The sequence below is a fragment of the Schistocerca cancellata genome, chromosome 3, assembly GCF_023864275.1.
Source record: "Schistocerca cancellata isolate TAMUIC-IGC-003103 chromosome 3, iqSchCanc2.1, whole genome shotgun sequence".
Lineage (NCBI taxonomy): Eukaryota > Metazoa > Arthropoda > Insecta > Orthoptera > Acrididae > Schistocerca > Schistocerca cancellata.
Genome location: NC_064628.1, coordinates 609,485,907 through 609,557,995, shown reverse-complemented (window position 1 = coordinate 609,557,995; position 72,089 = coordinate 609,485,907).

The following is a 72,089-nucleotide window of genomic DNA, read 5'->3' as shown; positions in this document are numbered from 1 at the left end:
TACGATTTTGATTCCTCTCCAGGGTTGACAAAGGACATTAAAAACGTTCATAGAAGGTTGGTTGGTTGGGTTGTTTGGAGGAAGAGACCAAACAGCGAGGTCATCGGTCTCATCGGATTAGGGAAGGATGGGGAAGGAAGTCAGGCGTGCCCTTTCAAAGGTATCATCCCGGCATTTGCCTGGAGCGATTTAGGGAAATCACGGAAAACCTAAATCAGGATGGCCGGACGCGGCATTCATAGAAAGGCAGCTCGTTTTGTAAGGGCGTGGCAGAGAAATGGCCCGATTTGGATATATCGTAAAACATTTTTAATCACAACAGCGAATCCCTTGAATATTGCCATTTCACGCACTGTTCAATATCTTGAAAATGCGGTCTTTTAGATGGACACCACTTCTAACGTTCTGCGTGGTTTCTGCTTGTTTTAAGTCGTTTCTCCCTACCACTTTCGTAACAGTTGGCATCAGTTTTTATTTTTTATGTACTTTACCGTTGCGTATTGTTTATCTGAACGTGGTATTCAGTGTGCGTAGTGAGTACATGTCACGGATCTATGTACGTGTGAACTGAGAGATAAAAAGGGAATTATTCGATAAGGTTCTTTGCTCTGACCACCAATACACTTTTTTTCTGTGTGAGTACTGTGAGAAAGGGTCTTTGTTGAGTGCAGATCTACTTCCTTGAGTGCGGCCGGCCGGTGTGGCCGAGCGGTTCTAGGCGCTTCAGTCCGGAACCGCGCGACCGCTACGGTCGCCGGTTCGAATCCTGCCTCGGGCATGGATGTGTGTGATGTCCTTAGGTTAGTTAGTTTTAAGTAGTTCTAAGTTCTAGGGGACTGATGACCTCAGATGTTAAGTCCCATAGTGCTCAGAGCCATTTGAACCCATTTGAAGCATTTCAGATTTTAACTTCAAGTAAAATTATGTGAATACCACGAAGTTTAATTGACGTTAGACACTAGTATTACGTAAAAAGGGGATGTAACAGATGAGGCTTCTGCAGTTCTGAGTTAAGCCTTATGTGCTCTTATGCGGCATCGCGTGCGTTCATTACCTTGTCGGTGGTTAGGCAGCGTCAGGGGCGGCGGGCGGCACAGCTCCACACACCTCGCCGTCTCGGTAGCACCTCTCTCAAACTTATCCTTACTAATGTTTTCCGAAGTTGGTTTAAGAAAAAAATATCTTGCTGTGTTTTCAACTGACCAATCAGCGTCTCAATGTTAACCTTAAGCTCTGCCTACAAAAATTCTGTCCATCCAATGAGAAATATTATACTTTTCGTGGTGGGGCAATGTTTTTAATGTTTGCTACGTAACAGAGATGCGTATATTCTCACGCTAAAACTTTCAGCTGGTGTGGCCCTTTTAGTGTTATCGTAAGATCTATACTGTTCCTCTGGAGGGCTCTATCTTTTAATATGGGCTGTGGGGTGGTCGGCCGGCGATATGGGTGTCCGTCCTTTATTGTAGGGCCTTCTAGCTTACACGACTCTGCTCTCCGACTTCTGTTCTCGTTTCTCCCCTCGGAACTGCGTCTGTTTCAGGGTGGCAAGGTATGACATGCATTTAGGCTTTGTTGTGTTAGTCTGTGGTATTCCATTTGCTCACTTTTTGATCGTATTACTTTGGTTAATTTAATGCCAGGAATTAATCGGAGCTATGTGACATATTGCCGGATTTGCTATCATGTCAGGGTTTTCAAGGAAGGTGTTGGATTTGCCTGACACCTTACACACTGCTTTGTTGACATACAGCCTGCAAAGTAAATCTTCCACGGCACACTCGATCATCATGAATGTTTCTGATTTCTAATGAATGGTGTCATTGAGTTTCGCAGCTGTGTGTTTTTTCCTTAAAATGATGTGGTTAGCAAACACTCTGCGCACTGCTGCCATTGAAATTTGAGCACAATGGTTCGTAACACCAGCTTGCGAAACCGATACTCATTTGCAATAAACTGTTCAAGTTCAAGATCGAGAAACCTGACAACCGTGGCAACATACCACCGAGATGTGACTGTGGTTGCTTGTCCAAGTTTATTTTCAACAAAGACAGGGCAGATAATGTCCACTGATGAGACAGCATACCATATTGGGACTTTATGGCTTTTTAAAGGGCGTCGACGGAGTTCGTGAGGATCATCCTCGCATCAGTAACGGCAGTTTTGTTTGTTGACATAAGCGCTGACATGAAAATGTGCCTCGTTACTCTCCGAAGCACATTTAACATGCCTTCATTGTCCCATTATCAGTCAACATTTCAAGTGAGTAGAGTTATTTGCTTTTCATTATCACTTTCATTTCACTGCTGCATAACCTACATATTGTACAAATGCAACTTAAAATCATTCCTTAAAATTCTGTGCAAATTACGACTGGACATTCCCACTACTGCCATTGTTTGTTTCACAGAATTTTTTGGACTGTTGGTTACAATATTTTGCACCTCCCCTATTCTTTCCTATGAGCGACAACTTTTGGGCCTTCCTGGCGATTTCGGCTTAATACACTTCCGTCTAGTAGCAGCAATACATCGCCTTAACTGTTAAAGACCTTTCCAGCCACTGTACGTTCATGTCTGCTTCAGCGCTCCGTCTCAGCAAATGGTATACCTGTCCGACAAATATTACAAACTTTCAGTGTTGCCAGTAGTACTCTCCACTTTGAGAGACTAATTAAAACAGCCCGTTTTTCTCCCACATCGTGCTTTTTATCTCAGTTGCGCAGTGCTTCCTGTACACAATATCGTAGTCAATAACATACGAGACAATAATGATTGAGTGGATGAGCAACAGAAGACGACTAGTTTGGTATCAACTGCCAGAGTTTAATCGTATAGTAGTATGTACTAATTCGAATAAAACATTCGTTATTACATGTGTCCTGTTTTTATTGTTTCGGAGATACAGCTGCTCAAATGAAACCCAAACAAATACATGCAGAAGGTGTCAAGCAAAGGCAAATGGATAAGTTGAAAGTTGATTTTCATATATTCCACATCTGATTTCAGTACACTTTCGAATTCTGATGATAGCACAACGTGTAGGTCCGATGAATCCTTCCTGGCGTTCTGTTCGTAATCCAAAGTTCTTACACTAAAGTTTTGTTATCAGCATAAGCCAAGCAGTTCTAAGAGGGGGACCAGTAAAAAGTAATGTTTTTTTGGTTGAGTCATCAGTCTTATTATATGTTTTAGAGAGCTCGCTATAACGTCCTCACCTGTGCAGACCTCTTCATCTCAGAAATTCCTCTGTCATCGCCTACAGGTTTCGCCCTCTACAGCTCCCATTAACACTACGGAAATTTGTACTCTGGTATTTCAGTATATGTCCTTCCTCTATCGATTTCCATACAGAGATGGCGGGGACAAAAGTGGGCACTTAACAATATTCTATTTTTCCCTTCTGCTTTTCTGGTTATGTGACAGTGAAAATTATACACAATACGTCTAAGATTATACTTTACACCATGCCATTAGTAGAAGATTGCTTGTATTATGTATTAAGGTTACATTAAACAAAATGTTACAAATGAAGAAAATGGATCTTTTCCCCAGACCTGGGATAAACATCCTATTGTTATCCACCAAAATACCATACAAAAATAGATTATTATAATTACAACAGACGAGAGGAAAACTACAGTTTTTCAGTTCCTGCCATTATTTACTTGTATAACGTTTCACTATCTCAAAATCATCATCGTTATTGTGCGCATGCTCAGTCTTCATTATAGACTCGATAGGGTGAAAATTACATTTAGATTGAAAGATTTCCAAACGCTACAGTTCAAAGCCCTCTAGCACCAGATGGCTGCAAATACGTTTTACTTATTTATTTTATTTAAAAAGCTTTAAGAGTTATCACAAAAAAAAATTCAGAGGCATTACTTTTCAGCACCCTCTCGTACATTGCTTTACCCATTCTCCATCTGGACACATGTAATAACACACACTGCCTGCCTCAACCATGGCTAAAACAGGACTCCTTCGGCGGACGCTGCAGCCACGGTACAGATAATATACAGCGACAGCATATTTCTCAGGATTGTTTAGATGATATATAATTGAAATTTTAATTACAACTTACAAATCTTTGTAAATCTGACAGCAGGTTTGTTAGTATAGAACGTGGTTATAAATCTTGTGTAAATAGAATTTATACAGCAAATCGTTTTTAGATAAAAATTTGGATAACTACATATGGTAAATAATTAAGGTAGTACAGATAAAAGTCGGTTTATCTTTTAATTACTCAGTGGATCTTAAAAGGGAACATTCGCTCTAGGTCTTCGACAAGATGTGAACAATTTATTACATTCAGAACTTTCGTAGAAATGCCGTGAATATTTTTAAGTTGATTACAAAATAACTTCTGCAATTATCTGTAGATAGTGATTTTACATAATATAATATTATGCCATCAAACAGTAACTCTAATTCCATTTGAAACTTACTATAACATAGAAATTAGAAGTGTCGTATAGTTAACAGTAGATACAAATCTCATTCCCATGCTTTTTTCAAAAATGGTTCAAATGGCTCTCAGCACTATAGGACTTAACGGTTGAGGTCATCAGTCCCCTAGAAATTAGAACTACTTAAACCTAACTAACCTAAGGACATCACACACATCCATGCCCGAGGCAGGATTCCAACCTGCGACCGTAGCGGTCGCGCGGTTCGAGACTGTAGCGCCTAGAACCTCTCAGCCACTCCGGCCGGCCCCGTGTATTGTGTGTCGGCTTCTATACTAAAGGTAGGATCAGATTTTATACTGGTCTGTAACATTACATACGTAAAGATACTGCGAATCTGTGGAGTAACGAACGAATTTTAAATGAAATTGTAATTTGTTCATTCCCGTACGAACGTAGTACAGTGCGCAAAGAAATCGCAGCACTAAGCGCAATATGTTCCCCCTATGAAACGTCGGTTGCCTCATACCCTGGGTCGTTCCGACAAGTTTTTGTTGCACTGTATAAAGCAGACAGACGGCGCCTACTACGTGGACCTGGCTCGGCCCACCCGCGACATCAAAGAAAACCCCGCCGGCACCTTCGGCCCGCGCGCTCTCCTTCCGGCGTTCCTATGCCGCCATAAGCCACAGCGCAGCGCCTTTATCCACTTACCTGGCCGTAATGGCTGTGGAACAGCGTCGTTCCGGGCCCGTTTACCGGACGTGATTATGATAAATTCTGGGTGGGCGCGGCTCTGGGGCGGTCCGCAGCCGTAATGATAGCCGACACACCGAGGTGGTCGGCTCTTCCGCTTAGCCCGAGGCGGGGAACAAATTACAGGAGAAAACGTGACAACACGGCGCCAACACCGAACCTCCTCCCCGTACCGGTAACGGCCATAAATTTCCCTGTGGTGGACAGCCACTCTCATGTGCTCTTCTAGCGAGAATTTCCACACACAGTACATTGGAAACGAGAGGCACGCAGTTAACAATAAAACTTAATTTAAAAATAAAAAAAACGGACACAAAAATGTATAAAAAAGTAAAAACAAAATAAATTGTTTTGTCCCTTTAAGTTTAATATATTGTGTTGTATGTTAACCGGGGACCTAGAAACGACGGAGAGGCTCCGTCCCCGCCGCAGCCGCAGTAGTCCATAACTCCACGACGACTACCGCAGTCCACTTCCCCCCTCCGCCGCCCCACACCGAAACCAGGGTTACTCTGCGGTTCGGCCCGCGGTGGACGCCCCAGGGAACGTCTCACACCAGACGAGTGTAACCCCTATGTTTGCATGGTAGAGTAATTGTGGTGTACGCGTACGTGGAGAATTTGTTTGCGTAGCAATCGCCGACATAGTGTAACTGAGGCGGAATTAGGGGAACCAGCCCGCATTCGCCGAGGCAGATGGAAAAACCGCCTAAAAACCATCCACAGACTGGCCGGCTCACTGGACCTCGACACAAATCCGCCGGGCGGATTCGTGCCGGGGACCAGGCGCTCCTTCCCGCCCTCTTTTTTTTCATGGTATCTTGTTTCCTACACGCCGCAGTGTTCAGTAGATTCTTGCCCGGTTCCTTCACTGTTGTTAAGACATAACTAAGCTTTCGTATGTTCTTTTCCGTTGCGTTGCAGTGGTGTTGCCGACAAATGCCTCAGGGCGAGTCTTCATTAAGTATCTCCATCATTTCGTGATCTTGTAGGTACTCTGCTACTGGATAACTGACGCGTAAAGCAGCCCCTACCACCAAACCAGTCTCAGGTGGTTCGCCTAAGTCCATGTCCATGTCGTTTTTGAGCTGTCGCGACCTCAGTATATTTTACTTACATGTGATATCATGAAGCGAAAAAGAAAGATTGATCGGGGCTCCTCAGTCGAGCCAGCTCGTGCACGTGATGGGACAGAAAGGCAAAAAGGATGTTTCTAAAATCTTACGCGTTTAGATACAGCAGACGACGAGCTAGCTCTTGGAGGTCGGTGAGTTAGGCACAGTGGGAGTAACACTATTTGTCAACTCGCGAAACAAGTCGACAGTCGAAGCCAAACTCGTGACAGGAAAAAGTCAGAGCTGTATTTGAAATATTAAACGGGAATTAAGGCGATCACTTGCAGAGGAATATTCCAGAAAGACAATAAAGGGTATCGTGTGTAACCAGATTCGAGTGGCGGCCAGTTAAGAATTATACAAAGGAGCACGTATGAGCAGAAGGATCATTAGTATCAAGTATCCAGCATGCAGAGAGCACTCGGCCAGTATCAAGGCGCCACTGGGAAGCGACGCCTAGTAGCAACTACTGATTGAATTACAGAAATGATATTTCACTGTAAAAATACAGCAACCAGCCACTTTTTAATGCGTTTTATTTATGCCAATATGCATTTCGGGTTTGCACCCATCTTCAGCTGGCAAATTACATGGATCCTCAGTTACTACAGTAGTACAATCTCGACAGCAGTTTGGATGCTGCAGCAGGCCTGTGCAAAAGCAACGATTCCAATCATTTACTTCAATTTCGCGAGTTTAAAGTTACGCACTATCAGTTGTTCATTTTACTTACATTCTCCTCTCCTTGTTTTATCTTGGCTTTTCTTCTTTTTTGCAACAACACAAACACTTTTTATCACGTATTTTACACAGGCGCACTGCGTTATCCGCCATGTTGTCGACTGACAGTTTTTGTTCACATACAAACGGTTTATCTATGGACAGAGTTATATTTTTCGTAAAATATAACTCTGTCCATAGATAAACCGTTTGTATGTGAACAAAAACTGTCAGTCGACAACATGGCGGATATATTTTTCGTAAAATATAACTATGTCCATAGATAAACCGTTTGTATGTGAACAAAAAGTGTCAGTCGACAACATGGCGGATATATTTTTCGTAAAATATAACTCTGTCCATAGATAAACCGTTTGTATGTGAACAAAAACTGTCAGTCGACAACATGGCGGATAACGCAGTGCGCCTGTGTAAAATACGTGATAAAAAGTGTTTGTGTTGTTGCAAAAAAGAAGAAAAGCCAAGATAAAACAAGGAGAGGAGAATGTAAGTAAAATGAACAACTGATAGTGCGTAACTTTAAACTCGCGAAATTGAAGTAAATGATTGGAATCGTTGCTTTTGCACAGGCCTGCTGCAGCATCCAAACTGCTGTCGAGATTGTACTACTGTAGTAACTGAGGATCCATGTAATTTGCCAGCTGAAGATGGGTGCAAACCCGAAATGCATATTGGCATAAATAAAACGCATTAAAAAGTGGCTGGTTGCTGTATTTTTACAGTGAAATATCATTATCCACGGCCACGGGGCTCAACAGTCCAAATATAATGGACAAATTGTTATGAATTACAGAAACTTTGACTTCGAGAAGACGGCGGAATACTCTGATGGACACGATTGCAGCTGTTAGATAACTTGTACTTTCTGTTTCCATTGGAATAGTGCTGAAGAGAGACAGTTGGCATCTGTCTCAGACAGCTACCATTGAGCATTTTAGCTAATACCAGGAACAAGTCACTGATTAAAACTTGTCTCCTGTGCATAAGGCCAAGAGTTCATCGAATAATATTTAACTAGCCCAAGTGGCCAGCGAACCAGTAGTCCACTGAACGTGTGATAGTACAAGTACTCGTCTGTGATAGAAAATGTAGCTCGCGTGTAATCAGAGTGGGATCCTGAGAAGGTGTTATGGCTGAATGTATTTGACGCTATATGACTCTTTATGTTTAACAAGGAGTAGTTGGGCGGATACCTCACATGCCAATGTGTGAAGAGATAAAGAAATCTTTTTATAGAAGATTACTGATTTGCTACTTTGGCAGACCATTCCTACTAAAATCAGCTCTTTGTCACCAATTGCCGCCACATTCCTAATCAAAGAAGGAAGTTCTACTCCCTCTCATCTCCGCTTTAAAGGTTGATTAGAGTAATTACAATACTGCCACAAACTCAAACTGTCTTCAACGTCCCGATTGCCCACACAGACCACACCGACATTGTGTTGGTGGACTGGACCTGAGCCGGGCCAAGACAGAGTTTATGCTCAGTCACAAAGGTACATTCTGCCTATCAATACTATTTGTTGATTTACTTAGGCATTAAAACTTGAAATAAATAGGCTACTCAAAGTTGTTATTCACGCTCTTCGACTGACGCGGCGCACTCAAGGACGTAGATCTGCAGCCGACAAAGACCCTTTCTCACAGTACTCACGCAGAAAAAAAAATGGATATGCTGGTCAGAGCAAAGAACCTCATAGAATAATTCTCTCACATATACATAGATCCGTGACGTGTACTTACTACGTACACTGAATACCGCATTCAGATAAACAATACGCAACGGTAAAGTAAGTACATAAACAATAAAAATTGATGCCAACTGTTCCGAACAATACACTGCGAAAGATGAACGTAAATGTATTAAAATCCTTGCACAACAAGATGACCTTCATCAAACAAACAATCTAAGTCCAAAAATCGAGAGATATTTTTAACCATCATTTAAAATAGACAGTTCGATAGAGTTAAAAGGGAAATACAATGGATGTTAATAGTATCGACTATAATAAAATTTAATTTTGCTCCTCATAGCGTTAAAAGCAACTAAGGGCCTAAACACCAGTTTATTGCAGTGGATTATAGCTGGAAGCATTCTGACTTAACGATCATTTAATGCGAGTGTAGGCAGTTATAATTCAAGCATGAAACTTTATGCTACCATTAAATGTAAGTCACTTAATCTACGTGTCTCATAATTAAAGGGGACATTTCCCAGCAGCCAATGGGAACGGCGCAGTCTGAATGCTGACGATAATGCTAGCCAGTAGAGCTCCCATCTGAATACGGCTCTCGGAATGACGAATCGCACAGAGCAATCTGTAAATGTGCAGTGGAGTCTGTGCGCTACCGTGGCGCACCGAGAGGGCCAATGGCCAAGTTATCACTTGTGCCGTTACCACGATGTGCACAGTGCGTTTGCACGCGAACAGCTACCGGTCAGAACAGAGTGATACGGAAACTATTAGCAGTGTCCGTAGCGAGGCAGCGCTCGCATGGCAACAGCAGTTACCCGTGGTCTTAATTCAAAATCCAACTGGCAGCTATTACGATGAACGCGCTCTCATTAACTGGGATCACAGCTGTCATCGAGGCTCACTGCTCGCTCGATACTTGCCGTTGTGACTCCTTCCTGCGATTGCGGGATGACTTGGACTGTGCGTGTGCTACTGGTTGGGACCATTTGCGCTGACAATTCCGGAACATGCTGTGTAAACGACTGCTATAGTCCGATGCACGAACGATGGCAGTCCGCGCAGCTCGAGGATCGGACGGGGACTGCACTGTTGCAGGTTCCAAGCGACGGTTGCGGTAAGCGCATACACCTGCTCAGCGACTTAAGTGGGGTAGGACGTCAAACGGGCCGCCTTGGAGCAGGAGAGGCACCACAGTACATTTAAATTTCCACTGTCTATACTTTTACAAGTAAATTCATAAAACTTTGTGAGCATCACCAGGAAGGATTCAGGATTCACACTTGTAGCAGCGGAAATTCAAAATGGTTCAAATGGCTCTGAGCACTATGGGACTCAACTTCTGAGGTCATTAGTCCCCTCGAACTTAGAACTAGTTAAACCTAACTAACCTAAGGACATCACACACATCCATGCCCGAGGCAGGATTCATGGGACTCAACTTCTGAGGTCATTAGTCCCCTCGAACTTAGAACTAGTTAAACCTAACTAACCTAAGGACATCACACACATCCATGCCCGAGGCAGGATTCGATCCTGCGACCGTAGCGGTCTCGCGGTTCCAGACTGCAGCGCCTAGAACCGCACGGCAACTTCGGCCGGCCGGAAGTTCAAAAACATAACAAAATAAATTTTTGTTACATGTGAAATTTCATCATTTTTTCACTTACTATTGGCTGCATTTGTTGCTATAGGTACACTTTTCTTCGTAAGTAAGAGAGACTGTTCGATGAATTTTGCACAGCATACAAACCATACTTACAGGTGTCTGAAACTCTAGAATCTATTTAATTTATGAAAAAATGAATGAGCTGTTACGTTTTAAACTTTATGTTTAGAAAAAAATCAAATTTTGTAGTTAATTATCTCAATTTTTACCACAGTTTTTAATAGATTTGGAAAATTCTAGAGTTTCTTACGCCTGTAAGTATGGTTTGTATGCCGTGCAAAATTCATCAAAGAATCTCTCTTACTTGTGAAGAAAAATGTACCTGTAGCAACAAATGCAGCCAACAGTAAATGAAAAAATGATGAAATTTCATATCTAAAAAAAAATTATTTTGTTATGTTTTTGCACTTCCACTGCTATGAGTTTGAATCCTAAATCCTTCCTGTTCATGCTGACAAAGTTTTATGAATTTATTTGTAAAAGTATAGACAGTAGAAAATAAAACGTCCTGTGGTGCCTCTCCTGCTCCAAGTCGGCCCGTTTGACGTCCTACCCCCCTTAAGAAAGCGTGCATAGTTCAAATTGTGTCTCTCTCTTGTTTGTGCAAAATTTGTTGCTTACCACCACCATCAGCCATGACAACTCGCAACAAAGGGAATAAAAATTCACTGAATAACTCGCTAAAACTACGTTTAATTCTCGCAATGGCTGTGACATTCGCAGTAGAGAGCTGAGAGCGATACTGAACGCTCATTGGTTGCCGGAGAATGTGCGACGAAGATGCGCAGAACACGCTTAAGCTCGTTCGTGACTCCAACCATAGCTGCTGCCAGAATAGTCACACCTCCCTTGCCCTTGTTTGGTCTCCCTCCTCTCTGGGTTCAGTTCGCGTAAGTTTTGTCGTCTCCACAGCGTTTGCTGCGAGAAAGGTTGATTCAAATGGCTCTTAGCACTATGGGACTAAACATCTACGGTAATCAGTCCCCTAGAACTTAGAACTACTTAAACCTAACACACATCCATGCCTGAGGCAGGATTCGAACCCGCAACCGTAGCGGTCGCGCGGTTCCAGGCTGTAGCGCCTAGAACCACTCGGCCACCCAGGCCGGCGCGAGAAAGGTCTCGTTATGTATCGACTTAGATCGCAGTGTGACTTCAGCGTGTCACACGAAACAAAACGCAGATGTGCGATGCTCTAGTTTACTGGTGACCACGTTTCGGTAGTTCTCACTTCAAACTGCGTCACTTCCACAAATTTTTGACGTTTTCCGGCTGTAGCCGGGCTAAGAGCCACCATGTTGCTGCATTTGCACGAAATGCATATACTTGAAAACGAGATGTAGATAGAAACAAAAATTAATATCTGAGCAAGATCAGGTGTTATTTTCTGTCTTCAAAATCTGTAAGGGTTATGATGCTGTAGTCGGCCGCTAACATCTTCTGTGTGAGAGACTGGGACGCAAATGGCTTTGGAGAGGTAGTGATACGGCTATACTGGATAATGGAAAGAATCGAGGTGGGTAGGATTGCAACTCTGCAAGGAAGAATTTGTAGGGTGGCCCATAACTTTTAGGACAAGTAGATTTCAGGAATGTTTTCTCTATTTTCAATCGCAGTCGAGACTCTAGCCAATTCAATGGGCAGTCAACAATGAACTGTACGCTGTACATTGTTGAAATTCTTTATACAATCCGCATAACATTCAAGCTTACCAACAATGGTTCAAATGGCTCTGAGCACTATGGGACTTAACATCTGTGGTCATCAGTCCCCTAGAACTTAGAACTACTTAAACCTAACTAACCTAAGGACATCACACAACACCCAGCCATCACGAGGCAGAGAAAATCCCTGACCCCGCCGGGAATCGAATCCGGGAACCCGGGCGTGGGAAGCGAGAACGCTACCGCACGACCACGAGATGCTTACCAACAATGAAGGCGCAACAAAAATGTTCCCTTGTTCATGGTAATTCATCGGACGTATGAAACCATCCTTGTAGGGCTGTCGCGGGTATAAGTGCAGCGGAGTGTAGGGAGTCGGTTTTGGGTGGGATCTGATACCAACCTTAACATTCCAGGAGTTTAAGGAAGTCTGGGAACATTGCCGCTTCATACAAGATACCTGTGATGAGCAGAAAGCGAGGCCGAGAGCATGATCTTCAAGGGTTTGGCCGCTTTTCTTCGTTGGTCACTTCATAGTCCTCTCCCCTCCCTCCCACCTCCCCCCCCCCCCCTCGCCATACATACACAAGCGTATGGGTGAACTAGCAAAAGCCATATTCCTAATCTTCAGCCAAATTTGGTTTTCTTACATTAAAAGATTAAAGTAACAGAATATGAATTCAAAAAACACGATTCATTTCGACGATTTACTTTCATTTTTCGCACCTTCTACGCCAAGGAGCAGTATTCAAGAGTAGTGGGTCTTTTTCAGCCAAGCGTTCCAGCGGGCTGTGTGTGGCACGCGTGGCCGAGAAGTTGCCAATTGGGAATATTTGGGAGGGGGCTACCGGTTCACTATGTTCCAGACTGAAATAAAAATTTGGTGCATGTGTGAGTGTTTGTGTGTGTGTGGGGGGGGGGGGCTGATTTACAAAATAAACCAGAAGTGACGTGTGTCTGGTGCTAAGACGATGGCAGGTCGCTCCAGGTCAGCTCCCAGCAGATACTTTATGGGCATGTGGTGTTTTTTAACCTTAAGGCTAATGCAAAAAATTTTCTGAGTCCCCATCTACTCACTTCACAAATCGAGCTTATGAATTTCATCATTAACGAAGGCTGAAGTAAACTGGCTGCAGTCTATTCCAGGAGTCTAGCCCCAGAGTTCAGTTGTGCTATGTAAATATTAATAAATCAGAACCATGTATTTCTACCATGACATTTACTTCGTTAACACAGATTTCACTGGAATTACAAAGGAATGATAGCTAAAATGTCTCTTCTTAGAGTAATTTTCGTGCTGATTCAAAAACTAGCCTTAGATTTTGTGGATCTGTAATATTTTGAAGTTAAGGGTTATTTAATATTATTAATAGTAGTTTATTAATGCTAATTTATCGAATTGCTTTAGGCTACAGTTGCACGAGTAAAAACATTTTTGTCCTCTAGCATTAGTTGAATGACTGTTACTTTTGAAAACAGTCGTTTATTTTTAATTTTTTTGGAACATTTCTCGTGGAGAAATAGCGGTCTTATTAAAAGTACTTTAAAATGTATTACAAACTGCTCCAACATCAATAAAACGTTTATTTCCAACGGTTACCGGTTTCGGTCAGAATGTGACAATTTTCAGACCATTTATACTGAAACAGAACAAAGAATGGATTTAGAAGGATGTCTCATAATAGTAGTAATTTATATACATGACGTACAAAACATTGAAGGGGAAATTATAGCTATAACGGTAGGCGGTGGTGGTGAAAGGAACAGGTGTTACGATCCCACGAACGTCAACGTTTATTTGAATTTCCATGTTAAACACAGCTCCCTCCTTTAATATGTGATACAATTTTGGAATTAGGCAAATGAGTATGTTTCAATGAAACCTACTATCCCAATATGATCATTAGTTGTTACAGATATTTAGTTCATCGTAGCAAAATATGGGGTCACGAAGTTAACATTCGAATTATAGATTTCTTACAGGAATCCTAAAAATAAAAACAAAACAAAAATTCAGAAGGATTGTGTTGTATCTATGGAATCAGCAAGCCATTAGCAATGTTCTGTTGTAGTTGTGAACTTGTGTTATGCATAAGAAATTAATCTTAGGTTAGTCTCGAAGAGTTTGTTGGTAGGTGTCGAGATCGACTTTGTATCAATATTCGATTATGAAATTATATCTCAGGTAGGAAGGAGGAGGAACGGAGGGTTGAGAGACGATAAGTCAGTAAAGATAAATGGTTACCTTTTCATTGCTGGGATTCACAGCCATCTAGAGTTTTTCGAAAGACAGCATATTCGCCATTAACTGTAGAAATTATTTATTTTCGGTACTGCCGAATCGGCCAGGATTTCATTATGAAGTGGTAAACTGAAAAAGACAGTACTTCAGCACATGTCAAACTTTAAAAACCTTTCGACATGTACACATGTAGTTTAGTGCCTGAGCTTTTTAACAATGTTAACGTCCTTAACACACAAGCAATAAACCATTTTTCTTATTGTTCTGGCTGAATCACAGTCTTACTCAGTTTACCGCTTGATAATGGCCTTAAGGCTGAAACTGCCATAGTGAAAATAAATAATTTCTGCGGGAGTGTGGAATACAATGTTTCTCAAAAAGATAAATGGGTCGTGTTGTCTGGGAGAGAGCGAATGATTTTGGCCTGGGAAATGTGATGTGCAAGTGGAGGCCAAAGCAGAAAGGAGCTAGGACGGCTCAGGAGGATGGGAGAAACATTGGAGCCTTGCGCTAAGGAATTGATATGGGGACTAAGATAGGATAGATAGATAACAGAACAGATTCCTGTGTGTGGAAGAGCGAGCTTTAGGATTGAAAATGGACTATGGAGGCTGGGGAGGTGGAGGAAGTGTAGAAGGTGTTGGTAAACTGGAGGCAGCAGTCTAGGATTGAAGACAATAGAGTAGATAGTTGCCTAATGGAATACATGCATTCACAAATGCAAATTTGATTAGACTTCAAATGCACAGTTCATTAGTGACATACGAAAATTTGTGCCAGACCGGGTCTCGAACAAGTATCTCCCACTTTATCACTTCGACTATCCGAGCATGCTTCCCGGACCGACCCAAACCACCACATGTCCCGGTGTGTCAACGTCCTGCACTCGTGCAGTTGCTGTGATGGTGCACATATAGAGACTTTTTTTGTTATTGGTGTGATATCTCTAAGCGTGTCATACTATACTACTGGCCATTAAAATTGGTACACCACGAAGATTGTTACGAAATTTAACCGACAGGAAGAAGATGCTGTGATATGCAAATGATTAGCTTTACAGAGCATTCACACAATGTTGGCGCCGGTGGCGACCCTACAACGTGCTGACATGAGAAAGTTTCCAACCGATTTCTCTCATACGCAAACAGCAGTTGACCGGCGTTGCCTGGTGAAACGTTGTTGTGATGCCACGCGTAAGGAGGAGATATGCGTACCATCACGTTTCCGACTTTGATAAAAATCGGATTGAAGCCTCTCGCGATTGCGGTTTATCGTATCGTGACACTGCTGCTCGCGTTGGTTGAGATCCAATGACTGTTAGCAGCATATAGAATCGGTGGGTTCAGGAGGGTAATACGGAACGCCGTGCTGGATCCCAACGGCCTCCAATCACTAGCAGTCGAGATGACAGTCATCTTATTCGCATGGCTGTAACGGATCGTGCAGCTACGTCTCGATCCCTGAGTCAACAGATGGGGACATTTGCAAGACAACAACCATCTGCACGAACAGTTCGACGACGTTTGCGGCAGCATGGACTATCAGCTCCGAGACCATGGCTGAGGTTACCCTTGATGCTGCATCACAGATAGGAGCGCCTGCGATGGTATACCTAACGACGAACGTGGGTGCACGAATTTCAAAACGTCATTTTTTCGGATGAATCCAGGTTCTGTTTACAGCACCATGATGGGCGCATACGTGTTTGGCGACATCGTGGTGAACGCACATTGGAAGCGTATAATCGTCATCGTCATACTGGCGTATCACCCGGCGAGATGGTATGGGGTGCCATTGGTTACACGTCTATGTCACCTCTTGTTCGCATTGATGGCACTTTGAACAGTTGACATTACATTTCAGATGTGTTACCACCCGTGGCCCTACCCTTCATTCGATCCCTGCGAAACCGTACATTTCAGCAGGATAATGCACGACCGCATGTTGCAGGTCCTGTACGGGCCTTTCTGGATACAGAAAATGTTTGACTGCTGCCCTGGCCAGCACATTCTCCAGATCTCTCACCAACTGAAAACGTCTGGTCAATGGTGGCCGAGCAACTGCCTCGTCACAAGACGCCAGTCACTACTCTTGATGAACTGTGGTATCGTGTTGAAGCTGCATGGCCAGCTGTTCCTGTACACGCCATCCATGCTCTGACTCAATGCCCAGGCGTATCAAGGCCGTTATTACGGCTAGTGATGGTTGTTCTGCGTACTGATTTCTCAGGATCTATGCATCCAAATTGCGTGAAAATGTAATCACATGTCAGTTCTAGTATAATATATTTGCCCAATCAATCCCCTTTTATCTTCTGCATTTCTTCTTGGTGTAGCAATTTCAATGGCCAGTAGTGTATTTTGCAGTGGCTTTGTTCTACATCGCAGTATGTAATGTTCTTCAGACGTGAACGCACGTCTGTGGAACATTGCACAGTACACAGTAAAAGACAGATATTGCAAATTAGAATTGTGTTTTGACCTGAGAGTTTATGTGCTGTTTAGGATTTGCGAAGGCGTCCAAAAATTTGAGAAACGCGGGGAATTTTTGACCGCTAAGCACGCTCTATGTACATCGATTCCAACGACTCGCACGTGTGAAGCGAGAAGTTCTTGCCGTGCATTTGTAACGGATACGGTGCTACAGCGATAATCCCCGGCACTTCGTCAGCCGCCATTAGGCGTCGGGCGGCGCTAGACGGCGCGTTCTTAGGGCGCGGATAAACCAGCCGTCATCGAGAGCTCTCGACCGGCGCGGCGCGGCCCGGCCCGGCGCGGCTGTACTCCAGCCCCAGAGTGCTGGCGGTGACAGAGGCCTCGCAGCCGCCATCTGCCACTCACTTGACGCCCTCAGGCCGCACGCGCAGCATCTCACAGCGGCGCGTGCGCGCGCACACCACTTCCGGGTTTCCGTCATTAGCAAGCCCCGTGTCCTGTGTCTGACACTGCGGCTCCGGAGGGCCGTGAAAAGATCTGCAGAGGGCTGCCGTCCTCGAGAGGTGCACGAAATCGCGATAATTACTCTTAGCGTTCGCGGTTCACGCATTGTGAGAGCTCCGCCATCGAGACATAATTTCGGCACCAGTCGCAAAGTGCTGTGCGAGGCGTCTATGAGGGATACGACGCCCTTTTCAAATCTCGATTGCTACCGCGTTAATTTACACTGGTGTGTAAAACTTAAATACGAAAGTAAGTTTCGCATGATGTGCCACTGCCACGAAACATAGCTCGATGAAACTTGGACCACACACGGAAGGAACTGTTACAATATAGTACAGAAGATAACTCAAAGAAATATGCAGTTACACGAATATAAAAATGCTTTTATTCAAAGACAATAATCAACCAGAAGTCATCCCGACTCACGCTTGTCCTCTGGAGATTACAAAAGGCGGGACATGAAAATTAATAGAGTGTGTAATACAATACGGGAGAGCCTGTAACTCCTAGAGGGCGCGTCCCCAGGTGGCGGATCGGGGAACGCCTCCCAGATATGGGTGGTAGGAGGGAAATCAAATACCTCCCGCGGACCAACAGGCCGGACAGAGCAAGTTCGTTAGCTGAAGTGAAAGCAACTGCTCTAGGGGTAGGCATCCCCGAAATCAAGACCCTGGTCCTCCAGGTTGGGGGTTGTGCTTAGGGCCAGCGACCCTATCACAGGATCCTGTAGGAGAAAATGGATTGCTACGAATCAGAATGACAAGAATGCTGGGCCACCAAACTTGATGACGAACTTGCAAAATTTAAAGGTTATGAATATGGGAACATGGAATGTATTAAGTCTCTATAGATCAGGATCACTGATAAATGTCATACAGGAACTTGAAAGGTATAAAATGGATTTAGTTGCAGTACAAGAAATCAGATGGACGGGTAATGGAAGTATAAACAAAAATAAGTATACAATAATGTATGGGGGAAATGATACACAAATACATGCACTAGGGACAGGATTTATAATAAACAACAAATTGTTACCTTTTATTAGGAAATTTGAGGCAGTGAATGAAAGGATATCTCACATTACGATTCAATGCAAATATAAGACTTTAAATGTTATAAATTGCCATGCTCCAACAGAGGATAAAGAGGACAATATTAAAGAAGAATTTTACAACAAATTGGAACAGGTATATGATACATTCTCGAAAAATTCAATTAAAATAATTCTAGGAGATTTCAATGCCAAGTTAGGACATGAAAATCATTATAAACCTACAATTGGACCTCATAGTCTACATCAGCAGAGTAATGAAAACGGAACAAAACTTATTAGCTTTGCCACTTCCAAAAACATGTTGATCAAAAGTACATATTTTGCACATAAAGATATACATAAACAAACATGGGCTTCAAGAGATGGCATCACAAAAAATCAAATTGATCATGTATTAATCGAAAAACAACATCATAAATGCATACATGATATCAGAAGTCAAAGGGGAGCAGACTGCGATTCGGATCACTTTCTTGTAAAAGCCAAGTTCAAGATCTCACTCTCAAGACATAAATGGTCTAAATTAAATGGTGTTCCTAGGTTTAATACAATGAAACTGAAAAACCCAAACATTCTCAACCAGTACATTAGAGAATTAGAAACACACAAACCTGAAGTGGAAAGTAAAATTAACAATGATGATACTAATCAAGCCTGGAACGCTCTGAAAGAAAATATCACACGAGCAACTACCTCAGTTTTGGGACATTTTACTACAACTAAGAACCCCTGGTTTGATGCCGAGTGCTCGAACGCTATCGAAGATAGAAAATTAGCAAGGGAAAAATTCCTACAAAAACCAATAACACAAAACAAACTTATTTTTGAAGAGAAACAGAAACTTGCCAGGAAACTCATTAGGAAAAAGAAAAGGGATTTTATGAATTACAAATTAAAAAGAGCTGAGAATGACCGTACCACAGACTCCAGAGGATTTTTCAAGAGCATAAATATGTTTAAAAGTGGGAATATAAAAAATTATGGACAGTTCATAACAGACCCAGATGGCTCCTTGCTAACAGAAAGAAGTGACATTGCTAACAGATGGAAGGAATATTTTAATGAGTTACTAAATGCTCCAACTATAAGCGTCTCTCAGGAAGATGACAATGAATATCTTACTGCTGACCCATCGGACGAAGAGCCCAGCTTAGCAGAAATTAAAGAAAGCATCAAGAAGCTGAAGAGACATAAAGCTCCTGGAAGTGATGGTATAGACACAGATATATGGAAGCTCAGTAAATTTCCTTTTGTAAACTGCTTACACAAAATCATCACCAACATCTGGAAGCAGGAACAGGTCCCACATGATTGGAAAGAAGTAGTTGTGTGCCCTATATACAAGAAGGGGGACCCAACAAATTGTTCAAACTACAGAGGAATTGCGTTACTAAACACAACATATAAAATTCTGACAAATATACTGTTAGCAAGGATAAGCCCTTACGTTGAAGACTCCCTAGATGATGCCCAATGTGGATTTAGACCTAACAGATCGACTATTGACAATATATATGTCCTAAGGATGTTGGGTGAAAAGAAATATGAATTCAATCAAAATGTACATATGCTTTTCATTGATTTTAAAAAAGCTTTTGACAGTATCAACAGGGAATATTTATGGAAGTGCATGAGGCAGATTGGCATCCCTAACAAATTGATAAATTTAATAAAAGCTTGCACTTTAAACTCAAAATACAAAATAAAAGTAGCTGGCAAACTTTCTGAAGACTTTGAGGTTAAAACTGGAGTCAAACAAGGGGATTCACTCTCACCAGTTCTCTTTAACATAGTAATCAATAGAATAATCCAAAAAGTAAAGCTACTACAAATTGGAGCACAACTGGAAAGCAAAATTAACATTGTAGCATACGCTGATGACATTGCATTATTATCTGACAGTGAGAATGATTTGAAGCTTCTTACAGCACAATTAATTAAAGCCACAAATGGCACAGGCCTCCAGCTGAATACAGACAAAACAATGTACTTTATCTTATCCCGCTATCCATCAAATAATAATGTACTGCAAATTAATAACACAGCTTTCACAAAGACAAATGAATTTAATTACCTTGGTACAATAGTAACCTCTGACAACTCCATAAAAATTGAAATAGAATCACGAATTCAGAAGGCTAACAAATGCTACTATAGTCTCTTGACAGTTTTCAAAAGCAAGTTAATATCTAGGAACACCAAACTACAAGTATACAAATCATTGATTATACCAGTACTCACCTATGGATCTGAAACCTGGACTCTCACAAAAAAAGAGGAAAACAGATTAAGAGTATTTGAACGAAAAATTTTGAGAAAAATATTTGGACCCATAAGAGATAGGATCAGTGATGAATGGAGATTGCTAAATAACAATGAAATTTACAAATTATATAAAGACTCCGATATAGTGGCCAAAATTAAAGCCAAAAGACTGAAATGGATAGGGCATGTCATCAGAGCACCACCAAACAGGACCATCAAGAAAGTGACTGAAGAGATTCCCACCGGAAGAAGACCTCTTGGACGCCCACGCATGAGATACTTGGACAATATTCAAGACGATCTCAGAAAACTAGGACATGACAGACAGTGGCAAATTACTTGTAAAGACAGAACAAAGTGGTTCAACATTGTCCATTCTGCAGCAAAAAGCCTTCATGGATTGTAATGCTTAATAAAAAAAAAAAATACAACTAAAACAGTTTCTGCGTCAGTCACTTGTTTATTTTGTCACTGGGCGTTTCTATGGTTCTCACCATCATCTTCATGTAGAGAATTGTTTATTTACATGGCTGGTTTTGGTTAAAAATACAGACGTGTTTTCACAGTCGCAGATCAAAGGCAGTGCAGGTTATTTTGCGTCTTTTGATAATGGCAAAAATTGTTTATTTAGAAAAGGCACTTTAGAGGTTAAGACATGAATTCATGATAGTGAATTGTACTTACAGGTGCAGGGGTAGTAGAGTTGTAAAAATTCGGCGTACTGTTGCCTGATGTATGTCCTCTCCACCGCATGTTACATTTATACTGTCACTTCAAAGATGTTACCTAGCGAGGTGGTGCAGTGGTTTGCACACTGGACTCTCATTCGGGAGGACGACAGTTCAAACCTTCTTCGGGCCTTCCTGATTTAGGTTTTCCGTGATTTCTCTAAATCGCTTCAGGCAAACGCTGAGATGGTTCCTTTGAAAGGGCACGGTCGATTACCTTCCCCATCCTTCAATGATCCACGCTTGTGCTCTGTCTCTAATGACCTCGTTGTCGACGGGAACTAATCTCCTCTTCCTCAAAGATGTTGTACATGTTACAGATACGTTTGTTTACATTGAATATAGAGATGAAAGATTAAATGATTTCTACTTAAATATGATCGTCTTTTTTAAAAATATGAATGGGCTGCACCAGAATATTGACATGTGCACAACTCACTTGTTATTATATTAGGTAATTTTTTAATGTGCTGTAGCATTGGATACAAAAATAATGATAAAATGGTTATGTACATAAATATATTTTCATTTTGTTTTAAAAAAATGTAAATGGACTCTACTTGAATTGTTATGTTAATTTCTTATATAGTCTACAAAAAGATTACAACATATCATGCATATGTATTGTAGTTTGAACTTGTTGAGGGACGAATGGGACTGGTTACATTAATAGCTGTGCATTAAAACTGTAAATCATGAGAATGCTTTAAGGGGGGTAGGACGTCAAACGGGCCGTCTCGGAGCAGCAAAGACATCACAGGACATTTTAATTCCCACTGTCTATACTTTTACGAATAAATTCATAAAACTTTGTCAGCATGACCAGGAAGGATTCAGGATTCACACTCATAGCAGTGGAAGTTCAAAAACATTAAAAAATATATTTTTTTTTACATGCGAACTTACATCATTTTTTTTTCACTTACTATTGACTGCGTATGTTGCTACAGGTACACGTTTCTTCATAAGTAAGAGAGATTCTTCGATGAATTTCGCACAGCATACAAACTATACTTACAGGTGTATGAAACTCTAGAAATTATTTAATTTATGAAAAAATGAATGTGCTGTTATATTTTAAACTTCGTGTTTAGAAAAAACTCAAATTTTATAGTTAATTATCTCAATTATTACCACAGTTTTCAATAGATTTGGAAAATTCTAGACTTTCATACACCTGTAAGTATGGTTTGTATACTGTGCAAAATTCATCGAAGAATCTCCCTTACGTATGAAGAAAAGTGTACCTATAGCAACAAATGCAGCCAATGGTATGTGAAAAAATGTCAACTTTTCAATGTAAAAAAATTATTTTCTTATATTTTTGAACTTCCACTGCTATGAGTGTAAATCCTGAATCCTTTCTGGCCATTCTGACAAAGTTTTATGAATTTATTCGTAAAAGTATAGACAGTGGAAATTAAAATGTCCTTTGGTACCTCTCATGCTCCAAATCGTCCGGTTTGACGTCCTACCGCCCTTAAGTAATTTGTCAACTCCGTCCGAATAGGCCTTGGAAGGCCCAACGGTACCTACCGGCCGCCGTGTCATCCTCAGCCCACAGGCGTCACTGGATGGGGATATGGAGAGGCATTTGGTCACTACACCGCTCTTCCGGCTTTATGTCAATTTACTAGACCGGAGCCGCTACTTCTCAATCAAGTAGTTCCTCAGTTTGCCTCACAAGGGCTGAGTGCACCCCGCTTGCCAACAGCACTCGGCAGACCGGATGGTCACCCATCCAAGTGCTAGCTCAGCCCGACAGCGCTCAACTTCGGTGATCTGACGGGAACCAGTGTTACCACTGATCTGCGCAAGTAATTTGTCAAAGTTTTTCAAAACGTTGGTTGAGCCCGTTTCACTAACGTTGTTGAGGCATGTAAATAAAGAATTCTCCACCTGTCGATTATGGTGTTAACCATCGAAACGTGTAGTGGAAAAATAAACAGTGACTGACGTACAAACTGTTTATATTTATCAGCAGCCGCAACCCTCATAATCCCGTTCCTTATGGACGAAACGTTCAGCGTGTGTAATCACCACAGACGTCCATGCATGATCTGCAACGTTTTGCCGTGCTGGCCACAAGGTTAATAAGGAGTTCTTGTGGTAAAGCGCTCCATTCCTCCATCAGCACGGTCGACAACTGCTAAATGATCGTCGGTACAGACGGACGTTCTGCATTACGTCTCCCCAACACTTTCCACACCGACGAGATTTAAGTCGAAGGAGTAGGTAGACCAGCCCATTAACCCGCCAGGTTATCCGAGAGCGCTAACGCGCTGCTTCCTGGACTCGGGTAGGTGCGCTGGCCCCAGATCGAATCCGCCTGGCGGATTAACGACGGAGGCCGGCGTGTCTGCCAGCCTGGATGTGATTTTTAGGTGGTTTTCCACATCCTACTAGGTGAATACCCACGTCCCCCCTCAGTTACACAGCTCGTAGACATCTGAACACATTCACACTATTCCATGGATTACACTAGAAGCGGACAGTTGGGGTACACTACTTCCATCCCTGGGGTACGGGGTGGCGGCAGGAAGGGCATCCGGCCACCCCTTAAATTAACCTTTACAAATCCGATTAACCATGCTGATCCTGCGTCACTGTGGGACCAAGGCACAAGCAAAAGAAAAAAAAATTAGGTAGGCCAGCCCATTCGCTAAATAACCTCTCGTTCTAAGATGTCTTCCACTTGCGCTTTTCGGTGGGGTCGCACATTGTCATTCATAAAAATGCAGCCAGAGCCGAGTAAACCCCTGAAAAGACGCACGTGAGTGTAGTGTCACAATAACCTTCACAGGTCAGTGTGCCGAGATGCAGGTCAGTACGACAATGAAACATTATGCCGCCACATACCCGAACGACCGGCTTCTTCTCAGAGGTGCATTTCGTCCTGACTTCATTTTTATCGATGGCAACATTTGCTTGTACACTTTCACTGCCTTGTTGATCGCTTTAATTTTTCGACACAGAGAACCGCGCTAGTTGAGTCATTGATATCACAAGCAGTGCCGCAAATGATATAATTGGTTCACAGCTTCACCTTTTCAGTGAATGTTTGCAATTATAACTTTTTAATAGCTGAAAATTGTTGATAGTGCGCTCGTGTTGATACTTCACGGTCCGTTCATTAAATCTCCGTCCGAATAGGCGTCGGAAGACCCAACGGTACTCACTGACCGCCGTGTCATTCTCAGCCAATGGCGTCACTAGATGCGCATATGGAAGGGCATGAAGTCAGTTTTCGTGATCGAAGCCGCTACTACACTATTAAGTAGCTCCTCATTTGGGCACAACAGCAGAGTGCACCCAACATGCCAACAGCGCTCATCATAACTGGACGGTCACCCATCCAAGTGCCAGCCAAGCCCGACAGTACTTAACTTCGGTGATCTGACAGGAACGGTGTTATCACTGTGGCAAGGGCGTTGGCGTGGTCTTGATGTTAGAAAAAACTCAGAAAGATATTACTTAAGATTAGAGTGTACTATGTAGAATGCCTTCATTTTACAGCCCTGCACCGCTGATTTCCCTACATAACTCGTTGTTTTAGTTTCAGTGGGAAACTGCTTTGATATCACTGTCCAGGCTCTTTTATACTGCAATCTTCAGTCGTTTGACCTGCTTACCGTATTCAAGTCCCAGTTTCCACTACAATTTTTACCTCTCGTACTTCACTCCATAAGCAAATTTATCTAATCTTGATATCTCACGGTGAGTCCTACAACCTCCAGCTTCTTTTACACAAGTTGCACCACAGGGTTCGTTTCTCCTCAGTTTGATTCAGTACATCTTAATAAGTTAAATATCTAATCTTCAGCATTTACTGCCTGTACTTACGAATAAACTTTTATCGGTACAGTTGCAGTAAATATTAAATATGCTACTAACGTGACATGCATCCGAGAATCCTCTCAGTCTGGTGTGACATTCTTTCATATTGTGAATGTGGAAAGAACAATTTACTTAAACTCGTCAACAAAAAATTGGGAACGGAAAGCAGCACCAATAAGAATATATCTGCATCTATCGGCAAGTCGTATTATTACAACATGAAAATTAAACCTGCAAGACCCATAATCCAAATGTAAACATTTGATGCAGTTTTGGCGACAGGTTTTCAGATGCACGCCGTATTTCAATCGGCAAGAATAGCACTTAATAAACAAAATCCAACATATTAAGCTACTCTAGATGTATTCAAGAAAATGCTAAAAAAAAAGCCAAGTGTTTTTATGGTTCTCAAGAATTGGCTCCATAGCTCCGAAGGCTATGTGTAATGCATGAAAAAATGCTAGAACAATATATTACGAAACTGAGAGACTTAGATTGTTTATAAAAAAGTAATTTAATCCTGCCACGTCACTCAGAGCGGCCATTATGATAGTAAATAATTTCAGTGACCCGCGCTCTATTTGGAGAGTGAATCTGCGAATATAAATAGTTAAGCGCTGTGACTGGCCATGCTTATTTATAAACCGTAGTAAATTAAACAAGCACAGTCGCAGCACTCTGAGCCGACAGGACCGTGTTAATGTTTTAAAGCTATTGGATTGACTTACTTCTTCACCTATCACATCCGGTCCAGGAGGCTTCAGGGTCGTCATTTTGCTGGTCACTCTATTGACAGGCTCGATGAATCGCAATGAAGTGAAGATATCAGAAAAAGCTTTTGTTATCAGCAAGGTGAAGAAAATGATATAGTACCGCTTTTTATAACTCTTATATGAAAACGCGAAACCCTGCTTTGGGTACCTATAGCAGCCGGTACTCTAGTACATTTAGATCTGCAACATGAATAAGGTATCAAGGAGACAGAATCGGACTTGAGACTTTCAGCTCCGCTAGTCTTCTTCGCACTGAATCATTGACTTAGCAGCAAAAATGGGCTCTAAAGTAAAGTATGGGCAAGCGTACGAGTATTCTGCGTCATACTGTTACGAACAAAAAGGACATGAATAGACAGTGAGGTCATGCTGATATTTTAGACTGTTAAATCAAAGAAAGCGTCAACGCGTTAAAGTGTAAAATATAATGATAAGATTATGAGAAAGAAAGTTTATCAATTCGTGTGTTCTTTCCATTTTTACGGCATGATATTTCATAGCAGCGTTTTCTCCTGTATAGTCTATGGCGAACATTTTAATCTGTCCTGTTTCAAGAAACTTTTTCCTCCATTTGTCTTCAGTCATGAATTTTTAGTCGTGAGGCCTACTTGTGTGACGATCATTAGTAATTTACGAACTCATTAATGTATTACTAATACGTCTACTAACTTGTAAGTTAAGGAGCACGTTAGTTTTGCGACAAGTATATTTTAGCAAAAATAAGAATGCACGAAAAATTTTCCTTTTTGTACCTTTATAGCTTTCAAGTTGCTACCAAATGACTACTTTTTAAGCAAATATATCTACAAATAACTTCAGAATACTCTGACGGGAAAAAAATCGCAACATCAATAAGTAATTAACGTACAGTAGTAAAATTTCTTGAATACATTTGTCTAAATAACTTAGTTTGGGTTGGGGGTTGGGTTGTTTGGGGAAGGAGACCAGACAGCGAGGTCATCGGTCTCATCGGATTAGGGAAGGACGGGGAAGGAAATCGGCCGTGCCCTTTAAAGGAACCATCCCGGCATTTGCCTGGAGCGATTTAGGGAAATCACGGAAAACCTAAACAGGATGGTCGGACGCGGGATTGAACCGGCGTCCTCCCGAATGCGAGTCCAGTGTCTAACCACTGCGCCACCTCGCTCGGTGATAACTTAGTTAATTGATTATCATTTCAAGAACACTGGTTAATGTAAGCGCAAATGTGAAATGCTGCTACATTAATAACCGGTGTGAACACAAGAATGTTGAATGCAAGCATACAAACGTGTATGCACTGTGTTGTAAAGGTGCCGGATGTCAGTTTGTGGGATGGAGTTCCATGACTTTTACACTTGGTTGGTCAATACAGGAACGAGGGTTAATTCTGTTTGTGTTTGACGCTGGAGCTATTGTCTGATTACGTCACATACATGCTCGACTGCAGACAGATGTAGTGATCGATGATGATGATGATGATTGGTTTATCAGCACCCGTACAAATTCCCAACCTTTTCTCAGTCCAGTCTCGCCACCTTCAAGATGATGAAATGATGAGGACAACGCCGAGTCATCTCGAGGCAATTGAAAATCCGTGACCCCGCCGGGAATCGAACCCAGGACCCCGTGGTCGGGAAGCGAGAACGCGACCGCCAGACCACGAGCTGCGGACTGTAGTGATCGAGGAGGCTAAGGCAGCACGTGGACACTCTGTAGAGAGTATTAGGTTACAACAGTCGTATGTGGGCGAACGTCATCCTTTAGGGAAACATCCCCTGGAATGCTGTTCCTGAATGGCAGGACAGCAGATCGAATCACCGGATTGATGTGCAGATTTGCAGTAAAGGTGTTTGGGATACCCACGAGGGAGCTCCTGCTGTCATAACAAATCGCACCTCAGACGACCACACCAGTAGTAGATGCAGCGTGTTTATCACACAGGCAGTTTGCTTCCAGGCCCTCAAGTGAACTCTTTCTAAGAAACATACGGCCATCAGTGGCACCGAGGCACAACCAGCTTTCATCAGAAAGCACAACAGACCTCCACCCTGCCCGCCAATGAGCACTCGCTTGACACAACTGAAGTCGCAAATGGCGGTGGTTTGGGGTCTGTGGAATGCACGCTACAGGGCGTCTGGTTCCGAGCTATCCATGAAATAACCGATTTGCAAACGGTTCGTTGTGTCACTGTGGTGCCAACTACTGCTCAAATTGCTGCTGCAGAAGATTCAGTGCGGGGCGTCCGGATTCCGCTCTTCTTGCAACCGCACATTCCCGTGACCACCACTACCAGCAGTCACGTACAATGGCTATATTCCTGCCAAGGCGTTCTGCAGTATCATAGAAGGAACATCCAGCTTCTCGTAGCCCCGTTGCACGACCTCGTTCAAACCCAGTGAGGTATTGATAACGACGTCTTTGTCGCCTTAAAGGCACCATTGGCTAACATCTGCTCACCACGTTCAGTCTTAAAGGTAACTAACGCTCACGCTTAAAAAAAAAAAAAATAGTGGTGGAGCCCCTCCACGCCCACACCGGTATGATGCCCAACTCAAAAGGTCTACTGCCATCTGTGCATAAGGGTTAGTTTTCACTAATGTGAGGTGGCACCGGATGTGGGTACTGCAATGTTTGCGTACGTCTGCTTAAGGTTAACCATTAACATGCGCTCATCTGGATATATACTGGGTCGAACGTAGGGTAGCGGTTTGAAGGGCAGAGGAAAAAAAGTGCCAAGGCAAGAGCCAATGGAAGAAAAACCTCTGCGATAGATTGGTCGGGAAGTAAGAGCAGTATCGGATGTCTTGCTGCCTGAGACAGGTCATGCAAGGGTAAGCTTTGTTAGTAGTGGTTATCATGCATGTCGATACCTTTGACGCTGTGCGCTGCTGTTACTCGACGGCTGCCGCTGGGTGTCGGTGTTGATCTCTCGGTCAGCGTCATCATACCTGAAATAGGTTCATCATCGTTTTGTGTCCAATAGGTCATATATCAGATGCACAGTGTAGGGTGATGTTGGCGATTAGTTTATGTGTTAGAGGGCGAGCTCGTCGGTTTCCCTGCTGTAGCCTGTTGGTAGGCTTTAATAGCAGCTGGTATTTTCAGTCAACGTTGCCGGTATGCAGGGGCTTGCCGACGTTTGTCTCTTGTTAGTGTATGTTAGCTTGCCATAGGTGGTTATGCTCTAACTAGGTTCTAGGCGCTTCAGTCTGGAACCACGCAACCCTACGGTCGCAGGTTCGAATCCTGCCTCGGGCATGGACGTGTGTGATGTCCTTAGGTTAGTTAGGTTTAAGTAGTTCTAATTTCTAGGTGACTGATGACCTCAGATGTTAAATCCCATAGTGCTCAGAGCCATTTGAACAATTTTAGTAGTGTCTTTGGTCGCTCACGACTGATACAGAGCGTATTTAAAGCAGACCTGATTTGCATCCTCATAGTGGTACTACTGGCGCCAGTCTTATGCGACTTGCGAGAAATCTGAATACCCACCATCCTTCAGATGCAGAAACACGCCTAACAACTTTCTTTTATGTCGCACAACTTCTTCTTGGTGTTGCGATTTTTTCGCATCATTCTTATTTCAATTACACCGCGTAAGACGCGCAGCGGAAGAGGCACTGCACTCCCATTAGAGCGGAATGGAGTCCAAATCTCAGTGCACCCATTCTAACTATTCTGATTAATATTTTCTGTGGTTTCTCTGAGAGGGTTAACAAAATCATCTGATGAATCTTTGTAAAAGTCACATCACCGTCCTTGTCCAATATGAGCTTACGTCCCGCCTCCAGTGATCTCGTTGTTAAGCCCAGATATTGCTCTGATACGCCGAATCCTCTCTCATTTACTGTGTTATGTGTGCTGTTTAAACCAAGATATGTACGGAAATATATTATTGTTGTTGCTTTCAGCATACATTTTCTCCCTCAATTTACAGAAGACTAAATATACCACATTAATAATCGCAATCGAAGAAGCTATAGCTGGTTCTGCTCAGTATAAAAATATATGAAGAACAGGAATTTCACCTAAAATTTTGCAGAGGTTGTTCCGGGAAACCCACGGTGTCCGGCGGTTCGTTACAGAGTAAAGATAATGAGTTATTCGTTTTGTTACCGCAGTTACTCTTGTTTCTGTGAAAATACCTTAACAAACGTAAATAATCCTCTAATTACGAAAACCTACGACACACAGTACACAACACAGAGTAATGCAAAATCCCTGGATGCGGAAGTACTGTAATGTCGTCGCTGTCGGCGCGGAAACGCCTACAGACGTTAAAGTAACCTCTGGCGTGCCACAGGGGAGTGTTATGGGACCATTGCTTTTCACAATATATATAAATGACCTAGCAGATGGTGTCGGAAGTTCCATGCGGCTTTTCGCGGATGATGCTATAGAATACAGAGAAGTTGCAGCATTATAAAAATGTAGCGAAATGCAGGAAGATCTGCAGCGGATAGGCACTTGGTGCAGGGAGTGGCAACTGACCCTTAACATAGACAAATGTAATGTATTGCGAATACATAGAAAGAAGGATCCTTTATTGTATGATTATATGATAGCGGAACAAACACTGGTAGCAGTTACTTCTGTAAAATATCTGGGAGTATGCGTGCGGAACGATTTGAAGTGGAATGATCATATAAAATTAATTGTTGGTAAGGCGGGTACCAGGTTGAGATTCATTGGGAGAGTCCTTAGAAAATGTAGTCCATCAACAAAGGAGGTGGCTTACAAAACACTCGTTCGACCTATACTTGAGTATTGCTCATCAGTGTGGGATCCGTACCAGATCGGGTTGACGGAGGAGATAGAGAAGATCCAAAGAAGAGCGGCGCGTTTCGTCACAGGGTTATTTGTTAACCGTGATAGCGTTACGGAGATGTTTAGCAAACTCAAGTGGCAGACCCTGCAAGAGAGGCGCTCTGCATCGCGATGTAGCTTGCTGTCCAGGTTTCGAGAGGGTGCGTTTCTGGATGAGGTATCGAATATATTGCTTCCCCCTACTTATACCTCCCGAGGAGATCACGAATGTAAAATTAGAGAGATTAGAGCGCGCACTGTGGCTTTCAGACAGTCGTTCTTCCCACGAACCATACGCGACTGGAACAGGAAAGGGAGGTAATGACAGTGGCACGTAAAGTGCCCTCCGCCACACACCGTTGGGTGGCTTGCGGAGTGTAAATGTAGATGTAGATCACAGCTTCGTTGTGACGCTCTTCCATTGTATTCAGTGAACACTTAGACAAGCTGCATATCAGGCTACTTTTCAGCAGTAAACTTATCCACAGTACTGTTGTAAACGCACAACTAACACTGCCTTGCAACAGAACCCTCGACAGACCCGAGCAGTACTGAAAACGTACTTGAGGACAACGAGCTAAAGAGGGAACTACAGTTGCCGACAGCAGGTACAGTGGGGGAATGGAAACAAGACACACAGCGCATACCGCCTGCTTGCGCTCTGTTGCGCACTGTTTTCAGTGCAGCGCATAACACAAAGGTAACTCGAGGAAGAAAACAAACGAAGTGCAATAATTCTGTAACGAACCGACAGAGACCGTGTGTCCCTTGTAGCAAAATACTCACAAAGTGTCCCCGGAAACTATGTCGGTGGGCCGGCTGCTGTGGCCGAGCGGTTCTAGGCGCTTCACTCCGGAACCGCACCGCTGCTACGGTCGCAGGTTCGAATACTGCCTCGGGAATGGATGTGTGTGATGTCCTTAGGTTATTTAGGTTTAAGTAGTTCTAAGTCTCGAGGACTGATGACCACAGATGTTAAGTCCCATAGTGCTTAGAGCCATTGTACCATTTGTCGGTGGAGTTCTTGTTCACCATGCATATAAATTTTTTTAGTTAGTGGTGAATTAAGTGGAATATTGACCTTCTTCCAATGCTTTTTTTTGTAATTCAGAATATTAAACTTCCTGGCAGATTAAAACTGTGTGCCGGACCGAGACTCGAACTCGGGACCTTTGCCTTTCGCGAGTAAGTGCTCTACCAACTTTTTATTTTTTTAATTTTTTGATCGTTGTTGATCGTTGTGTTTCGTCGTTGCGGACGTCGCAAGACATCGTGTTCAAGGTCGGTGGTTGATCCTTCCACTCAGTTTTTTATTACAGAGGCCAACCGGCTCTCTGACCAAACGCGCTGAGCTACCGCGCCGGCATGGGAATCGAACCCGGGACCCCGTGCGCGGGAAGCGAGAACGCTATCGCAAGACCACGAGCCGCGGACACCAACTGAGCTACCAAAGCACGACTCACGCCCCGTCCTCACAGCTTTACTTCTGCCAGTATCTCGTCAGAATATTGTCGTTTCTCGTTTGACACTGTACGAATTACTCTTCATGGAGAGTGGAGAGCGAGAATTCCCCTTTTTTTTCGTTATAATGCGTAGGTGGTTATGGTATTTTTCGTGTTATGAAGGTTATTTCTTATCTTGGTTTAAAGTTTAATTATGCCAGTTTTTATCGCAGTACTGTGGTGATTTTCTTCTACTAAATGTTGAGTCGGTACATTCGCTCTTCACTCCATTTATGTGTTTTTTGTATCCGATATCAAAACTACCTGCAGTCCTCTCATTAGATTTATAGCTGCAGCTAAGAAGTGTAGTCATAAGTATTTAAGAATCTTTAAGTTAAATGCCGTGCACAGGTCCTGTCAGGCGCCTCAGTACCGACCGACCACCGTGTCGTCATGGCCAGTTGTGTCATTGGACGCGACATGGAGGGCCGTGGCGTCAGCACACCGCTCTCCCGGCCATTGTCAATTTTCGAGATCTGGAGCCGTTACTACTCGACCAAATAGCTCCTCAGTTGGCTCTCGCAAAAAAAAAAAAAAAAAAAAAAAAAAATCCCTAGCAGATCTGGGAATCGAATCTGGATCCTCCGCATGGTAGGCATTCGCAATGAGCTCTTTTTTCCCTCCATGGACAGGAAAGGGAACTACAAAAAAAAAACTACTTACCACCGCCGTTTGTGTCCTAACAAAGAAGAACTCCACCTCGTCAGGCGTTAGCGCCTATCTATGCCTATCCCAAGAAAACTAACCTATTACTAATAGGGGGTCAGGAAAGGAAGAAAGTAGGGGGAATGAATAAACATGGGAGCGATGAAAATGAAAGTTGTGTAGGGGCCTTTTTTATTATTATTTTACACACATCAAAAGAAAGTTTTGCATCATCTCGGTTCCGAGAGTTCCGGAACCTGTACAGAAAAGTGAAATAGAGATAAACGTAAACATCATTTCCGCCCTTTTTATTGCTCATGAAAGCCACACATTGCATGTTGTACCAGCATACAGCGAGACCTTCAGAGGTGGTGGTCCAGATTGCTGTACACACCGGTACTCTCTAATACCCAGTAGCGCGTCCTCTTGCATTGAGCCGGCCGGTGTGGCCGTGCGGTTCTAGGCGCTTCAGTCTGGAACCGCGTGACCGCTACGGTCGCAGGTTCGAATCCTGCCTCGGGCATGGATGTGTGTGATGTCCTTAGGTTAGTTAGGTTTAAGTAGTTCTAAGTTCTAGGGGACTGATGACCACAGATGTTAAGTCCCATAGTGCTCAGAGCCATTTGAACCATTTGAACCATCTTGCATTGATGCATACCTGTATTCGTCGTGGCATACTATCCACAAGTTCATCAAGGCATTGTTGGTCCAGATTGTCCTACTCCTCAACAGCGATTTGGCGTAGATCCCGTAGAGTGGTTGGTGGGTCACGTCGTCTATAAACAGCTCTTTTCATTCTATCCCAGGCATGATCGATAGCGCTCATGTCTGGAGAACATGCTGGCCACTCTACTCGAGCGATGGCGTTATCCTGAAGGAAGTCATTCACAAGATGTTCATGATGGGGGCGCAAATTGTCGTCTATGAAGGCGAATGCCTCACCAATATACTGCCGATGTAGTTGCACTATCGGTCGGAGGATGGCATTCACGTATCGTACAGCCGTTACGGCGCATTCCATGACCACCAGCGGCATACGTCGGCCCCACATAATGCCACCCCAAAAACAGCAGTGTGCTACACTCGCTGGACAGTGTGTGTAAGGCATTCAGCCTGACCGGGTTACCTCCAAACACGCCTCCGACGATTGTCTGGTTGAAGGCATACGCGACACTCATCGGTGAAAGGAACGTGAGGCCAATCCTAAGCGGTCCATTCGGCATGTTGTTGGGCCCATCTGTGCCGCGCTGCACGGTGTTGTGGTTGCAAAGGTGGACCTCGCCATGGACGTCGAGAGTGAAGTTGCGCATCATGCAGCCTACTGCGCACAGTTTGAGTCGTAACACGACGAGGCATTCGTCCTGTGGTTGCACGTAAAGCATTATTCAACATGGTGGCGTTGCTGTCAGGGTTCCTCCGAGCCATAATCCGTAGGTAGCGGTCATCCACTGCAGTAGTAATCCTTGGGCGGCCTGAGCGAGGCCTGTCATCGACAGTTCCTGTCTCTCTGTATCTCCTCCATGTCCGAACAACATCACTGTAGTACACTTCGAGACGCCTGGACACTTCTCTTGTTGGGAGCCCTTCCTGCCACAAAGTAACAATGCGGACGTGATCGAACCGCTGTATTGACCGTCTAGGCATGGTTGAACTACAGACAACACGAGCCGTGTATCTCCTTCCTGGTGGAATGACTGGAACTGATCGGCTGTCGGACCCCCTCCGTCTAATAGGCGCTGCTCGTGCATTGTTGTTTACATCTCTGGGCGGTTTCAGTGACATCTCTGAACAGTCAAAGGACCTGTGTCTGTGGTACAGTATCCACAATCAACATGTCTCTTGAGAAGTTCTGGGAACCGGGGTGATGCAAAACTTTTTTTGATGTTTGTATTTTTATTTTTGTTATTCTTTTTATACGTACCAGTTGCGCCTTCGGATGGTGGAATAGCCAAATGTGTCTTCTCGAAATTTTAATGGGGTTTTCCGTTTGTAGTTCGTTCAGAGAATCTTGTCGGCAAAATGAGCATCAGCATCACATGACTTGCACGTTCCTGCTGGAAGGCGACTCATGAAAGCTGCTCCGCAGAAAATTTGAAAAGAATTGCTTGTATCTGTGGCTACGAACACGTACACACTGTCCATCATTAAGGTGCGTCCAATAACCCATCTCCAATCTCTCGTCGCGGCCAAAAAGATAGTGGACCGTATGGCTGCATATTCAGTTCACAGCGTTAGTTTCCGTTGCAGGGTCGAGCCCAAATGGTGGCCAGGTTCATCGACCCGATGCGTTAATGTTGTGGACACGTTCCGCCTATCGGCATGAAGGGTCCTGTCTGGCTAGCATGAAACATCCGGCGCACCCTCTGGGCCGAGACACTAAGTGGAAGCTGTGATAGTCGTAACCATGGGGCACTCCACGAAGGGTAGGCCAGAATCGCAATCTGCTCCATCATCGACGTCATCAACCCAGGAGTTATAAAGTAGCAGCAAGCGACTGTTGCGCCCATCAAAGGTGATACTACTACGGTGGAGTCCGGGGAGCTTCCCTCCATGGGATCTATTGTCAGGCGGGATTGCAGGCAGTGGAACGCTCAAAGGGAGACCACTGTCTGGTATCTGGTCCACAACTCGTGATCTACATCTACATCCATACTCCGCAAGCCACCTGACGGTGTGTGGCGGAGGGTACCTTGAGTACCTCTATCGGTTCTCCCTTCTATTCCAGTCTCGTACGAGGTGCATTCAAGTTCTAAGGCCTCCGATTTTTTTTTCTCCGGACTGGAAAGAGATCGAAACATGCGCATTGTTTTAAAATGAGGCCGCGTTCATTGTCAATACGTCTCAGAGTTGGCAGCACCGTACGGCAGAATGAGAACTGTTTTAAATACTTAAAATGGCGACGTTTTCCTTACTTGAACAGCGTGCAATTATTCGTTTTCTGAATTTTCGTGGTGTGAAACCAATTGTAATTCATCGACAGTTGAAGGAGACATGTGGTGATGGAGTTATGGATGTGTCGAAAGTGCGTTCCTGGGTGCGACAGTTTAATGAAGGCAGAACATCATGTGACAACAAACCGAAACAACCTCGGGCTCGCACAAGCCGGTCTGACGACATGATCGAGAAAGTGGAGAGATTTGTTTTGGGGGATCGCCGAATGACTGTTGAACAGATCGCCTCCAGAGTTGGCATTTCTTTGGGTTCTGTGCACACAATCCTGCATGACGACCTGAAAATGCGAAACGTGTCATCCAGGTGGGTGCCACGAATGCTGACGGACGACCACATGGCTGCCCGTGTGGCATGTTGCCAAGCAATGTTGACGCGCAACGACAGCATGAATGGGACTTTCTTTTCGTCGATTGTGACACTGGATGAGACGCAGATGCCATTTTTCAATCCAGAAACAAAGCGCCAGTCAGCTCAATGGAAGCACACAGATTCACCGCCACCAAAAAATTTCTGGTAACCTGCAGTGCTGAAAAAATGATGGTGTACATGTTCTGGGACAGCGAGGGCGTAATCCTTACCCATCGCGTTCCAAAGGGCACTACGGTAACAGGTGCATCCAACGAAAATGTTTTGAAGAACAAATTTTCCTTCACTGCAACAAAAACGTCCGGGAAGGGCTGCGCGTGTGCTGTTTCACCAAGACAACGCACCCGTACATCGAGCTAACGTTACGCAACAGTTTCTTCGTGATAACAACTTTGAAGTGATTCCTCATGCTCCCTACTCACCTGACCTGGCTCCTAGTGACTTTTGGCTTTTTCCAACAATGAAAGACACTCTCCGTGGCCGCACATTCACCAGCCGTGCTGCTATTGCCTCAGCGATTTTCCAGTGGTCAAAACAGATTCCTAAAGAAGCCTTCGCCGCTGCCATGGAATCATGGTGTCAGCGTTGTGAAAAATGTGTACGTCTGCAGGGCGATTACGTCGAGAAGTAACGCCAGTTTCATCGATTTCGAGTGAGTAGTTAATTAGAAAAAAAAATCGGAGGCCTTAGAACTTGAATGCATCTCGTATTGTTCGTGGAAAGAAAGATTGTCGGTAAGCCTCTGTATGGGCTCTAATCTCTCTGATTTTATCCTCATGGTCTCTTCGCGAGATATACATAGGAGGGAGCAATATACTGCTTGACTCCTCCTTGTGAAGTTTAAAATAATGTGCCATTTTACCTTGTCGAACGCCCATCTAGTGTCATGCTATTAACAATTCCTGAACTACCGTACCTACATTTCTGTTCTGTCGCAGTTCTTATTTCGAACTGAGAAGCAGACGATGTAGTATGGGTGCAAATACTGACCATGCAGCTATATGTATCGGTTTGTGATATGTGACGCCACCAACAGTGGTAGCTGACGTCATCCCGAGGCAGCTGCGTACCTTATGGCAGGAAGCCGAGCAGCCCGTACTCGGAACAAAGCACCGGCAGGCCGCCGACCTCGCGTTACTTCTGTTGCTACTCGATGGCGACAGCGCCCTTTTCCGCGCGATCGCTCATCAAACACGCGCCGGACGTGTTTACCGACGCCATTCGGGGGCCCTTGAACCGCGCTAACTCGACCGAAGGACGCACCGGCCGGCCCTGCGACCGACAGCAGTCCCTTCCGCTGCGCTCAGCTGCCGCCGAGTCCGTTGGCGGTGCTGCTGGTGTCACACGCAACGCGCCGTTTAGGGGCCACTGGAGAGTTCCGCGCCAGCTGTTGTCGCCGCGCGCGGCATTATAGGTGAAGTGCGGCCAGGGGGTCCCAGGCGTCGGCTTTACGGGGCACTGCGTTTACAAATAGCCCTATATATCCAATTCTTATTTTACGGCGCGGCTGACAGGAGGAGGGTCGGGGTGGCTGGGCGGAGTGGGTCCGCCCGAATGGCTGCTCGGATTCGGGGTGCCGAGGGGCGTGCAGGCGCAAGGACACGGCCCGAGCAACAGTTGCCTAACCGCGCACAATGCCCGGCCGGCGACAATGCGCCCCCACTGTGCCGAACCGCGCCGCGTCGCACCCAATAACACTTTTCGGTATTATGATCTGCCGGCAAGCCGAGCCCGACTGCTTCGTCTACAGTTTCATTTCCTGTCCGCAACGGCGCTTTATTCGCGGCCCGCCATTTTTCTACTTCCCGTCGAGCCACTTTCTGATCCCCCGTTTCTCCCGTGTGTGTGCGTGTGTGTGTGTGACGCCGCTCTCGAAAAGCGTATTGCAGCGCGACCTCACTACAAGCCCACCCCCTCCCCTATCCCCTTCCGTTGTTACTTTTATCCCGGAAGCGAGCGGACGGTGGCGACACGAGGCCACGCCGCGGGTGGACTTAATATGAATTTATTCATGTGTCTCAACGTCTACTTTGCGGCTGGGCTCGGTAAATCTCCATTAGGTGTCCTTTCGTTGCCGCAAAAGGCACCTCGCACAATAGTTGCGAAGCGACGGAGAGAGAGAGAGAGAGAGAACGAGGGTGAATAGCTGGGAGGGGGTAAAAAAGTAAGAGAGACGTGTGAGAAAGAGAGGGGCAGCAGAGAAACGCGAGTAGATGCGCGGTAGAGCTCGGCGCTGCCGCTGCCGCTGGCTCAGACCCACACAGACTCAGACGCGGGCGCGGCGGTGTCCCGCGGAAGCCCCGGTGCGCCCTCAGACGTCCGCCCGCCAGATCCCAGATTAGGCCAGCCACTCCGCTCGCGGCTCCTCTATTGTCGCTCCCGCGGCGGACTTAATGCAGACGGAGTGCCTCTGGCGAGCGCCGAGTCCAGCGCGGCAATTCGTGAGCCGCTGCCGCCCCGCGACCGCAGTATCTCTTAGTCAGCCGCACAACTTGTATCACTCTCTTGGCTCCCGTCACCGGTCCCACCTTCTTCTTCTTCTTCTTCTTCTTCTTAGCAGACGGCGGCCAAACGAGTTCCTAACTCGCGAAGACTTCCAGTAAGTTTATAAATTTCATTACGGTTCTACACTATCTGACTAAAAGTATGCGGTCACCCCCTTATGTAACGAGGGATTGACCACTGTACGTCACGAGATGCAGTCTCGCCAGTATAAAAGGACGTGGGAAGTACTGTGTCGACATCACGGAAAACTTCTTGATGCAATAATTTACCGACAGCCGTATGTATTGTAGAAATTTATTTTATTTTATGAACTTCTATGTGCTACCAGTTTCGGCATTACATTGATGCCATCTTCAGGCCCCACTCGTCATAGTCGTAAAATCGCTATCACGGAAGGAGCCATATAACTGGATTCGTGAATCACTTAGAACTACTTAAACCTAACTAACCTAAGGACATCACACACATCCATGCCCGAGGCAGGATTCGAACCTGCGACCGTAGCAGTCGCGCGGTTCCGGACGGAGCGCCTAGAACCGCTTGGCCACCACGGCCGGCCATCTTAGTCTTTTATTTTAGATTGTACACGAGCTAACTGCCAAATATGAGCCGAATCGGTTGGCTGTGTCTGAGAGCTTCTTGTGAGTAAGCAATCTTTCAGGAACATTTCAACCCTTCTAAAGCTGTAATAGTCAATTACTGGTGGTGCGATTGTGAAGTGGAATAGCGAAGGAATAACCACGTCAAAACCAAGACCGGGAAGACCTCTTGTACTGGTGGACTGGAACCGTCGAGTACTACCGACGTTGGTTGTAAAATAATCGAGGTAGCACAATGATTGTACATACCAAGTTAAAAATAATAGGGTGCAATAGTCGAGCAGCTCCTCGTAAGCCGTAAGTTTCTGTAATTATTTGTAATATCAGAAGCCAAGATCGCTTGATGTGATTAAGTTTATTTCATGACAAGTTTCGGCACTAATTAGCTGTCATCTTCAGTTTCTCAGATCTCCCAGAAATACACCCATGTTCAGAGAATAAAAAATGTAACACTGAACGACCAGAGATATTCATATTTACAGGACAAGTACTCTCGCTGTCGCTATAAACCGAAGGTAATGGATCACTGTAAGTTGAGCTGATGTTGAGGATGCCTCGCAGACGCATGCGCGAACCGTACCGTCAAAACGAATGACTCTGAAAGAGGCCCTTTATAGGCGTGAGAGAACGTGATGCATCCAACCGACAAACTGTTGCTCGTTTAGGACGAAGTGTTTCGGAAATAGAAGAGATGTGTGCAGAATGGTTCAAGGAAGGCTGCAGAACACAGAGCGTGTTCTGCACCGATGACACATTGTTGCGGCTCTCCCGCATCAATGGAACACTTAGTACCCTGTCAGTTGTAAGGACCCGTTGTCGTTTATTCGGGCGTGGGCTACGTTCCTATGGCTCATTTCTCCGCCTATCTGTGACAAATATGCGGAAACATCCTACACGGCAATGGTATACGGAACGGCGTCAGTGTCGACAAGAATGGAACCCACATAACGTTCTCAGACGAATCAAGGTAATGTTTGTCGGTCGCATTTTGGTTCGCCACAGACAGGGGGAGCGATATCTCAGTGAATGCGTTCGCACAAGAAACACAGCGACAGCTCAAGGCCTTACAGTGTGAGGTGCTGTTGGGTACAACCAAAAATCACAGCTGGTACGTGTCCAGAACTCTGTGATCAGTGTGACGTACGTAAATGACAACCTGCGACTTGTAGCCAACAACAACAATCCAGACGTCATTTTCAGCAATGCATGAACACGTACGTTCGTGGATCACAGTATGTCAGCTTTTATCCTGGCCCGCCAAGTCACCAGACTTGTGGCCAAAAAGAAAATGTCTTGGATATGGTGAAACGACGGGTGAAGTGCTATGACCCAATGTCAACCCCACAGATGAACAATGGAACCAGGCGAATGACTGCAGCATTGATGGTTATACCACAGGATGCCACTCGCGCCTTGTACGCGTCGATGTCATCACGCATTGAACAAGTTATCATCAGGGCCCATGGCGGACTCTGTGCCTACAGTCAACAGAATACACGCTGAACCGAGATGACTGAAATGCTAAACGTTTCTGCAGAACATACTATTTTACATGTCCTGTCAATATGAACGTCCTATCCGTAGTCGCTCAAGGTGTTCTAAAAATGGCACTGAGCACTATGGGACTTAACTTCTGAGGTCATCAGTCCTTTAGAACTTAGAACTACTTAAACCTAACTAACCTAAGGACATCACACACATCCATGCCTGAGGCAGGATTCGAACCTGCGACCGTAGCGGTAGCGCGGTTCCAGACTGGAGCGTCTAGAACTGCTTGACCACTGTGGCCGGCCAAGGTATTCTGTTTTTTCTTCTGAACAAGAGTGTAGAATTACATATCAGTCTCATCGACACACTGAGACCATGTTCCATTTATAATAATACTGCTCCATACTCATTTCTCAAATGCATAAAATTCGCGAAATGAAATATCCATAGCACCAACAAGGAGTACAGAAGGAAAGAGGGCGACTTTAGTAAAGTTGAGGCGTCGACGACAACTCATTCCTGTGGCCAGTGCTAAGCGTCACTTGAGGTGTTCACTCGACAGTCGATGACTTGAAATGAATGATCTGGAGTGATGTACCACGCTGCTCCCTGGAATTATCTGCCCCTCCCCCTCTGGCATACTTTGGTTCAAATGGTTCTGAGCACTATGGGATTTAACTTCTGAGGTCATCAGTCCCCTAGAACTTAGAAGTACTTAAACCTAACTAACCTAAGGACATCACTCGCATCCATGCCCGAGGCAGGATTCGAACCTACGGCCGTAGCGCTCACGCGGCTCCAGACTGTAGCGCCTAGAACCGCTCGGTCACTCCGGCCGGCTGGCATACTTTCTAGTATCTTTTGTCTTCTTCTGTTGTATATGGACCTCTCTAATAGTTTGTAGCTAGGAGTTACAAGCACTTTGCGACAATAGCTCTCTGGCCTGTCATTTGGGTTCCCCCGTTTTAGGGTTGCTGTTATTTACCTTTGTTTGAAAGGTTATTGTCCTATAGCAATCTGCGGAAAGGACCTCAGTGTCTAGTTGCCAGTTTACCAGCAGTTTTCCATACGGCGCTCAGCAGCTCATCCACGTGTGTGCCGGGGCGAACGCTCATCTATAGCGGAAGGAGATGCTCGGCCTCGCGTTCCGGCCAGCATCTCGTAGCAGCTTGGACAAGACGACGAATGACGGGGCTGCGTGCACGCGCCCCTCGTCGCAGGCCTCACAAAAAGACCCCCGGCGGCCTTCTAAGACAGGTCACGGGCCGCGTAGCTAACAACACGCCATCCATAACGTCCTTTGTACCCCGGCGGCACGGGTGCTGCATATCGCGACCGGGCCTTTGAGGAAACCGTGTTGCTATTCTTGCACTCGCCTTTTCAACACGCCACGAGTTGGGTCAGCTTCATGTTAGTGTGCAGCGAAAACGCTTGTAACGCTCATCACAAGGTGCCATTCATCTTATAAGGCTGAACCGTGAAGTAAACGTAACGAATATCCAAGCGTTAATCAAAGTCTTTTCGCAAGTCATTCTTCTTTTCAGTCCACCATCCACTACGCGTTTCTCTTTGAGTCGAGCTTGTCTGGGCGGAGGTAATAAATCACGCAGGCATCTGAAGCGCGTTGTACACACTTACCGGGAGCAAAAAAAGTTGCCCGAATTACTATACGCTATTTGTCGTGGCGCATTAACTCTTCGTGTGGTCGGCCGGAGTGGCCGAGCGGTTCTAGGCGCTACAGTCTGGAACCGCGCGACCACTACGGTCGCAGGTTTGAATCCTGCCTCGGGCATGGATGTATGTGATGTCCTTAGGTTAGTTAGGTTTAAGTAGTTCTAAGTTCTAGTGGACTGATGACCTTAGAAGTTAAGTCCCATAGTGCTCAGAGCCATTTGAACCATTTGAACCTCTTCGTGTGTGACTGACTCACGAATTTAATTACGTCCTTACGCTGCTGTAGGCTTTCACCACTCAGGCTATATTAAAGACAATTGGGAATTATGTAACTGGGGAGGGACCTTACATTCATGTGAACGTCGTAAGATTCACAGCTTTGTCCGTGTTCCCATACCACGTCCCTGCTCGCTTTAAATACAGCTTCATTATCTTTCCTTTAGACTCAGATAGATAACAAGATGCGCATGGTTTAATTTCAATAATTTTGGCGAACGAAATATCCAACCAGAGTCGCTGTTCATTGGACAACAGTTTCAGCCCTAAGAGTTCCAATTCGCACTCACGTCGACCTTTTAGCTACAACGCCTTTTTTCACTTTGGTTAGTTTCACTCTGTAATATTCCAGACGATAATCACGGAGGTTTAGATGAAAGAGTATCTTCTCTTCTCTAAGTATTCTTTTATTAGGTTTGTAACTGGTTTGATGCAACCATCCACGAAATCCTCTCCTATGCCAATCCCTTCATTCTGAGAACTACTTGCACCAATCGTCCTTCATTATTTGTTGGAATAGTAAAATCTCCGTCGACGGTTCTGTGGAGAACCTCTTCATTCCTTACCTTATCAATATATTTCTATAGCACCACATTTCAAATGATTCCATCTCAAAAATGGTTCCAATGGCTCTGAGTACTATGGGACATCTGAGGTCATCAGCCCCCTAGACTTAGAATTATTTACACCTAACTAACCTAAGGACATCACACACATCCATGTCCGAGGCAGGATTCGAACCTGCGACCGTAGCAGCAGTGCGGTTCCGGACTGAAGCGCCTAGAACCGCTCGGCCACAGCGGACGGCGAGTCCATCTCAACTTTTCGGTTTGCCCACAGTCCAGGATTCATTTCCATACAATTCTGTGATTCAAATTAAAGTCATCGGAAATTTTTTCATTAAACTAACGCCTGTGTTTGACGCTGCTAAATCACCAGTTTGCTTTAAGTACCCTTCCAAAACAACCCAAAGTGTTCTATAGGATTCATGTCAGGACCCTGTGCAGGCCAGTACATTACAGCGAAGTGATTGTCTCGTACCCACTCTGCCGTAGGCCGTGCATTATGTACAGATGCTCGATCGTGTTGTAAGGTACAGTCGCCATCCCCGAATTGCTCTTCAACAGTGGGAGGCAAGAAGGTGCTTAAAACATCAATGTAGGCCTGTGCTGTGACAGTGCCACGCGAATCAAGTGGCCACACCCTGCCATCGGATCGCCACATTGTGTACCGTGATTCGTCACTCTACACAACGGTTTTCCACTGTTCAATCGTCCAATGTTTACGCCCCTTACACCAAGCGAACCGTCGTTTGGCATTTACCGGCGTGATGTGTGGCTTATGAGCAGCCGCTCGACCATGAAATCCAAGTTTTCCCACCTCCCGCATTACTGTCATAGTACTTGCAGTGGCTCGTGATGCAGTTTGGAATTCCTGTGTGATGGTGTGGATTGATGTCTGCCTATTACATATTACGACCCTCTTCAACTGTCGGCGGTCTCTGTCAGTCAACAGACGAGGTCGGCCTGTGCGCTTTTGTGCTGTACGTGTCCCTTCACGTTTCCACTTCACTATCATGTTTAAGAGTGTGGAAATGTCGCGTACAGACGTATGACACAGATGACACCCAGTCACATGACCACATTCGAAGTCCGTGAATTCCCCGGAGGGCCTCATTCTGCTCTCTCACGAAATCTAATGACTACTGAGGTCGCTGATACGGAGTAACTGGCAGTAGATGACAGCACAATGCACCTAATAACGAAAAACGAATATTTTTGGGGTGTCCGGATACTTTTGATCACATAGTGTGTGATCTCCAGTTAATTTCCTGACCAATTTAGGACCACAAGCCATTTTCAAGTGGTTTCGAAGGGCCTTGAAACTGTCTTGTATTAAAAAATCAATGGTGGAATTAATTTGGCATCATATCCGTTACAGATGTCTGTTGAAAATGCCATTTCATAAAAACAATGCGACTGTGGCACCAACCAAAACGAAACTACGAGGGCGTGCTGAAAAATATTGCCTCTGAATATTTTCGTGAAAATTCTGAAACCTTCTTAAATAAAACAAACGTTATTAACAATGTACACATTTATTCTTCACGTCTACATATTTACTTGGCAATATTGTCACCCTGATGACAGACACATTTCTCCCAAAGACAGACCAGTTTGTTGATACCGTCGCTGTAAAAGTGTAGAATGTTTGTTAACTGAGCCACCTCACCTCTGCTTGCACCGCTTCGTCACTGTCAAAGTGGAGTCCTCCAAGGTGTTCCTTAAGTTCTGGAAACAGATGGAAATCGGATGAAGCCAAGTCGGAACTGCATAGAGGATGATCGATGATAGTGAACACAAGCCATCGGATTCTTACAGATGTCGCAGTACTCGTGTGTGTGGTCTGGCATTGCCGTGCTGAACAAGAGGATCCTTCATGTATGGACGAACCCTTCGAATTCGAGGCTCATTTACAACAGACTGACACACACACACACACGCGCGCGCGCGCCGAAATACTTACGTCACACACCGCCAAGTCACACGCTTCAATTCGGAACCTTCTAGCGGCGGAAGGCTGCAAATATTTAGGCATAAAATCTAAAAAAAAAAAAAAAGAAAAAGAAAAAGAAAAAAAATGTCGTGTGACTAGGGCCTCCGTCGGGTAGACCGTTCGCCTGGTGCAAGTCTTTCGATTTGACGCCACTTCGGTGACTTGCGCGTCCGTGGGGATGAAATGGTGATGATTAGGACAACACAACACCCAGTCCCTGAGCGGAGAAAATCTCCGACCCCGCCGGGAATCGAACCCGGGCCCTTTGGATTGACATTCTGTGGCGCTGACCACTCAGCAACCGGGGGCGGACTATAAATTCTAGAGATGTGTATTGTTAATAACGTTTGTTTCGTTTTTTTATTTTATTTTATTATTTTTTAATTTAGTCAAGACTATTCACGTTACTTTTCAGCACTGCCTTCTATTAATCTTCGTTATTTTCCTTGAGGCTGTGTTGGAGTTATAGTGGACGAAAAGAACACGGCTGCAATAGTGTATACTTGTCGTCCACTGTCACCAAGTGGATTTATTTTGATGTAATATATTACGGTTCAGAGTCGAAAAACAACTGCACACTAACCCCCACGACAAATAGTTTCTTATTACTTGCAGGAAAATAGTTTTGTTCATTCGACACATATACGTTCCGTATACGATGAAAGGAATTTCACTTTTTAGTAGCATGAAAAGTGACATACGCCAGCAGTAACTGGTTAACTTAAAAGGTATTCAAACAGAGTATATAAGAAAGGGACCAGATTCGAAAACCATTAGCAAGCTCTTAGCCAAATTCCAATGAACACGCAGCGTGGCTGATGATCTAACGGCCAATGTTGGCCTCAGGCAAAATGTGTGACTCCTGAAAATCTCGTCACCGTTTCTGGAATTATACAGCAAAAATCCAAGGAAATCAGTCCGAAGAATTTCAGCAGAGACCGGTTTGAAGCCTTTCAGCACTTGTAAAATACTAACACATAACCTATAGACGTTTCAGTTCAAAATCGAAAGCCACCGGGCCATATCTGCACGAGCTGTGCGACCGAGGGCTGACTTTGCCTACCAGATTCTCGTAATAATTAATAATGAACGATTTGATGTTGGCTGCATCTGATTCACAAATGAAGCACATATCCACCTGAGTATAGTTGTGGATAGACAGAACTGGCGATTATGGGGTTCCGAATATCCTCATATTTATGAAGAGATACCACTGTATTCTACCAAAGTTACTCTTTGGCCTGTATGCAGCAGAGGCGTTATTGCCCCCCCCCTTTTTTTTTCATGCGAAAAACGATCACTGGTGAATATTACACCGCAGTTTTGGAACAATTGGTGGACACACAACTAGCTTTGGAAGATCGACCAGTCACTGAGTCGGATGGGGCCAGACGACATCGCACTAACAGGTGTTTCGCTTTCTTGATTCGGAACCAGAGTCATTGCACTGGATTATTGCAAATTCACTGGCGCAGAGATACATTGGCCTCAGTACTGGCCCGAGATGACTCGTTGTGACAGCTGTTTGTGGTGCACGTTGAAAGACACTGTCGAACGAACAACCACACCACAATGGATCTGTATGGAATTTGAATCAATTTCTGTTGAGACATTACAGAATGTGATGGAAAATTTCACTGTATCTTCGACACGTCCGTATTACGAGTGGTGGACATTTTGGAAAGACTCTGATGTGATTGCAAAGACTGCTTGCAGAGGACAAGTTTAAGTATGCGCGGTGCTACTGTACGAGCTACACAGCATACAGCGACATCTGTTAGCAGCTTTTCGAACTATTTCTCAACTTCTGCATAACTCATGTATAAAATTTTTACAGCTTTCACAGTGAAAATACCTTTCTTTGCACACGTCTAACAATCCTAGTTTTCAAGATTATAATTTTGAAATGACCGAAGGGAATGTATGACCGAAGGGAATCGCAAGAAATTGTCCTGCATTTCCAGAGAAACTGACAGCAGGCAGTGGAAATCTTTAGCAACAGGCTACCCTCAAGACAGTCCACAACGAACGGTAACCTGAACAGGGAAGCAATTATCAGAAATTTTACTGTCGAAATGAATTTGTATTGCATACTGACTAAGGTGGTTAGGAAATATGACCCGGCAGCATTTTTTTTCTTTTTAATTGTGTTTGTGGCAGTAGCTGGTGCTATCGAATGAAGAGCGTCAGCTTTATGGCTTTCTTGGGTCGTATTCTGAAGCATAGAGGTAGGTCTGTGCTGTTTCGATCGACAGGGCGTTATATTCTACTATCCATTTTATTACTGTACTGAGGAAAACTTCGTATTAAGTACAGAATCATGTGAGAGGTTTAGGTTCATCTTTAGAGTGGTCATGCGGTCGGTGTGCGAATATATGCAGTAAAAACAGTAAGTAATCGTTTACTGATTATATCAAAGAATTTCGGAACCATCACAGCAAAATAAAGTCACATTTTTCAGCTAGAAATCGTCTTAGTTCAATCATAAAAATTCCACTCTTTTTCGATGCAGTATGTCAGTATGCATCACAGCAAAATAAAGTCACATTTTTCCGCTAGAAATCGTCTTAGTTAAATCATAAAAATTCCACTCTTTTCCGATGCAGTATGTCACTAACGTACTTCTGTGTGTTACGAAACTTCTCCTAACCTGGCTCGGAGTTTGCAATTGGTTCTCCAGGTACTAGTGTAAGTTTTCATGAAGACCAAAGATGAATAAACGCCGTGTCCACGAACAAATACAAATACTTGCCTGATTAGCTAAACTCGTCTGTCAGCGTAATTAAAGGCCAATAACACCCCTAATTCCTTCATTTACGCGTTCAATTTGACGCAGCTTCACCATTTCGTGGGGTAAGCGAAGAGGTTATCTATGATTATTGAATACCATATCGTTCAACAGTAAGTTGTCTTCCTCCCTACAAAAATACGTGATGGTAATAAATTCGTCCTTTATGTTGCGCCATATTATTTATAACCGATAAATGAGATACGGCGGTATAATATACACTCCTGGAAATGGAAAAAAGAACACATTGACACCGGTGTGTCAGACCCACCATACTTGCTCCGGACACTGCGAGAGGGCTGTACAAGCAATGATCACACGCACGGCACAGCGGACACACCAGGAACCGCGGTGTTGGCCGTCGAATGGCGCTAGCTGCGCAGCATTTGTGCACCGCCGCCGTCAGTGTCAGCCAGTTTGCCGTGGCATACGGAGCTCCATCGCAGTCTTTGGAACACTGGTAGCATGCCGCGACAGCGTGGACGTGAACCGTATGTGCAGTTGACGGACTTTGAGCGAGGGCGTATAGTGGGCATGCGGGAGGACGGGTGGACGTACCGCCGAATTGCTCAACACGTGGGGCGTGAGGTCTCCACAGTACATCGATGTTGTCGCCAGTGGTCGGCGGAAGGTGCACGTGCCCGTCGACCTGGGACCGGACCGCAGCGACGCACGGATGCACGCCAAGACCGTAGGATCCTACGCAGTGCCGTAGGGGACCGCACCGCCACTTCCCAGCAAATTAGGGACACTGTTGCTCCTGGGGTATCGGCGAGGACCATTCGCAACCGTCTCCATGAAGCTGGGCTACGGTCCCGCACACCGTTAGGCCGTCTTCCGCTCACGCCCCAACATCGTGCAGCCCGCCTCCAGTGGTGTCGCGACAGGCGTGAATGGAGGGACGAATGGAGACGTGTCGTCTTCAGCGATGAGAGTCGCTTCTGCCTTGGTGCCAATGATGGTCGTATGCGTGTTTGCGCCGTGCAGGTGAGCGCCACAATCAGGACTGCATACGACCGAGGCACACAGGGCCAACACCCGGCATCATGGTGTGGGGAGCGAGTTCCTACACTGGCCGTACACCACTGGTGATCGTCGAGGGGACACTGAATAGTGCACGGTACATCCAAACCGTCATCGAACCCATCGTTCTACCATTCCTAGACCGGCAAGGGAACTTGCTGTTCCAACAGGACAATGCACGTCCGCATGTATCCCGTGCCACCCAACGTGCTCTAGAAGGTGTAAGTCAACTACCCTGGCCAGCAAGATCTCCGGATCTGTCCCCCATTGAGCATGTTTGGGACTGGATGAAGCGTCGTCTCACGCGGTCTGCACGTCCAGCACGAACGCTGGTCCAACTGAGGCGCCAGGTGGAAATGGCATGGCAAGCCGTTCCACAGGACTACATCCAGCATCTCTACGATCGTCTCCATGGGAGAATAGCAGCCTGCATTGCTGCGAAAGGTGGATATACACTGTACTAGTGCCGACATTGTGCATGCTCTGTTGCCTGTGTCTATGTGCCTGTGGTTCTGTCAGTGTGATCATGTGATGTATCTGACCCCAGGAATGTGTCAATAAAGTTTCCCCTTCCTGGGACAATGAATTCACGGTGTTCTTATTTCAATTTCCAGGAGTGTAATTAATAATGAGCCACACCTAGACACCTCAATACTGAGTTATTTATTACTTTATGCTAATTAATGCTAATTAGCTTGTATGAAGCACATGCAAATTTTCAATAATATTATTGCTGTGCATATAATACGATGAATGAATTTTAAATAATAATTTGACGATAATTTATTTTAGACAGGACCAGTAATGAAATGCATCTGAATGATACGCATTGGGTACTTGTAATACCTTCTAAAATTTGCTGTTAGTGCAGGCACGAGATCTTTTTTTTTTTTTTTTTTTCTTAAAACGGTATCCAAATATTCCACGGCTGCTTACAACAAAAATTACGGCGGATGGAGATATAGACATCACTGAAGGGCATTTACGGATCTGAAAATTTTTCTGTTTCTTAATCACAAAAACCACACATTTTACTTCAATCTGCTTTTCTGGACAACAGCTCAATTTGTATAACGCATGCTTTATTCCCTCATCAAAACAATTTATATAGTGGCTGCAGTGTCTAATTAAGTCAATAAATAGAACATGTCTTTAGGGGTGATCATAGATCAAAAATTCCTGTCATGAGTGTTAAAAAATTTATATTATAGTTTACAAACGTTGAATTATTCTTCACTGTCATTGTTGCTTTTAGGTAATGGACATATTTATTTCCCCGTATGCTGAATATCCAGCACTGAAAGCCGATATCGCTAGTATGTAAGAGCGGCATCTTTTGGAAAGTTACTTGTTAGCGGTGCGATTTACGCAGAAGTTTTCATTTGTCCACGTTACCAGGATGAATTCAGTGTCTGTTAGAGGATTCCGTTATTTTTACCTCGGTTACGACGTTTGGCAAACTCGTACTAAATAATTATCATACACTGTCTACAGCCTGTGAAACTTCAAGAGAGAATAGTTTACACAGCTTATGATGTAACACAGAATCCCGAATTCCAAAATGGTTGGATTCAGATACATGTTTGGCAGTTCAGTGTACGCTTCACTAAAACCTAGTAGACAAAAAATGCTCTATGACACAACAAAACCTTAATCATAGGTGATTTCTTCCTTATCATCATCAATCGAAGCCACTGTTCCATATACAACATACGCGTGGTTAAATTGTAACCGAAAAAGAAGAAACGTTACAGTGTAGAGTTCTGCATACTTTGTAATATAATTGTCTTCTCCATGGATCTAAAATGGACGATAGGAAACTCCGAATATGTAAATGATGCATGGAAACAGTGAAATTAAGAACAGTAGGTACATTGGTTATGACACTGTTTCACCTTAATTATTCACTTTCACTTTCTTCTCTAATTTATTATTCTCTCTGCTTTACATATTTTCCTACTTACCTATAAGAATATTACGGCCACATCTCTAAGAAAAACTTTTTTTTCTTTTCTTCAGCACCGGCATATAAAGTAGGGAAACCGAAAGGGCGTAAATTCTGTCCAGATTGGTATTGAAGGAATAAGAATCAGTAAAATATGCTCATAAACATATTCTTTGAGTGTATACCGTTCCATAATTGAAAAACGCATGCCATATTTTCTCTTCTAACGTTTTACTAGAAATAAAAGTGTCATCTTGATAAAATATAGCTACAGTTTCTACAAAATTAGAAATCGCTGCATAAGGGAATTATGTCCTTGGAAATATTAGTATTTTGCTGCAATGGTCGTAATATTGATACATCTTTCACCTTTGCGCTTAGGTAAAGGCATAGCATAGTATGGTCATACAACCTTCCACGTTCACAGTTACCTGTCCTCCATAACGTCTACGCGTAAAAGTTCTTCAGATGCGAATGGTCGTGGAACGGATGACCAGCAGAGAAATGCTAGAATTAAAAACGCAAAAGAGGGAACGCAGTCTTTATCCTTTAATGTTCAATCTGTGCACGAGCAAGCAGTGAAAGAAATAAGCTGTAAATATATTTGATACCACTTCTGGTACCAATTGTAGAGTATACAGGATTTGGGAAAAGGGGGGGGGGAGGCGATTGTTACATATGCCTCGTGACAACAGGGTACAGGGGGTCGAGCGGTCAGGATTAGAGAGTGGGTATCCAGGGTTACCGTTAAATAACAAAACAGGAAATTAGGTACAATAAAGAGGATGTATTTCAATGTACGGTGTACAAAAGGCGCGCCTAGGGTTGGAAGTTAGCAGGTTTAGGCCAGTCTAGGAGGTCGAACAATTAAATTAAACGGGCAACGGAAGGGGAAGCGGTTCATGCGTTGGTGGCCGGTCGCGAAGAGCAGAGCCAAAGGCTCTGCCTTCCAAGAAGACGTCTGTAGTCCTCTAAGTCTGGATTCCAAGAGGAGAAAAGCAAGTGTGTTCTGCACCGCAGGACGCTCCAGCGTCCACACACGTGATAGGTGTCCCGCGCATGCTATTGGTTAAAATCAATGGCGTGAATTTGCTAGCAGTTTCAGCAGAGGGCTCAGGGCGTCTCCTATCAGCAGCTTTAACTGGATAGAACTGCCTCGGTTTTGAAAGGCAAGCGACTTGTGTCACGGAGTCACGGTGTGAATTACTCTGGGAGAAAACTTGTAAGGATTCCACTGGGCCTTTGAAATAAATTTCTTAAACCAATTCCCTAACATATTCCTTGACTGACTGCCATCCTGTACAAAGCGAAAGGTCCAGAAATGGGAACAAAATTTAGGGCGGATGGACATCAACGAGATGATTCGCTGATAATATTGCAACCTCCTGTGAAAATGAAGAATGGAATGAACAGTCTGCTGAGTACAAAATATGGACCGAAAGCAAATGAAAGAAAGACAGAGGTACTGAGGAGCGACGTTAATGAAATTAGTGAAAGAAATCGAAACTGGGTACGACTTAGTAAATTAAGGAAGAGAAATAACGAGTGGTGGATAAAGCAACGAGGGTATAAATGAAGCAGACAAGCACAAAACAGGAGCATTCCCCGAGAAAGAAAGTTTAACGTTATGAAGCGTAGGCCTTAATTCAGAAAGGAATCTCTAAGTATGCACGCCTGGAGCACAGCATGTAGAAACTGCGTGAAAATCATAAACAGATGAGACTTGAAGCGTGTGGTGTTACAGAAGGATGCTGAAGTTTAAGTGAACTGATAATAAATTAGTACTCCGCAGAATCAGTGAGATGGGAATGTGTGGGGAACACTGACTAGAGGAACAAACAGGATGACAGGTCATACGTTACCAGGGAATAGCTATCACACATGTTACTCGAGGCAGCTATAAAGCGCAAACATTTCTGATGAAGATAGGCCAAAGAAAGCGCGCATTGAGAAGTCAAAGGTGCAAAATGTCTAACTAGAAGTTACATAGTTTAGTTTTAGAAACCCGAATAGAATGTGGTCATTTAGTTTCGGTATTTTGAACACTTTGAAAGTACCTAATGAAAAATATTAAATGATGGGAAATTCTGTAATGAAATGAAATTATTTTATTTGGAAATTTCTAATAAAAGGATCCTTGATCATTACCAGTATTAAATGAAAATAACCTTGTCGCGGAAATGCTCACTCACAGTGGCTATATTACGTGTCGAGAATGCGTTCACGCTTAATTTATTTCACTGCACGCAACAAGAAAAATCTCTTTCCAAATGAGCTCTGTTATTACACCCTGACAACATATAACCCTCAAGTACTCTAAATGTGTGTCATTTATCATTGTTTTCCTTAATACTAAATGACAATGTATCCTTTCATGCATTCAAACTTTAGAAATGTATGTACGGAAGTTAAAGTCTTTGCAATAGATATATTACACAAATGAGTTGTAACCTATCTCCGATGTTATTCAACCCGTACGTTGAGCAAGCAGTAAAGGAAGGCAAAGAAAAATTTGGAGAAGGAATTAAAGTTCCGGGAGCAGAAATAAAAACTTGGAGGTCTGGCGACTACATAGTAATTCTGTCGTAGACAGCAAAGGGCTGGGAAGAGCAGTTGAACGAAATGAAAGGCAAGTATAAGATCAACATCAAAAAAAGCAAAACAAGGATAATAGAATGTAGTCGGATTAAATCAGGTGATGCATAGGGAATTAGATTAAGAAGTGAGACACTTAAAGTAGTAAATGAGTTTTGTTATGTGGGGAGCAAAATAACTGATGATGGTCGATGTAGGGAGGATATAAAATGTAGATTGCCAATGGCAAGGAAAGCGTTTCTGAAGAAGAGAAATTTGTTAACATCGAGAATAGATTTAAGTGTTAGGACGTTCTTTCTGAAAGTATTTTTGCGGAGTGTAGCCATGCATGGAAGTGAAACTTGGACGATAAACAGTTTAGGCAAAAAGAGAATAGAAGCTTTTGAAATGTGTGCGACAGAAGAGTACTGAAGATTAGAGGGATAGCTTACCTAACTAATGACGAGATACTGAACAGAATTGGGGAGAAAAGAAATTTGTGGAACAACGTGACTAGAGGAAGGGATCGGTTGATAGGGCATGGCGGGGGGCTAAAAATAGTAGAGGCAGACCAAGAGACGAATACAGTAAGCAGATTCAGAAGGATGTAAGTTGCAGTAGTCATTCGGCGATGAAGAGGCTTGCACAGGATAGAGTAGCATTGGGAGCTGCATCAAACCAGTCTTCGGACTGAAGACCACAAAAACAATAGCAACACAACCTATGAGTTCCCAGATTGTGTGCGGCCAACGGTTCGAGAGATTCATTTAGTACTGCAATCGTGATTTTCGCGACTGACATCAAAATCTATAACTTTCTTTCGGATTATAAAATAAATGCTGTCGGGGATATCTACATCTACATTTACATAGATACTCCGCAAGCCACAGTACGGTGCGTGGTGGAGGGTACCATGTACCACTACAGTACGATCTGTGCAACCTGCACGTTGGAAACTGCGTCCGCCGTCTGGAGCGCTACGCTACGAGACAATGTTTTCGCACCAAAGGAGGTGGCTTACACAGAGCTCCAGTTGCACGGCCCCTACCTTCCGCCCCCCCCCCACCCCACCCCACCACTTGTAAATTCCAATTATGTTCCACGGCACGGAGGCCTATCGCTCTGCCCGCCTTACCTCGGCCATCTGCATAATTACACCTTTCTGTTTCCACATCGTTAGCCTCTTCCGCCGTTATAAACACAATAGGAATACCTTGCTCCTTTCTTATGCGGTGATTCCGCAGAGCGCCGTGGAAAATATTCACTGAATGGAGACGGCAGTCTGGGAGCGGGAACCGCCGACTTGATGTCTCCATAAATAATTTGAGTTGCTGGTGCTTGACGAGTTATCTTCCGCTTCGATGAATAATAATTCGTTCCACACAAAAGTTCTTAGACCACACAATAGGCTGCGCGCCCCCAGGCCAGGCCTCATCGACCAGGGAGTGGAATTTCTATTATTATTTATGTATGCAGATTGATAAACGCCTATCGACAATTTTGCAAAACGATTTTCTTTAAACAAAGGGGCTATCTTTGTAGCGCCAGTGTTTACTGGGTGCGCGCAGTGCCGCCGTTTAATACGTGTTCTCGATGTTCTCGTTTCGAGGTCACACGAGTCCTTCTGGACGGTCTTGTTTCTTTCGCCTTTTCAATCCAACAGGCAACATTAAAGAGAAACGATATTTATTTTGTCCACGAAACTTTCTGGATGTGAATTCTTTCTTCTTTGAACAGAAACAAAAGTTAACTGTTATACAGGATGTTTCACAATTCATGTTACGCAAATTCTAGTAGTAGTAGTAGTAGAGGAGGCTTAGTAGATCGAGTTTTACGTATGAACCTATTGACTGGAGACGTCATCCAACGACGCTATAGCATCAGAGTTATAGGCGCCGGCGCCTGTAAATGAGTGTATTATATACGGGGTGATTCTGTGTTGATTTTACGAAATTTCAAGGGTAATGAAGAAAGATAAATGTATCAATTTGAGAGAAGGGTCGCTGTACCGTAAACGAAGGAGTCAAAAGTTATAATCGTTCTGATACCTATGACTGTGAAATGTATGTACCGGTACCGTTGCTGCTGAGATTGTAGTATGGGTAACTTTCAGAGGTGGTGGTATGGATCAAAACAAGAAAAAGTCTAGTAAAAATGACCCTAAAATGCGTATCTTAATAGTTATGAACACTTGTTCAATAGAGGAGATGTGTTTCACGGTATCGAAGATGAACACTTGATCGAAGCTCCTCAGGTATTCGTTTTAGAGTCCATGTTTGTTGGACATTTTTACTTGTCTTGGTCCACATTACCATCTCTAAAAGTTGCATACCTTACATTCTAACCAACAACAATAGCGGTACATGTATTCCACTGTCACACGTATCAGCAAGACCTTTGCTTGTAACTTCCGACTCGTTCGTTTCTGAAAGAGGGACACTTACCTCAAATTGATACGTTTATCCGTTCCCATCACCCTTGAAAGATTGTAACGTCATCACGGAATCGCCCTGTGTTTGCATATATTTCCAAGCGCCGGCGTCTATAACTTTGACGCTCTGTAGTACCGTTGGATGACGTTTCCGGACAGGGGTTACCGTGTAAAACTTGATCTATTAAGTCCCGTCTACAGTCTCTAGAAGTATGTAACATGAATTGTGAAACACCCTGTACTTTTTGCTTCGCACGTAGAATGACACTGTGACAGGTGCCACTGTGGGAAATTGCTTTACAGATGACATGTTTGAATAAATAGCACTCAGTGATCATCTCAGTCTTGCAGGGAATTCTGAAACAGAAGTGTCTTTTGCAGAGGTTGTATGAACGCATTCTAATATCGTGCACGGTTCCATTCGGATTTGAACAAATAAACTCCTTTCTATGCGAACTAATTACATCACAGTGAACTAAATCCAATTATTTTCGAAGCGGTTAATTTTCCGGAGCTTCCGACAGACGAGACACGTGTCTGAACGCTCACCGACATCTCATATGCGATAATACCGCACGAACGCTGTTTTTTGTCGACGATTTCCAATGGAACGAGATAAATTCTGTTAACATTATTCTGCCACTAAAACACCGTCTTTCTATCTGAATAAATTATTTGTCTTTCTTTATCTTTATGGTCACGAATATATCCTTCTTTGTAAAGCGTGAGTCAGTCCTTAATGTTTTCACAAGCTTTAGAAATAGAATGAACGAGGCTAAGGAGACGTACGATTTTTGTTGGTAAATTTAACGAGGCAATAATTTCGATTCAATGAATAATAATAATTTATTCCACACAAAAGTTCTTAGAGCATATAAGATCAGTTTATTTATCTTTTCTTAATTGTCTAACGCTCCAACCACTAGCAACAAAGTTTATAAAAACGAAGGCAGTTCTAAAGTATCAGGTTATTTATCGTTATATTTGGACGACAATAATACAGTAAAAAGTGTACAAAACGCACAATTGTTATTACTTTTTTCACGTTAAGTAACTGTGCTTGCAGTTCGACGTCGCAGTGTGACTATGAATTGCAGACTCCATCGTTACGTACCAGTACTTGAAACTATCGACTAAGTGCAGTCTGTCTCCAATCCAAATTTCTGTACGTCAGTCTGAAACATTGTATATATGTGGAAACAGGGCATAGCCGGGACATAAATACAGTGGGGTAGTAGACTGGTATTACTAATGGCGGAAAATAGTGTGTGACAATAGAAGAGAGATAATCAGATGAAAAGAGTGGGGAACTAGAGTTTGAAAAAGAAGCCAGACATACCCTCGCGGCTTTTCAAGTTCAATGAAAACAAAAGTAGTGGATTTACGAATATTAAACTCGTGGAGTAGCAGGTGGGTGAGGTACAAAAGGTACTGGTTGCAAAATCATATTCTGGTTTAATTTTCAACGGATGCGTTGTGAGGCAATGAAAACGAAGACTCTGATAAATATCTGATTATATTCCTGGGAGGGTGTTTCCCTACGGGTTTATTTTCTTTTCGGGAATAACAAGATAATGGAGGTTTGCATATCTCAGGATAGTAATGCGTTTTGAAGCATTTCGATGAGTACCAGGAAGTAATGGACATATACTTTTCTGTCTACAGGTAATTCAGTTGTGACAGTGGCATTATTGCGTTTTATGTGAAGCACTTGTCTAATTTAGTGAGATATGACTCGTGTGTTCAGCTCTGTTCGTACTGTGTTGTAGCGACCTATCTAGCTATCTACCTGCCTATCTCTCTATCTATCCATACCTACATAAACCACTGTGATGTGCACACAGGCGTCCGCAAGAGGGATCGACATGGACTCATGCTGGATAAACTTCTGCGGACGCAAATGGAAGTATATAAGAGAGGGTACTAATCACTTCACCGGTCACCTACGGAGCTTGGGAAGAATAACTGCTTAAACACCGCTGTGTGTGATGTAATTAGCCTAATCTTGTCTTCGCGATCCCTATGGTAGTGATACATATGGGGTTTGTAGTATATTTCTAGATTCATCACTTAAAGCTGGTTCTAGAAACTTCTACGTAGGTTTCCACAGGATAGGTTGCACTTACCTTCAGATGTCTCCCAGTTGAGACCGTTCAGTATCTCTGTGACACTCTCTCAGAGGCCAAACAATTACCCAACAATTTGTGCTGCCATTCTTTGTATATGTTCAGTATCCCCTGTTAGTCCTTCATGGTAGACCACACCCACTTGACCTATATTCTATTCCGAAATTGCACAAGTAGTGGGAGGTAGAAGGAACAGTGGGAGAACGGAGGTTATTATATGGAAAAGGATGCGAGAGAGGAACGATAAAGGAAGGACTATAGATGAGACATGAGCATCGTATGGTGGGCGATATTGCACACTGATTAGGGAAAGAAAGCGGGTTGAAACTGCTATAATAATATGTATCAAGTAGTTCTTGGATGACACGTTAGATTTGAGGGATTATTCCTTGATCCGGGAAAAGAAGGTGTTTGAAATTTCTCTGGGAAAAGATGTGGAGCGAAGCTGGGTTATGCGGCAGCCGGTAATGGTCCTTAGGGATAAAGGCTGTAGCAGACCGTTGGGATATACGAGATACGTGGAACAGACGAAGGTGCTCTACGGATTCGAGAAGGTTTGGAAGCTTAATGATCTGGTACGGGATATATGTGAAATATATGTGAAATATATATGAAATCCGTAAAGCAAGCTAGAGTACATGGCTTTCAAATGAAGATAAAAAACTAGAACGATTCATGCTATTTTTGAACAGATTGGGGAGGATGATTGTATTGACATGGTCGTCGTTCGTCTAGTTAGTGGCTTTAGTCTATTGCGGACTTTCTTTGGACGCTTAGGTCGATGGTATTCCGAGTTAGTTTTTTAGTGGTAGAACGAGGTATTTTAGTGCTTTAGTCTGTTGGATTGTTCGGATGTTAATAGTTACGTAAATATTTTGAGAACTTACTGGTGCTTTTCCTTACAACTGAAGGGTTTATTTCAATAGTGGTACAAGTCAATTTTTGTTCATTCTGAGATACAGAGTCCTAAAGTTAAATGAGCGCTGAAAAATCTGCAGTTGAGATACCAGAAATACTCAAGTATATATACTTGAATATTTTTGGTATCTCAACTGCAGATTTTTCAGTGCTCATTTGACGTTAGGGCTCCGTATCTCAGAATGAACAAAAATGGACTTGTGCCAGTACTGAAATAAGACCTTCATTTATTGCTTGGATTTTGCAGAGTTAATGGATTCCACTGCCTATACCAGCAAGTGAATTTGTTAAGACGGAGTTGTAGGGATCACTGAGATGAACGGAGGCTGAGTGAGGTGGTAGAGTCGTTCTAAATTATTAAAAGAGGTGAAAATGTGCACATTGCAGTAAAGCTTTGAAAGAATCCTATCGTACAAAGAGAAAACAAAAAGTGACTAGAGAAAATTTATTGAATGACGCTATCTTCGTCAGAATTCGTTCGTTAGGTTAGTGTAGAAACAAATGAAAGTCCAGCGGTAGCTCCCTGAAGATTGGAAAGTCTGCAGATCCTTAATGGAGAGCCAGCCTGGCTGAGTACAGTGCAGAAGTGTCTGGCGACAGATGGCATTACAGTCACGGCCCCCAACTCGGGATCCCAGACCGCGTTTTACGGCGCCCTCTTTTGCTAATTGCGATCATCGCTATAAACTTTCATGGAATTTGCGGGCTTCATGCAAATTTCTCTGGGGAGAAGCAAGAAGAGCGGCTGCTTTAATTTCGAAGCACATCTGCTGCCGAGCGGTGTCGGTGTATAAAGCTTGTACGAAACAAGTTCTGCAAGGAGGCGACTCTTGCGGAAGACGAATTTATGATTTCAGCAGCGGAAGTGGCTTTTTGTCGACGGTGTCATGAAAAGGAAACTTATTGCTGCTCTTTCTCTACGCTGGTGACCCAGTAGGAACTTTCGTTACAGTTATCTTTATTCTCTTAGGAAGACATCTTTGAAATGATCTCATATGGCAACCAATTCCTAGGAAGGTCAATCATTTTTTTAGTTTTGTTCTCCTAAAGTCGACAGTGAATAACTGTTTCTGCTGAATCCAAATCCATTTACGTCTTCATAAAATTGTTTCAGTTCTTCTGTTGATGCTCCGAGACAGAGATAGATATCGTTACTTAATCGTAGTTACAGCCTGTTTTTCCTCCAAATATCATCTGTCTGATCAATTATTTTGTTCATGATGTATTTTGCCGGCCGCATGTGGCCGAGCGGTTCTACGCGCTTCAGTCCGGAACCGCGCGACCGCTACGGTCTCAGATTCGAATCCTGCCTGGGGCATGGATGTGTGTGATGTCCTTAGGTTAGTTAGGTTTAAGTAGTTCTAAGTTCTAGGGGACTGATGACCTCAGATGTTAAGTCCCATAGTGCTCAAAGCCATTTGAACCACGATGTATTTTCTGACTGTGAAACTTGAAACCGCTGCAACACGTACTCTAGTTTTCGATCTCTGGACGGTTTTCGTTCTTATAGTGCCTCTTCTCATGCCGTACTCGTTAATGCCTAGTTTTTAAAGAAGCGTCATTTATTCCTACCGGTAACCAACGTCATCGGAGACAACTAATACGACTGTCCGTCCTAAAACTCTTTTTTCTCCTTTTATTACTTCATTTAATTTTAAATCAGATTGATGTTTACTACGTTTCTCCGCCCTTTCCTTCATTACGTTTTGCAACCCATGCTTGCTTATATTTCGTAATCTGATTGAGCACATTCCTCCTTTGGGGTACAGTGGTTGGGCCGAAATATGGAAACACCAAATCAAAACACATTTTGATGCCTAATACGCTGTAGGAAAACCGTTGGCCTTCAAAACAGTTTCCAGTCGGCTCGGAATGGATAAGTATACGTCCTGTATGGTTTGCCAGAACGTCTTACCATTATTCCTGCAAAATAGTGGCAAGTTTGGGTGGATAGAGATTAAGCACCCTTCTCTCCAGAGTAGACCACAGAGACTCAATAATACTGAGATTTTGGTACTATGGTGCCCAGGGAGGTGCAACAACTCATCGTCGTGCTTACAAAAAAGTCCTGGACGACACGAGCTGTGCGAACAGGTGCTCTGTCGTCTCGGAACACAGCCTCGCCATTGGGGAAGAAATATTATACCATGGGATGGACCTGAGCAGCCAAATTGGTCACATAATCCTTGACAGTAATGCGACTTTGCAGGCTCTCTATCGAGCCCTTGTAATACCACGATATGGCTGCTCAAATCATCGCCGAATTCACGTCATGTATCACACTTGAGACGCAGACTCGGCCAGATGTTGGAAACAGTGTGAAACAAGACTCACCGAATCACATTCTTCCACTGACTGTTCCATAGTCCATGTTTTATGTCTTCAGCACCACATTTTCCTCTTAGGGCACTTGCATTGTTGATGAGTGGTTTTGGGACCCCACCTCGCTCACCAGTTTCCTGGGTCTAGAGCTCCATTAGTGTTGTTTTGGTGCAGACAGGGTTGGCGAGAGCGACGTTCGGTTCCGCAGTGGCTCTTGAGCTGTTGTCCTCTTATTTTTCGTCACAGTGCTCTTCAGTGACCGTCTGTCACGATCATTAACATACACTTCCATTGTGATGTGGTACAGCGGATGTTGTTTTTCCGCTTCCCCTGTATACGGTATAAATCTTCTATACGTCGCCTCTGGAAACACCAAGCACTTTGGCTCCCTTGTTTAGGAAGCACGCAGTATACGAGCACCAATAATTTTCCCATATTCGAATTCACTTACCCCCAACATAATGCACGCACAGAACACTCCTCCGACAATCACCGAAACCTGCAACTTATTGAGGTGAGAACATTCCACAAGTGATGTTCGTTGTTAAAATTAACAGTGGCCCTGCATGCTTGACTAGCGTCTGCATTTCTTTTCAAGAATACATTTCTCGCGGTGTTTCCACATTTTTGTGCACTCCTGTACACCTGCGTTTAAAATCAGCACATTTCCTGAAGGCATGTCTAAATACTGCACAAAAAGCTTGGAGTAACTAAAAGAGAGGGTGCTGCTTCAGTTTATTTTACACTATCTTGTAGTCTACTAATATAAATTCTTCTCTTGTATACTCCTCTCGAATCGTCCAAAGAAATGTTAAAAGCAGTTTTTCACTTCTGGACGCTGATAACCTCGCCGTTGAGCGATCATAAGCACCAACCACACACACTTGTCACTTCGCTCTATGTAACCTGAAATTCCAACCCTTTAATGTTTATAGGGCGGAATGTTTTGTGTAGTGCCCTGCTTGGAAACCTCTGATAAACGAGGTAAGAAATAACGATAAAAAAAAGATCAATATTAAGAATATCGAAATAAGAGCTGTCTGGGCGTGTGTGCCTGCTTTGGCGCCGCACAGTTGTCGTCGCGTCCGCTAATGGTCTGTATATCACCGCCTCTGGGGAAAAGACGATTTCGGGCCGACGATAGCTCGAGTGTAAACGTATCGTATGTTCATAAAACAGGAGGCACACTCTAGGGGGTACTCTTCTTTTTTAGCTCTCTAGTACATGTGGGACAGTACTTTTTTTAAAACTTTTCATTCATTTACAGATGCTATAAACACTATGGTCTCAACTGTGAGGCTTCAAGCTCATACCTACACGCCCCAGTATACTAAAGATATTGCGATCTTGCTTAACGGTACAATCGGTTTCAAATGTCTGAAAAATATGAGTCTGATTCTCCTTTCTCGTTGATTGCACAATCCAAATTATTTCAGCATAAGCGAGAAAATTTCATGTGAAACCTTACCTATTTTTTGATTCACGCAAACAATTTATATTTTGCCTTAAGCGATATTCATCTTAGAATTAAATCTGCACCACTCTCTTCAACAAAACTCTAGACTTATATTTCAGCTGTGTTTCGAAATTAAACAGTAATATTTATTTAATGTACCTGAAAAGCACACATAATTAATTGTAAAGGAGGTGATAATGTTCAGTAAGAACGTTTTCTCTGTCCCAAATGAGTGAACGTGAAATATACTGGATGATCAGTTGTTTCTTCATGCGATTATGGGCCATTTTCAAGTCTCTAAATTAGGGTCTGGACTGAGTATTAAAGCCGCCCAGTTTTCATAGAAAATCTAAACTGGAGAGATATTTCACTGGTAAAATAAAAGACTTTAATCCTTGTACATTATCTCGTATTATCTTCATGACGCCACATTTGCTCACCTTCTATACTCTATAGTCTTATTTTGCTCCATTTACTTACTAATTCGGAAACCGCTTAGGATGACAAAGTAGCATTCGACGAGCTTTGTCTCTATGTGAACTTAGTAAGATCAAAATGTTAACAGTCTGTACGTCATGGAATTTTCTCTGTTTTATTTTTTCAGTCATATTACTGACTATTGAACGTGTAACCTCACGTAATGCTCACAAGGGTATTCATCTCCAGTAGCACTGTTCCGTATTTTGATACCTTTGGCGATTATGTCCAGTTTATGGACAAATTGTTTGTCTCCATGTGCTCATTTGGTGAACGACATACTCACTGTGAGAACTGGAACGCTGCAGCCAGTAAAGTGTCGAACTTAACTCTCATCAAGCACGACTCGAGACTACTTGGAAGTCATACTGCAGATACATCGGCACTTCCAAAGACTGATCCAGCCTTGGAGATTATGCCTAATGAGGCCTGGCATGAAGTAGGTTTTAAACTCATCAGTAACGTCAACTAATCCATGACAAGAATTGCGGAACGGTGTTAGTGTTAACAAAGGTCGCACACTGTATTAAGTGCCAGAAATCGTTGTTGCTGCTCCGTCCCTAGTATAGCAATTCAACTAGTGCAAAAATCGTCCTTTGATCTCACGATTAATGTACTCAAGAGTTACGCAAAACTATACACAAACATTCAGCTGTAAATTAATATAAATGTTGAATCTGCGACAAAGCTCCAAATACGTCGCTGCACAGTGAAAATTCATTCTGGAAATAATCCTCTATGCTTGGACTAAGCATTTCTCTGCAATATCCTATCTTTCAGGTTTCAAGAGTGCTAGGCTCGCAAGGAACGAAAGAGAACTGTGAACTTGGGTAGGGGAGAGATACTCGTGGAATTAAGGCTGCCCGTGAAAAGTAGACGTCCCAGGATTGAAGCCCGGTCCGACACATTGATTTACTCTGCTACGATGTTTCAGATCTGCGCAAGCTCAGTTTCATAGTTCAAATTCATTCTGCAAATAAAATGTTTATTAAAAATGTATACCAACCTACGTATGGCATTATAGTGTGCTACGTGTGATATAATGACAGTCCAGCATGTATAACTGCAACGAAAATAATTACGCAAACTTTGCCTCTCGTGAGAGTTGCGCCAGCTTCAGGGGAAATGCATCAAGCAATTCCTATTTGTCACATTGACAGTTACTACTAAATATGCAATGTAATGCACGTTAGAAGACGAAACTTTCTATTCAAGCTTCCTTCACTCTGAATAGTAGACACAACTCGTGACGAATCTCAGCAGCGTCCATTTACAAACACAAAAATCGAATAACAACACGCACTTCCGCAGCTGTTGGAAGCAACTATTTTCGTCGCCACTGTAATTTCAAATGGTTCAAATGGCTCTAAGCACTATGGGACTTAACAGCTGAGGTCATCAGTCCCCTAAACTTAGAACTACTTAAACCTAACCAACCTAAGGACATCACACACATCCACGCCCGAGGCAGGATTCGAACTTGCGACCGTAGCAGCCGCGTGGTTCCGGACTCAAGCCCCTAGAACCGCTCGGCCACCACGGCCAACCACTGTAATTTGCTTTCACCTCCAGACAAACGGGTTCTGCATCAAAACAAGTATTTCTTTGATAAAATGTGACGTAAATACATTGAAGTACATAGCGACCCAATGTTTAAAACTTGCAGAATTCAAAACAGTGTTTGATAGCAAATTTTTGCCCTTTATTTTGTAACCGATTTCGATATATGTGATCACGATTAAAAATGTCTGGCTCCCTAAACCAGTATTCAAAAATAGCTTCTAACCAAGATAAGCACCGTTAAAATACGTAAAAACACAAAACACTATGATCAACATAAGTAACATATAGTTTAGGATCACCGACAGATTACCGTCGATAGAATGTCTTGAATTCAACAAAGGACTCCTCTGGCTTCGTAAGCAAACAATAGATGTCACTGTATTCGTGCAGCGTTATTCTGATCTGCCAAGATTTAAATATAAGCAAATCGGCCTCACTTTGTGCTTAAACCTCGTAAATTAGTAAATACACCATTCACTTGCAACAGTGAATGCAAGCCATGATTTCGAAGGCACCCTAATGGGTAGTAAAATTTCTGTAATTATTTTCAAAAATAAGTATATGCAGGGTGGTTCAGCTGCCCCTACCTATGGGTTTTATGCAACCAGCAACACCTTCAAAAACCTTGTGTGATATTTTCATTTTCTCTTGCTCGGTATGCACGAGCTGTTGTCCCTGTAGAAAAAACGATCAGATCCTTTTGCTAGGAAATTTTATGTAGTTAAATTTTGTAATGAGATACGTTTTCGCTGGAGTCCAAGGTTTCCCGAATAATTCGAGAAAAAAGCGTCTGAACGTCACTTTTTTAAGTTTTTCTTGAATAATTCGAAACCTACGGCCTCTAGCGGAGACGTACCCGGTATAAAATTTAACTACGCCGAATTTTCTAAAAAGAGTCCGGTTCATTTCTTCTTTAGAACTAGTAATTTGTCTATAGCGAGCAAGAGAATATGAAAATATTGGCTAAAAACAGTCTTTGTTGCAATTTTAGTTTTTTATTTTCCAACGACGCGTTTCGCCTTATTTAGGCATCTTCAGGTTATCTTTTCTAGATGGACGCGAGAGGCACCAAGATCTTCATAACGTGTTCCCGTTCACGTTATCTTTTCTAGATGGACGCGAGAGGCACCAAGATCTGCATAACGCGTTCCTGTGAACGGGAACACATTATGAAGATCTTGGTGCCTCTCGCGTCCATCTAGAAAAGATAACCTGAAGATGCCTAAATAAGGCGAAACGAGTTGTTGAAAAATAAAAAACTAAAATTGCAACCAATACTGTTTTAAACCAATACTGTTAAGCACAGGTTTGCTGTATGCCCTATATGGATTGGAAGAATTGCTAGAATATGAAAACCCTGTTCGTTGTGTAGTTGTGTGTGTGTGAAAGAGAGAGAGAGAGAGAGAGAGAGAGAGAAATAGGAGAGATTACGTAGGGGGTGGGGGAGACGCATGTAGAAATGTAGGTCGGTCCTCGCGACGTACGATCTCGTGGCGCTGGCGCACCGATCACTACTTCTGCACGCCTTCGCCGTGCTCCATGGCGGCGGCGTCATGCATTTTTCTAGTCAGTCGCCGGCCATCCATCAGAAGTATGGCTCGGCAGTGCGCGCCGCAGTCTGTCGCCGGAACGACGTCGGGGGATGTGGAGGTGGCGTCCGCTCGACCAACTGCCTCGCCGCCCGCCCCCGCCTCCTGCCGCCGCACGCCACCAACTACTACCCCCGCCTCCCGCCTCCTTCATCGAGGACGCCGCGCCGTCCAATAAATACCGGCGACCGGGCCCGGCGATTCCATCCGGCGCAGCAGTGGCGGCGGCGGCGGCCGTCGCCGTCCGGTCGGCCCTTCCCATTGGACTCCTCCAAATATTATGAGGCAGCCGCCACGGGTCGGCTCATCTGCCGCAGCGCGGCGCGATAAAGAATTCACAATCTGCGCCACCCGGCTGGTGGGCCTCGCCAGGAGCCAATCAAAAAGTCATCAGCGCGACGCCGCGTTGCGTAGCCGCCAGCGGGGCGTCGATGGGGCCGAAATATTCATTACGGGCGCGGCCGCCAGAGCTCGCCACCGCAGCTGCCGCACAACCCATCCGGGTCGTCCGCCTTTGTCTTTCCCGGCTATTACTCCACATCAATCAGTAAAACGCTGTTAATTCCCTCTGTATCATTTGTGAAGACATATTCAGTCACTCGATAATGCACGTGTAGTAGATATTTTGGCTCTAGGGTTTCACGTCTCAAGCGAATATTATTTCCAAAACATTTCACAGCTCCAAATGGCAGAAACAATTATAAACGATTAAGCCAGGCGCACAGGAAGCTGATAAGGACAGATTTGGTTGACATCACTTACCGTCTCAAGGAATTACTCTCGTGGAAGCATAAAAAGCGAAACTGGGCAAAACCATAGTAACGAAAGCTCATCAATAAATCAAGAATCATGACATAGATTTATATCAACTACAGAAAATGATGTGCAAGGAAGACAACCGGTGGCCTCCGAACAAGTTACTAGAAGAATAAATGTTACGTACAAATGGACTTGGATAAACCACTACCAAGAGCTGTGGACTGAGGAAGATGACAAAGAGCAAGAAACAAGAACTCCGTTGGAAGAAGGAAACCAGCTTGTGTATTAGGAAGATGACAACATACTATATGAGACATTGGAGGTCTGATACCGAAGAAAACAAGAAAGCTGCAGGGTGTAGGACTGATGTTAATTTTGAGGCTGTTGCTGCACTTTTTAAATGAATTCTGTAAGATCAGGGTAGTCTTCAACTTGTGGAAGACGCTGGAGATAATACCTCTCTGAACAAAAGTAGGAGGTAACGTCTGTGACAACTACAGAGGAATAAATCTGTAAACACCTCCTATTCCTCTGCCAGATTTAACAACGAGACTTTCCCTGCTATGTGGGTTACGCTTATGCTTCGAACCATCATGGGAAAACGAGGATATCCAAGACATTGAATGCAAGTGATAAAGAGTTTCATCAGCACACAGAAATTATTAAAAAGATAGGGAAAAAGAAGATAGGGCTAATAAATATCTACAAAAGAATGCGACAAGGGTGTAGCCTTTCAACTACCATACTCAGTACACAGCGGCGTTGTTATACAGTGGAAACGCGAACTTAAACGAAGTTTCGACTTAATATCACAATACAGACACACACACACACACACACACACACACACACACACACACACACACACACACACATATGCTCTGCTCTTTGCCGATGACAAATAACTATTCACAAGCTAGAAAGTGACCTCCGGTTCACAGTACATTGGCCAAACCAGATATGTAGGAACTATCACCTAAAAGTTCCATTGAAACAAACTAAACTAATGTCCTTCAGAGGGAAACATCCCGTTCACTTGAAATAGCACTAGACAAAGAATCAATAGATCAGGAGTCACATTTACAGCTGTTAGGCTGCGAAATTGGCTATGGATATGAAAACGACGTCATCATATATAAGTTTTAAATGGTGTGTGGCATAATACAGACAACACTGGCTGACAAGTAAGGATACAAAGATACAGTTTTATGAAGTAATGGCTGCGCTATACTAATGTATACATTTAAGTCTTGGACACTGAGAAAGACAATAAAAAAGAATGCAGTCAGTTGAATCGAATTCTGAAAGGAAGTTAAATGATGTACCCTCAGAGATCAAATACAAAACAATGTTTTGAGACAGGAACTTAATATGTGCTTATTATATACCTCGTAAATGCAAAATAGGCGAGGGTGTATAAAATGTAAACAAGATATGAACAGAATGGAGGAAGACAGATTAATTAAACAAGTAATTAAACATAAACGAATAGGAAGGCGAGATGGAGGTCGACTGAAAAACAGATGTCTTCAGTTTGGTCGGAGCAGGCTGTAAACCTACTCCATGAAGTCAAGAAAAAAAAGGAAAACCCGACCAAACCGGATTAAAGGACTGACTCTCAAATCGCAAGAACAACATTACACAGGCTTCGTTCTTCGCTCGAAAAGTGACAGAAAACTTTGACGGTTCGATATATGAGTTGATCAGTCAAAATTATTTTGTTTCTCCAGCTCACGTTTCGCATGATTACTACAAAAACTGGGAGTTTGAAACACTGGAAATTCCAGGGAAGTACATAAACGTTATGTCAAATGAGAGAGAAATCGATTGTGCTCTTGGTATGATATTATCATGATGTCCAAATGATGCATTTTAAGAATATTCTAAGAAACGGAGTGGACAAATAGAGATTCGAAGCTCGCACAACACTTATCACTACTAGAGAAATTATTTGAGAAAATATAGTAAACTGTGACGTTTCGCTCGGTAATATACAGGGTGTAACGGGTATAAGTGCAAACATTTATATGAGTGGTGCCTTAATATGCACACACATTAATGTGTTGGTTTTTTTTGTCTGCATCACAAAGTCTTCGCCGGCCAGAGTGGCCTTGCGGCTCGAGGCGCTACAGTCTGGAACCGAGCGACCGCTCCGGTCGCAGCTTCGAATCCTGCCTCGGGCATGGATGTGTGTGATGTCCTTAGGTTAGGTAGGTTTAATTAGTTCTAAGTTCTAGGGGACTGATGACCTCAGAAGCTAAGTCGCATAGTGCTCAGAGCAATTTGAATCATTTTTTGAACAAAGTTTTCCTGGAAACACGTCAAGTAATTTACTATCTGATGTTTCCTGCACAGCCGTAACTGTCCCGCTAACGAAGTGGACTACGCCTGTCAGTATAGACTAACAATTTTGCGTCCACGTGTCCACACCAGACCCGCTGCCTGGCGCAAAATAAGCATTAATGTCTTGTTCTTGTCACATGTACCTAGAGGTACTAACCAACCCTAAAAACATATAGCTCATAATAGCTATAATTATTAGTCTGCAAACGACGTAAATACCGATGTAATGTTTTTCAGTACATCGTCCTCAGTCACCAACAGAAACATTTGCACTTACATACTGTATATTGGCTTACATTTGTGTCGTTAAATAAAATGCGTGTTATTATGTTACACTTGAGGAGTTTCGCTGTGTGTGAAGTATGTTGTTTTCATGCACATACCAGCCTTAATACTATATCAATATCCCTGCTTCTGTAATAATAACTTTGCTTGATATATATATATAAGAATACTTTGACATATGGCGAAAGGTTAATTCTGATCTGTATGGAGTTGGAAACCACCTTCTGTTTTACGGAGGCACAGAAACTAAATTTATCGAGTGTCATTTTATTTGCAGCTCTAACAAAATAACTGAGATTCTATTACTTTTGCTGATTTGAATGTTTTTAATATCTGATTTAAAACTTAATAGGTGTAGCCATAATTTTTCTGAAAGTAATACAGTGCACGAGAGTAGTCAAATCAGATGTCATCAGTTACTTTTCTTGTGGTATTCCTCTGCTTTATACTTTTTGTGGCATGTTAATAGTAGCGAAAACAAATCTTCGAGTTTTGTATACAGAAACCAAATTGCACTATTCATCAAAAAGGCACTCCTTCAAAATTTTACTTTTCATAGTTGGCTACAGTTACTCACAAACGTTTCGAAATAACTTTCTCCCACAGCTTCGAGAACTAGATTTCAGATTAGATCCCGATTATACCTTTATGAAATATCGAAAACCTTTTGAAACAACAACAACAGATATGGTCTGGAAAGTTAGTCTATTAAATTCACTGCACGGTTCAACAGGCATCCTCGTCAGTTGTTACTAATCACAATAATAATTATAGCCTAGTGATATTTTAAAGTCTGTAGACTACTGCTTGTTGACATATTCAGTAGTACCAGCGTTCCGTTCAGTGTTAAGAATAGTTGACACGTATTGAGAAATTAAAATATAGGTATAACTGATATCGAAGAGCAACTGAAACTACACAGAATAACCTTCTTGGGTCGACCAACTTTCTAGATCCCAGCAAACAGAAGGCGCTCTTAACATTAAGAATCAGAGTTTGCACACATATCTGCTGATATTTATTTAATGTGGAGAGACGCAAATTGAACCTCGCTTGAACAAATGTTGTAAATTGAATGAAATGTTAATAGCTCTAAGTTAATTCTAAAATATATGAAAAATAGTAGATGAAGCCTATAAATAATGTGCTAGCTTTAAGATGTAAAGTATCATGTATTGATCCAGAAATAGCCACTCGCACACTTACCACTCAGATATACTTCTATTTCGCCAATCAAATTCCACAACCTATTTCCTGTTGTTCTTTTCCAGTGCTTTAGACAGCTTATATTAATATACTCGTATAGTGTGTCCTACTGGTAAGCACATTACAAAGCTCTGATCGGCATCAAATAATGAGTGTGAGTTGTAAAAATCTATATTTTCTTTATAAAATTAACAGAATTTTCCGTCGGTATTTGGCAGAACATGCTAATAATATTAGAAAGAAAAATGCTTCCCAATTTTCGGCAAAATTAAATTTATTTGGTCACGAACCGTTTTCCGGCTTCTGAGGCCATTTTAAGATGACAAATGAATGTTGCAAACACCTATACACACGATGTTTGACGTACGCAGATATTATTTGTACAGAAGGTACAAAAGTGACAATGTGTTTACATAGGAAAATGTTTCAGTAATGACATTAACCAAAAATTGGGGTAAACGAAGTTTTTATGTAGAGGTACATAGGCCTATAACAAGTGATAAGAAATAAAATGAATGTACAGTTTGAATCTAGTATCTGTAACGAAAAATTAATTATACAAGGAGAAAAATGAAAATGAAGTCTGATCATTTAATATTAGGCTGGAATTGTGTGACATGTGTTTGTTGATTCAACTGAAGATGTCCTGAGAAGCCAAAAGCCGGTTCGTGACCAAAAAAATATAATTTTGCAGAACATTTGGAAGTGTTTCCTTTTTAACACTTTTATCATGTTCTGCCAAACACCGACAGAAAATTCAATTAATTGTATAAATTGTGCTAACAAAGTGCAGCTAATCATCATGTAGAGAAGAATATTGAAACAGAAGCTAACGGCCACGCAAAATATTTGGTTCAACAGGGAGTGTTTACATCGGAACGTTAATCGACTATACGTCAACATTGAATCAAAGCGTGCTTCGTTAGCTGCAGTGAAAGCTATCAAGATCGGCGAGAGAACACGGACAGGAGAAGAAATGCGAAACTGGTACAGAATCCGTGATAACGTAAGTTCACATTTAAAAGTTTGTCACATGCTTG